General features: G+C 34.0%; 3 protein-coding genes and 1 long non-coding RNA gene across 5 annotated transcripts; 2 read left to right on the top strand and 2 right to left on the bottom strand.

Moving 5' to 3' along the window:
• The first annotated feature begins 10,990 nt into the window (after positions 1–10,990).
• Positions 10,991–13,739, top strand: LOC111912082 (uncharacterized). The gene is made up of 5 exons (XM_052769763.1): positions 10,991–11,008; positions 11,224–11,291; positions 11,348–12,960; positions 13,022–13,031; positions 13,121–13,739. Exons 1-5 carry the CDS (start codon positions 10,991–10,993, stop codon positions 13,737–13,739), a joined length of 2,328 nt encoding a protein of 775 aa, XP_052625723.1.
• A 565-nt stretch (positions 13,740–14,304) lies between these two features.
• LOC111912085 (phytoene synthase 2, chloroplastic) lies at positions 14,305–17,394 on the top strand. Its single transcript, XM_023907827.3, has 6 exons — positions 14,305–15,151; positions 15,347–15,397; positions 15,839–16,011; positions 16,140–16,375; positions 16,744–16,936; positions 17,098–17,394. Exons 1-6 carry the CDS (start codon positions 14,707–14,709, stop codon positions 17,269–17,271), a joined length of 1,272 nt encoding a protein of 423 aa, XP_023763595.1. The 5' UTR covers positions 14,305–14,706; the 3' UTR covers positions 17,272–17,394.
• Positions 17,395–25,723: 8,329 nt separating this feature from the next.
• Positions 25,724–26,491, bottom strand: LOC111912080 (uncharacterized). The gene is made up of 2 exons (XR_002857071.3): positions 26,198–26,491; positions 25,724–26,073 (listed from the first exon to the last, which is right to left on the bottom strand). It is a non-coding gene; the product is annotated as an uncharacterized LOC111912080 (long non-coding RNA).
• A 3,177-nt stretch (positions 26,492–29,668) lies between these two features.
• On the bottom strand, positions 29,669–32,688 carry LOC111912083 (uncharacterized). Of its 2 annotated transcripts, none has more exons than XM_023907826.2 (5): positions 32,565–32,688; positions 32,308–32,439; positions 31,458–32,015; positions 30,939–31,371; positions 29,669–30,037 (listed from the first exon to the last, which is right to left on the bottom strand). In XM_023907826.2, exons 3-5 carry the CDS (start codon positions 31,971–31,973, stop codon positions 29,826–29,828), a joined length of 1,161 nt encoding a protein of 386 aa, XP_023763594.1. In that variant the 5' UTR covers positions 31,974–32,015; positions 32,308–32,439; positions 32,565–32,688; the 3' UTR covers positions 29,669–29,825. The 2 variants fall into 2 exon arrangements, with proteins under 2 accessions (XP_023763594.1, XP_023763593.1); XM_023907825.2 differs by having other exon boundaries at positions 29,669–30,103.
• Positions 32,689–72,089: the final 39,401 nt, after the last annotated feature.

Here is a 72,089-nt window from a genome sequence, read left to right on the forward strand (position 1 = left end):
ATCAAAAGTTTTAGAAACACAAGGACCATCTGTGATTTTTTTTAAATGTAGAGACTAAACTTCAGATATGAGAAAAACACAGAGACCATTTATGATATTTTTTTCTAAATAATATGATATGTTATTATAAAAATAATAATATGTTGTTATTTTGAAAAGTATAAATATGTTAATTTTAGTTAAAGATAAAAATATGTTTATGTTTTAATTTCAAAATATAAGTACAAATTTAACTTCTAATCGGTTAAATGTTTAATTGGTTCAATTTAGTTTGGATTGAACTTTAAATCGGTTTATTTATATATTAAATAAAATATCTTAAGTATATAAATCTCTTAAATTATGTTATATAAAAAATAATAATAGATAAAATGATGTTTTTTATACTTCAAATATTTTTAGATAAAAAGTAAAAAACAAAAATATTTAACTATGTATTGTATCTTAAATATTTTAGATAAAGTTTATATAACAAAAATTATTTATATAACACATAAAATATATTTATATATTGATTAAAATTAGTAAGTTTTTTTTTTTGTATAAATTTATATTTTCTATGTTTTATTTTCTTTCCTTTTTATTTGATTAATGATAATTACTATAAAATTTAAGAGATTTAAAAAAAAAATTCACATATGATTTTTATACACAATTTCACAAAATATCAGAAAATGGTCATTATGTGAAGTTTCACAAAATTTCACAAATGGTCCTTATGAGGAACTTAATATCAAACCAAACAGACGTTGTACATAAGGATCATTGGGGCGCCAAACTATTGGTGTGCTAAGTTTTATCGAAAGAGACCATTCACGCAAAAAAAAGTTTTATAAGGATTGTTTTGGGGACAATTAAATTCATAAGGATCATTTGTGAAAATTTGTCTTATTATTATTATTATTATTATTATTATTATTATTATTATTATTATTATTACTACTACTATTACTAGGTATAAGACCAATGTATTACATGAGTTTATTTAAAAGAAAAAAACTAAATATAAAATTCTAAACATTTGAGAAGTTTGAATTTATAAGAAAAATAAAAAAATATTGAATTATAAAAATTAAAGTGTTTTTTTCTTCAATTTAAACAAATAATATAAATAAATAAATGAACAAAATTAATGAAGCTTTAATTTAGTAATTTTGAAATTAAAGGGAAAGTTCATTAAGAAAATCAATATGCATTTATTATTGCATTTAAATACTATGTGGAATTTAATAAAAACAGAAAAACCATAAAATGACATGTGGAAAAAAAATTAATTCAAAATAACTACAAAATGATATTTAACAAATTGATTGAGAGTGTGACAAATGACAAAAAAAAATTTCATTTATTAGAAAGGATATTATATTATTATTGTATATTACAGTTTTAGCCAATGTGGTTTGCACACATCAAAGTCTATTTTTTCAATTTTTGACATGTCTTGTCCCCATGGTTTCTAAAAGTTACATATATGATCCTTGACGTAGCTCCTTCTTATGTTTGCATACTTCATCCATATTAGACATTAGGTGTAAGACCCATGTATTACATGGGTTAATTAAAAAAATTAAATATAAAAGTTTAAATATTTAAGAACTTTGGATTTATAAAAAAAATAAGAAAAACAATGAATTATTAAAATTGATTTTTTTATCTTTTAAATTTAAATAAATAACCAAAATAAACTAATAAGCTTTAATTTGAGAATTTTAAAATAAAAAGGTAAATCTATTAATAAAATTGATATCAATTTATTACTATATTTATTGTAATTATTATATTAAAGTATTATGTAAAATTTATTAAAATAGAAATACCTATAAAATGACATGTGAAAAATAAATTAATTCAAAATAACAATAAAATGACATTTGACAAATTGAATGAAAATGTAACATGTGACAAAAAAAACCTTCATTTATTAGAGTAGATTAATAACTATATTGCACTTACCTATTATTATTTTAATTTATTTAATATTTATCTCTTATATACGGAGTATTTGTTTTTTAATTAGTTATTTTATTTATTTTTATTATATTAAAAACACATTTATTATCCATTTATCAAAAACCATTCCTTCACATAACCATTTAAACCTTATTTTCTCTCTCGTTCCTCATCATCATCTCTACCTCTCCTATTGTCGGTCTCTTCCATCACCGTCACCGTCATCACCACCACCCACTTATCTCCATTCCTCCATCTTCTGCTACTACCACCACCAACCACACATGCCTCTGTCCTACTCTGTATTCACCACCACTTAGATCTCTCACTAATCTACCATAGCAACAACCACAACCAACAATGAGAGTGAGGCGTGGGCGGATTTATTTCTTAAATAAAGTTATAAATAATAGATAAATAAAAATTAAAATTAAAATATAATAAATATGGGCATGGGCCGAAGAAGGCTGCGAGCAGAGCCGACCCAAGCCCAGGGCGAGCTGGGCCATGGCCCAGGGCATCAATTTATAATGGGGCAGCAATTTTTCAAAGTGTCTTATAGGTATATTTGGGCCATCAAGATTAGTCCAGCAAAATCCAACCGGTTCAAGGCTAAAGAGGGCAGCAGATTCTTGGAGCGGATTATTGGAGACCTAGTACATGCTATCCGACTCTTCGATCTAAACCTCCAGTAATTGAAGATGAAGAACACGAGGTGTCCTTTCTTGAGAATGGAGATGGACATGGTGATGGGTTTTGGTCATAAGACATCCTATATGCTCATACAAACCCTAAAGCTCGGATCTAGGTTTCTCTATTGTACATACTTTGAATCCAAGACTTTGAACCCTAATACTAGCATATGGAAATCAGAATTCACATGTAAATAGGTTTAAGAACATACCTTGATTGTTATATAGCAATAACAATCCAATTCCTCCTTGAATTGACCTTGGAAAGCAGAGAGTCACAAGTGTCACTCCTCTAATGGCTTATAAACACCATAAGCAAGTGGAGAAGGTATAAAGAGAGAGGAGGGAGGTTAGAATTCGTCCTTAGGACCTCTTGGGAAGGGATGGCCGAATTCCTATGCCTTAGGGGGTTTATATAGGTGTAAAGATTAGGGTTTTAGTCCTTATCCTTATCTAGTTGCTTATCCACCAAGCAACCATAAGATAAGTCCTAGAAATCCTTATCCTAGTCAAATTCTAAGGGATTTACACCTCAAATTCGTTCACCATATATATAAGATAATCCTTACCTTATTTTGTAACTATCACATAATTACAATTCAGCCCCTCAAGTTTAATTAATTACACTTGATCACAAAATTAATTCTTAATTAATTATTGACCAATATTAATTAAACAAATATGATTTCTCCTTTAATATATTATCCTTATAACATATTAATAAATCATAATAACCTCTCTCTCTTTATTTATTTCTCCAATCAAGTTGCTTTGGTGAAGACAACCCAAAAGGACCATGCACCATCGGGTCAAGTACATACCAAAATAGTTATGGACTTAGACACTAATCCAACAGTCTCCCACTTGGATAAGTGTAACAACTATTCTGCGTATGACTTCGGATCCCGATCTGCAATCGTAGCTTTCCAAAGCCGCTGTCAACTCTGATCATATCAAATACGCGTGTCCTTAGATAAGGGATCATATATTCCTCCATTCTAGATATCATATAAGATGTGATTTCAAATCATTCTCTTTGTACTATATCTCGATTTCTGATTTATGACGACTGACTAATTGAACAAATCAAATTAGCCCTAGCCCGGCCGAGCATTTACGTTTGTCATCACTAAACCATCGAGGGGCCCAAAGATATCGCTTTTATCCTACTTTGGATAAAAGGAACGGATAAACTTTGATACAATGTTTGCTTGTACTCACGCACCAAATCACACACAACAATATGTTTTATAACACCAAGTTACTGGTGCGTTTACATATTATCAATGTGTAACCGATTTGCAAGATACAACTCACACATCTCGGTTTCAAGAATATAAGATGTTATCGTCTCACCAATCACTCGTGATACAATTCATGGAGTGATCCAAGTGAGCGTGGGTTTAATCCAATGCTCAAATCATATTCGTAAGCACTCATGAACGTTGCAGCAAACATTTGCTTATGTCTAATACTCTTTTAGACAATCCACACACCAATTCACGACAGTCTTCATTCATATCTACTTCCAACATATGAATGACTGTGGCCCGTTCGAATAATTCGATTATTCTTAATAAACTCAATTATTCTGGAAGTCAAAACATGCAAATGTGAAACACAAGAATAATACTAATCCCATATGGCCTCAAACCTTTGAGTATAAATAAAACGCCTTTTATTTATCACCATATTGATTACTCATTATTTGTCGTTTCGGGTAATCAACTTCTTACTTGAATTCCAACACTTGTCCCATGCTCCTAGCATGCACACAATGTTTACCTATGGTTCTTACTTTGTGAAATAGATCATATTGAACACATTTCCAATCATTCTCATTTCTCAACTCCAAATCCTTTTTCCACAAGTTAAAGAATATCAAATTCTTGCTACTTACAGAATATGCTAGATTCTAGCATTCTATGCAACTTATCCTTTCGTAATGTCACTGCACCAAAGTCACAAAGACTATTGCCAATGATATTACAAAGTCCTCTATTGGAGATTGTTACAAGACAATTCCATATACGTGATGTCTCTCACTCAAAGTACATTCTTTGAACATCCTTTTGCATAGAAGTTTCTAATCTAATCATAGATTTCTCAATAATCAATTTCCAATATAGACACACTTCCATATGTTCCATATGACAACTCATTTTTAATAGAATCTTATCTATTCGTAATGATGTCGATATGGTCCATCCAATATGAGAACATTTCCATATCTTCCAATACTATACTTCCAACTACTCACAAGCGACCAATCCTCGTCGAACTTTGGATTGTCCTTTGATAGTTGTTTAATTGTTTTAGTCAAAACCAATTCTTGTCCTTTTTCCCTCTAAATGCGTTAGACATTTGGAAAATTTTAGAATGGTCAAACATTAAGCATTTGCAATCGATCCTATACCCGAAGCATATGAGACACGATGCATAATGTTTTATTTGCTATGTTCTCAAAATTCGAATTGTGAAAAGGGATGCCGTAATCATAATCGAAATTTTAAGAACACACTTTGTACCTTTGACTAAATTTTATTAACATTTCTCAACCTAAACCTTTAGATTTGAAATGAAGCATAATATTCTCTCCCTTAATTATAGCAAAACAACCTTTCAACTCTTACAACTTTGCAAAGTATGACTCTTGTTTTTCTATAATTAATATTGCTAACCTTGCAATACTTTTCTTAATAATCATACAATCATAACATCTATGCTCCCACTATCATGATGATTATTATAAAACATAACACTTATGCTCCCACTAGCTTCGACATGTATTCATAAACATCTTAACTTTCAGAAAAACAATGCTTATTGAATTTCTTAAGTTCATGTTTCTAATACTTAGTGCTTTGATAATCCTTTATCAATGCTTCTTGAACTTATACACATTTGCCTTCGATAGTTCATATGTGTGTCTAAACAATTAAGACTAATTGCCAAACCTCACAATTCAAATTATGGAAAGGGATGCCGTAACCATAATTGAATTCGAGAATGCAATTTTGCAATCACTATCTTCTTAAAATCTTTCTTAGTGAAAGCATTTCCTCACAATCATTTTCATGAAGGAGGAAATCTTATGACACTTAGATTTAAACTGTGTATTTGTTCCTATCCATGTGAATGTGTCAAAACCAAAGTTTATGACAAATTCAAACTCTTATGGATCGAACTTTCTTGATCTCGATTTCTTGCCTTTATGGTAGCACAGCTGCCCACCATGTCTTCCAAGTAGTTAAGCAGCTCACCCTTTCCTATCAATGTACCTTTCATTGATTAAGGTGCTTTGCCTTTTATGCGTTCAAAATGAGAACTCATAGGACTCTTATGCATAATTAACTCAATTGGATTGGCACAGAATCAAAATAATTTCAACACGATAGGTTGTAAACCTCAACTCGTGTGCTAGTGATGATCGATAAGGTTTATTTGATTTGTTCTTGAAACCTTTCAAGACCATTAAGACTCCCACTGACTCCTTGACATATAAGATTCTCTTGTCAAAACATTTCTTGACAAACAAATATTCAAGAGTTAGTGTAGCTTTTATCAAAACTCTTCATAAATTGGTCCTAGTTGGTCTTTGTCTTATCATAACTTACCACATTTAATGAATGTTTTAAACATTCTTAATACTTTTCACTCATTGTCACAATCTTAACTTTAAGACTTGTTTTGGAACGAAGTATGATTGACTTATTGATTTAACCATTTCTTCAATTCTTGATTCCTCTTCTTTGACATACAATTGTACTAAGACTCACTTAGAGGATCAATTGAGATATTGTTCTTAATCATTAAGACCTATCATAAAGCATAAAAGGTACTCTCCATTCTTCTTAGAATGGAAAAACTTTTATCTTTCTGCCTACTTGATTCTTCTTATTCATTCTACTATTGATCTAAACCCTTTAATCAATTTAGAATTACACTTAATCTTGTAAGTATAATCATATTTACTAAGCCTTTAGTAAATCATGACAAATATCTTTGTTATTCTTATGGTGAACTTGATCAACACACTACTTTGTGTACTTGATCTCCTAGTCCTTCACTTGACACTTTGTCAACGAATTGGTCTATTTTCCAAATATGAATTTCTCATTCATCATGCAACCAAGTTGCATGATTCCAAATTTCTGTCCGATTGAAACTTTGGGCGATGAGAAACTCTCCCTATTTGGTAAATTCTTGACATTTCCATAAATAACATAAACAAGAATCATATCCATTCGTTGTAGAAATATTCAAACATCAATTTTCATAACGATTTCATTGCAAGGAAATAAACAAATAAATAAATAAGTCAAACAAAATTTATTTTATTTATAAAAGCAGCGGAAAAAATTTGTCCTTACAATGCAAAATCCATTGAAAACTATGTACAAAAGAAAATTTCTAACAACTCTATCATAACTTTCTAAGCTCAAAATCTAATCTTCAAGTCCATGCGATCGAGATCCATCTCTTGTGATTAGATTCATCTTGCTTTCTCTTATCAAGCTTCCTTTCTTTTCACCGACCCTACAAAACATTCAAATGCAATCTTATTACATCATGTATTAAGAATCAATGAATAGGAACTTAATTGAGTTAGATAGTGGATATTTACCTAAAGCGCAGTCATACTTTTGACTCTCCCATCTCTTAGATCTCTTAGGTAATTAGGGCAACTTTATTTCCAATGCCCCTTCTCTTGGCAATAAAAGCAAATTGACTCTTTCGGAACAACACATGGAACTACTTTAGACATCACCTTTCTCTTATGATCAACCTTTTCGATCATTGCATGTCTTTCATTGCCATTGTCTATATCCATAGAGGTCTTGAAGGCAGATTCACCAATTAACTTTGCTTTTCTATTGCGCCAAACCATTGCTGATTCGGCAGCAATAAGCATAGAGGTGAGATCTATAAGGGTCACGTCATGGTTCATCATATAGTACTCTCTTACGAACTAACTATACGAGTTAGGAAGTGACTGAAGAACCCAATCAACAGCCATTTCCTCACAGACAACGACTTTCCTTCTTTATGTTTACTTGCCAAACGGGCTTGAGTGATATTGAACCTTTTAATTTTACAATCTTGTGGGTTAGGGAGAATAATTGGAGGAGGAGGAGGAGGTGAAGCATGATCTCTTGTTCCTCGATCGAATCGTGAAATATCATCTTCATGTGGAATGCTTGTTCCACGGGATTTGAGAAGACCATAGTTGTCAAACTTTGACATCTACAAAATGGGAGAAAATGAATTCAAGTTAGTTGATAGATTGAATCCTTGGTAGATCACCCAAATGAAATTCCAAGGCTAGGACCCAACACAATATTCTACAACTCGGGAGAGGGATGCCGTAACCCAAATTGCAGAACATTTGAAGGTAAGTGAATGACGATTCACTAATTTCCACCATGAAAAACGAAAATTAAATTTAAGTTCTAAATCTATGAAAACTCCTAGATCCTTTGAGATTCATTGAACTTTCAATGGCATGTTTAAATCTCGATATGCCCCTCTTGTTTGTGACTGGGATGCCGAGGATCACAAAGCGGGTGTGAATAACCATGCAAACTTACATGGTGCCCTCACATGTTACAGTCACCTATTCGATGTGCCGGTAAACCACACACGCTCCACCGAACTATGACAAACATTGAGTCACCCTTTGCTACCTTTGCTTAGACCCATTTAGTGTGCCGGTTAACCACACACGCTCCACTAACGTCTTCGCAAGGGCACAAAGTGTAATTTCATGGAATTGCATCAATTCACTTTTGCCTAAGTAACTAAGATTGGAAATTTTGTGAAAACATTTAGTTACTTTTATAATTCATTATACTTATAATGGAAGGTTTCGTCCTATCCTACCCGTTCGGCTAACGACCCTCCACTAGTCAAGAGTGCGGTGGGTAAGAGTGGATACCCATTCAATCGCCATTTTATAGGCAATTTCCTTAAACACCCCTTATAGACCAGCTTCGTGAATGAGGCCTACTAACGGTAAGACTGACTTTTACTCATACATATATATAATGTTAGACCTTTAATGTTATATATAGTATAGGGTGTATTTTTATACTTTTAAAATACTAGGTGGTCTAATTTAACAATTATACATTTAATTCAATTAAATTGTAGACCTAAACTTTTATGGATTTATTAAACTTCTTTTAATTATACACCTTAATTAATTAATAAAACCATAAGGGTGTGATTTGAACTTTTTTTTAAAACTATACTAGAGTTTTAGAATTTAACATTCCTAATTAAACTTTTAATCAACTTTTAAATTCCAAAACTTGAGGGCAAGTTTTGAAACATTTCAAACCATAAGGGTTTAGAATTTAAATATACATCAAAATTAAACCATTTAATCAAAATTTAAATTCCAAAACTTGAGGGCAAGTTTTGAAACCTTTTTCAAAACATTAGGGTTTCAACTATTTAAATTTCAAAACAACAAAACTTTTTGGGGTTCAAATTTTAAACTATAAAACCTAAAGGGCCAAATATGAAACTTTTCACAACAACAAGGATCAAATAACAAATAATTCAAATTAACATTTAATCACATAATTATCCATATTTGATGATTTCTTGCAAAATAATTTATCAATTTACTTAAAATAATTAATCAATTATCTTATAAGGAAACAATTATCTTATTAATTGATAAATATCTTCAATTAGATTAAAAATATAGTCAAATATATCATATAATCGGATTAATATTAATCTAACATGATAAGGTAATTATCCCAATGCAAAAACAGCAAGAAATCCTGAGATAAGCACTGTCTGACGCACCGACTCGCCGAGTCACCCTCTGGAACTCGCCGAGTAGGGCTGACTCGCCGAGTCAGTTCGAACAGTGAGGCCAAAACACGATTTTCAGTTACATCAAGCATCAATACAATAGAAACCAATCATGGCTCTGATACCACTGATGGGTTTTGGTCATAAGACATCCTATGTGCTCATACAAACCCTAAAGCTCGGATCTAGGTTTCTCTATTGTACATACTTTGAATCCAAGACTTTGAACCCTAATACTAGCATATGGAAATCAGAATTCACATGTAAATAGGTTTAAGAACATACCTTGATTGTTATATAGCAATAACAATCCAATTCCTCCTTGAATTGACCTTGGAAAGCAGAGAGTCACAAGTGTCACTCCTCTAATGGCTTATAAACACCATAAGCAAGTGGAGAAGGTATAAAGAGAGAGGAGGGAGGTTAGAATTCGTCCTTAGGACCTCTTGGGAAGGGATGGCCGAATTCCTATGCCTTAGGGGGTTTATATAGGTGTAAAGATTAGGGTTTTAGTCCTTATCCTTATCTAGTTGCTTATCCACCAAGCAACCATAAGATAAGTCCTAGAAATCCTTATCCTAGTCAAATTCTAAGGGATTTACACCTCAAATTCGTTCACCATATATATAAGATAATCCTTACCTTATTTTGTAACTATCACATAATTACAATTCAGCCCCTCAAGTTTAATTAATTACACTTGATCACAAAATTAATTCTTAATTAATTATTGACCAATATTAATTAAACAAATATGATTTCTCCTTTAATATATTATCCTTATAACATATTAATAAATCATAATAACCTCTCTCTCTTTATTTATTTCTCCAATCAAGTTGCTTTGGTGAAGGCAACCCAAAAGGACCATGCACCATCGGGTCAAGTACATACCAAAATAGTTATGAACTTAGACACTAATCCAACACATGGATGATTACAGTTTGAAATCAATATTTAGACTTTTAGTCTATCGGCCATCGCATTCGCATACTGCCATGTCTCTCTCTCTCTCGCCAATCGCGATCGTCTACTTTTTTCTTTCTAATTTCCTAAATCGTCCTCTATTCAAAGGTGTATACAGATTACAGAGCTATTGATGAACCGGCACTGTGATGATTGATGAATTCGTCCTCATAAGCGATAAGCCCTAAGGTCCTAACGCCTAATCAATCCTGTAAGTTTTTTCTAATCTGTCAAATTTCTTACATAACCTAATTGAAAGTTTCTTGCATAACTCCTAATCCAGTAAGTTTTTGAAATTTCAGTTTTTTTATATAGCGAGAAGTGAACTTTCCATTCAACTCATCCGATCCAAGATTGCAGACTTACCGTGTTAAGGAAACTGGATTACACTAAGCCTCATTAATTTTACAGGTAATTTTTTTCTTTCTTTTTCTTCTACTACTCTTGCTTTATGAAATTCTGATCAAGTTATGTTTTTGATTTTGATTGTTTTTATATAATCTGTAAATCTGATAAGTTATGTATATGTCTATTGTTGAATATGATATAGTATGTCTATTGTTGAATCTGTATATGAATTCTGTTTTTGATTTTTCTGAGATGCGATATGAATTCTGATTTTGATTTTGCTGAGATGTTAATTCAGAATTCTGAATAATTGGATGAATATAATCTGTTGATTTTTTTAAATTCTGATTTTTGAATAATCTGATTGTTTTTTTGATTTATGAATAGTATGTTAATTTAATTTCTGAAAATCTAAAAGATACTATTTTTTGTTTAGGTTGTGGATACATTGTTAACTTCAGGTTGTGGATACGGATTGCTAATCTCACGGATTACTAATCTCAGGTTGTATCCTTCTTTGTTATTAATACATCTTTTTTATTACAATTTTTGTTGTGAAGTTTAAATATGTTTCCTAGAAAACAACCATCTGGTGCTCAAAATAGGAAACGAAAACGAAAAGAACAGGATCTTACTAATAAATTACAAGGATCTTTAAATAAGTATCTTGTTAGAAATGAAAATAATGATGAAAATACTAATGATGTTGAAACTAATGATTTTGTTGATAATTCTAAAGGTCCAATTGAAACTTCTAATGAACCTATTGAAAATTCTAATGATCATGAAAATAATGATTTTGTTGATAAATCTAGTGATATTAATATTTTTGATCCAAGGGTATGGGATAAGTTAGATTTTAAAATGAAAGATTTGCTTGTAGAAAAATGGCCTATTAGGGAAATTGAAAATAACAAAATTTTTCCAAAAGATGCACTAGGTAGACATTTTTCTTGTGAATTTTATATTCGTAAATTAAAGAATGGTGATTCTTATGATAGAAAGTGGTTGGTGTATTCAAAAGAACTTGATAAAGTGTTTTGTTTTTGTTGTAAGTTATTTAAAACAGCTAGATCTAGAAGTAATTTGGCAACCGAAGGAATTAATGATTGGAAACATCTTAGTGAAAAATTAAATGAACATGAACATAGTTCTGAACACATGATTAATTTAAAAACTTGGACACAAACACGACTTAGGTTAAGGAAAAATGAAACAATTGATAAAGAGTTACAAGAAAGAATAAAAAAAGATACTCAACATTGGAAAGAAGTTTTTGTAAGAATTATTGCTGTTGTAAAATGTTTAGTTGAATATAATTTGGCTTTTCGTGGAACTAATGAAAAAATATATGAGAAATCTAATGGTAACTTTTTAGGTGTACTTCAAATGATTGCTGAGTTTGATCCAATAATGAAACACCATTTTCAACTTATTCAAGATAAAAAAAAAAGTCACTTTCATTACATTAGTCATAAAATTCAAAATGAATTAATTGAATTGTTGGCATCCGAAGTTAAAAGTGCAATTATTAGAAAAATAAAAAAAGCAAAATATTTTTCGGTAATTCTTGATTGCACTCCGGATGCAAGTCGTAAAGAGCAAATGACTTTGATTATTAGATGTGTTGATGTTGCAAATGTTCCAATAAAAGTAGAAGAGTTTTTTTTAGAGTTTTTAATGGTAGAAGATACATCCGGTTTAGGACTTTTTAATGTTTTACAAAATGCTTTAAAATCTCTTGACTTGGATATTAATTGTATTCGAGGACAAGGATATGATAATGGAGCAAATATGAAAGGCAAACATCAAGGTGTACAAAAAAGATTGCTTGATATAAACTCAATAGCTTTTTATATGCCTTGTGGATGTCATAATTTAAATTTAGTTTTGTGTGATATGACAAACTCTTGTCATAAAGCTAAAACATTTTTTGGTACTTGTCAAACAATATATAATGTTTTTTCTAGCTCCACACATAGATGGAGTGTTTTACTTGACCATGTAGATGAGTTAACCCTAAAATCATTGTCTACTACTCGTTGGGAAAGTCACATTGAAAGTGTTAAAGCAATAAAAACTCAACTTTTTCAAATAAAAGAAGCATTAACAAATTTAGCTCAAGTGAGTGATGATGGTAAGGTTTGTAGAGATGCAGAATCATTAGTAGATGGTGAATTTTCTAATTTTGAATTTATTTTAAGTTTAGTGATATGGCATGAAATTTTATTTAGAAATAATTTGGTAAGTAAAAAATTACAATCCAAGGATATGATTCTTGATGTTGCAATAAAAAATTTAGAAGGATTAGTTAATTATTTTGAAAAATATAGGGAAAATGGGTTTGACACTGCTATTAATGAGGCTAAAAACATAGCAGAAAATATTGGAGTTGAACCAAAATTTCCTATCAAACGTGTTTATAGTAGAAAAAAACAATTTGATGAAGTTCCAAATACTGAAAGAGAACAACAATCATCTCAAGAAAAATTTAGAACTGATTATTTTATTGTTATAGTAGATATGGCTCTAACTCAATTGAGAAGTAGATTTGAGCAAATGCAACATTTTGAATCTATTTTTGGATTTTTGTTTGATGGTTCAAAGTTAAAATCTTTACTTGATGATGAATTAAAAAAATGTTGTAAGAAACTTGAAACTAGTTTGACAAATGGTGAGGAACTTGATATTGATGGAAAAGATTTATTTATTGAGTTACAAGTTTTGCAGGAAATGTTGCCGGATGAAGCATATAAAGGTGAACTTCCTTGGACAGCTATTCAAATTATGGAGTTTGCAAAGGGGATGGACATGTTTCCCAATGTGTTGGTGGCATATAAGATTTTGTTGACGGTACCGGTCACAGTTGCTTCCGCGGAAAGAAGTTTTTCGAAATTGAAGTTATTGAAGTCATATCTTCGAAGTACCATGACTCAAGAAATATTAAATTGATTAACAATTTTGAGTATTGAAAGTCAATTCCTACGAAGTGTTGATTATGATAAAATAATAGATGTTTTTGCTTCAAAAAATACAAGGAGGCATCGTTTTAGATGAATTTTATGTATACTTTTGTTTGTATAACCTTGTTTTGGTTTGATTGTAAAATTTATTTTATTTTTACTATTTTTTAAATAAATAAAGGCATTAGTTTAGAATCTCGCCCCGGGCATTAAAAATTAATGGACCGGCCCTGGCTGCGAGAGAAAAAATTTGTCAAGAAGCCGTGATTGGGGGTTGCGTCTCGTCCTTGACACCACGATCCATCACGGAAACGACGAACCACGACCGACCAGGGTGGTGTGCATGGCCGTTGTCCGTGGCCATGTAGACCACGACCGGGTTTGTGGTCTGTATACATACCGAACGGCCTAATAATAAATAAATAAATAAAACAAAGTAATAATAATAATAATAATATAAAAAGGCAACAGACAAAAATAGAGGATGCAACTAACAAAAGTTAACATAAAACCAAGTGTGCATGTAGAATCACCTTTGAATAAACATATCATCAAACTTGAAGGCTGAAGCCTATTGTGTGGTGAAACGACTACAGTGAATTTACTACAATATGTGGACACAAAACAGACACCACTCGATACTCATATCTTCCCAAATTTCTCATTTAGAATGATCCTACCTTCTCCACCATACTTTTATTCAAATCCCTTCTTCATTCATCCACAATAATCTCCACTTCTTCGACTTCTCTCAATCTTTGCTTCTTTCTACAACAACCCTTCATTTTCAATCAACAAAACTACTTCAGATTCTAAGTAAAGTCAGCAGCTTTCTGGTTAATTCATTATCTTTCCACATGAATGTGAAGTGCGTATTCATTTAAAATCCCAGAAAACGTGTTTTTCAGTGTTCGATTGAACATACACGATTCTTTTTTCTTCCATTTTCACATATCATGTCTGCTGCCATGATAGGAGTGATTTCCCCTAATTCCGAGGTGTGTAGTGGATTGGGTTTCTTGGAAACAACAAGGGTAGTAGATCCATTAAGATTTTTAACGAAAGAAAAGGGGTTTTTTAGGGGTGAAAGAATCAAGAATGCTAGTAGGAAGCATAAGTGTTATTCTTACTTTGGTGAATTGGGTTTTTTGGGTTCCAGAAAATTCGATATGGTTTCAAGGGTGGTGGCTAACGCTTCTGGGGATTTGGCGATTTCATCGGAACAATTGGTTTACGATGTCGTTTTGAAGCAAGCAGCTTTGGTTAAAGAACAAATGAGATCCAGAGAAGATATGGAGGTGAAACCAGATATTGTTCTTCCTGGAACACTTGGAGTATTGAATGAAGCTTATGATCGATGTGGTGAAGTTTGCGCTGAGTATGCCAAGACTTTTTATTTAGGTTTGTCATCTTTTTGTTATTGATTTTCTTTAAAAAAGTAAACTTTTTCCATATTTTAATCAAAGAATGTTCTTGGATTATGTTTATAATTGAATATTAATCTTTTGATCATGTGGTCAAGTTAAAAAAAAAACAAAAAAAAACCCATCTTTCTTTTGGTATTAGATCGTTTATATTTTGTTTTGTTATTGATAGGAACATTGTTGATGACACCCGAGAGGCGAAAAGCTATATGGGCGATTTATGGTGAGCTTTTCACCCATTTTACTTTATAAATTCCGAGATTTCTCACATAAAACATGTTCTAATTAATTATTTATTTATTTCAAATTGTTGAAACTTGATTGCTAAATACTGTTTTAGCAAGATTCATGTGGGAGAGTTGTTTTCATGATATTTCCCACTTGCTATTAAATCATTATGCAAATCGCAACACAAGAAATAACAATTTAATTTACTTTTATCGTTTTCTTTCTTTCAATTCCAACATTGTAACCCTATATTTCATTTAGTATTTGGAGACTTATCCTCGATAGTTCAACGTGTTCTTCATATTTTCTAGCAATTCTAAAACAATCTTGAACGAAATTTCAACATAAAGAAATGGGATTTTGAGTTTTGACTATAATTAGGAAATGGTCAAACACATTCAATTTTGACTTTTTTGTGATGTGGTCAATCAAATAGTATGGTGTAGAAGAACCGATGAACTCGTCGATGGGCCTAACGCATCACACATAACTCCAAAAGCATTAGATCGATGGGAATCAAGATTAGATGATCTTTTCAATGGACGCCCTTTTGATATGCTTGACGCTGCTTTATCAGACACCGTTTCAAGGTTTCCTGTCGACATTCAGGTTGACTTTTCAAAATCTTTTCGAACACCCATAACGATTAAAGCCACGATCATTAATAAAACCATTCTAATTGCATAACGCGTTGTTGAATTTGTCGAATTCTTGACAGTTTTTCATAATGTTGCCAGCCTTTTAAGGATATGATAGATGGAATGAGGATGGATCTGAAGAAATCAAGATACGAGAATTTTGATGAGCTTTATTTGTATTGTTATTATGTGGCTGGAACTGTTGGATTGATGAGTGTTCCAATAATGGGAATCGATCCTGAATCTTTCGCATCAACTGAGAGTGTTTATAACGCTGCTTTGGCTTTAGGGATTGCTAATCAACTCACTAACATTCTTAGAGATGTTGGAGAAGAGTAAGACATTGTTTGTTTCTTACTTTCTTTTTTGAGTAAATTAATGAAATCGTCCCTATGGTTTGGTCAAAATTGCACGTTTAGTCCATAATTTTTTTTTTGCATTCGGGTCGTCCCTGTGGTTTGATTTTGTTGTCCCTATGATTTGCTCAAAATTACACGTTTGGTCCCTAACTTTATGAATGTAAGGGATGAAAAACGCAATAAAATCAAACCACAGGTACGATCCGAGTGCAAAAAAATGTTAGGGACCAAACGTGTAATTTTGACCAAACCATAGAGACGATTTCAGTAATTTACTCTTCTTTTTTTTACTAAATGGAAAAACGAGGGCAAATTTGTAAAATGTTATGATGTTTGAATTTTAGTGCAAGAAGAGGAAGAGTGTATCTACCACAAGATGAACTAGCAAAAGCAGGATTATCAGATGATGACATATTTGCTATGAAAGTAACCGATAAATGGAGGATTTTCATGAAAAAACAGATTAAAAGGGCAAGAACATTCTTTGATCAGGCGGAAGAAGGTGTTACACAGCTGAGCTCCGCTAGTAGATGGCCTGTAAGCTTTCTTAAACCTTCTTAAAAACTTCGTTATGAAAAATCGTCTTTTTGTATATAATTTTTTTTATGGTTAGTTGAAACCATGATCTCATGCTATAATAAACAAAATAATGAAAGTATGTTACTAATTCGTAAATTTAACTTTTATATTGTTGTAAGGTTTGGGCATCACTACTATTGTATCGACAAATCCTTGATGAGATTGAAGCGAATGATTATAATAACTTCACGAAAAGGGCGTATGTAAGCAAACCGAAGAAGATCATTGCTTTGCCTGTTGCTTATGCAAAATCTCTTGTGCCACCGTCGTCAAGAAAGTTGGGTTCAAATTAACATCATGTGATTGGAGGGTAAATTTGTAATTTACTCTTAATATATATAGTTGTAGAAAATGAGGATGGTCAACATCTGTAAATCACAAAATCTTTGTTGTAATGCATGACATATTTTAGATCAGATATAGAATAGTAATATTCATTCGGGCAAAATGAATAATTCTTTTGCCTTAAATTCTACTATGATTTTGTATTGTAAGTTTATAAAGGTTGTTACACCATTAGACAAAGTGGTCTACCGGTCTCATGTAGGGCTTGTTATGCCTACATGGCCGCGTTAAGAAAGGACTCCCGAGGTGGTGTTATCCTACTTGGCGTGTTTGTCTGTTACTTTCTTCACAACGCTTAACGAGTGTTATTTTAAAATATATGGGTGTTGGCCTTTAAAGATTTTTTTTTCTTCGAAAAGCCTTTAAGTCTAACATTCCTAAACTACTTCTTAATCTACTTATGTTATTGAAATGACTTAACCTTTGACCTTAAGGAGGGAGGGTAACATTTTATACTACTAAACTTTATAACATTCATTTCAATTTTATACCACATTTCACTCTAAATTTTATACGCATTCAAAGGTTTTGAGAGATGGATTATTCATATTCATCGGATGATGATATTTTTTTCACGACATTCATTCAAGTTCTAGCAAACATTGTCCACCAACAAGAGAAAAGTGCGGTTCCATGAACAAAATTGGCAACAAAATATAGAATCCGTGAGGCTGTGCATGAACATTGGGTTCACGACTACTATGCCGAAGATTGATTATATGACGCTAAAGACTTCAAATGGAAGTTTCGTTTGAGTAGAAGAGTATTCAAATGGATAGCTAACGACTTGCAATGTTAGAATGATTTTTTTTCTATTGACCAAACGGAAGGTGTTACTCAACTGTCTTGAACCATCTTAAAAACAACACCATTATGAAAAAACTGTCTTTTTTTTTTGTTTTGTTTTTTTCTTGGGGGGGTGGGGGTGGTTAACCACAAGAAATATCAACATAGTTCCATTTTTCTATGTATTTTAGCATCTTACTTCATTTATTTTTATTATAGTATTTTATCTTTTTTTTTTTTTTACTATTAAGACGTTATTTTTTTGAAAAATATAACTAATTATAGTATTGAAATTTGCTTTGTATTTGGATGATATTGATTTAACTAGGTAGAATTTTTGAAGTATAATATTGTAATAAGAAGACATGAAAATAGAATGTGATGATACAAGAACCATCGAAGATAGTTGCTATATTTTGTATTAGCTATTTTTTCTAGCTACTTGAAACCGAGATCTACTTTTATAATAAACAAATAAATAAAAGCACATTGCTATTTTTTCATTTTATTCCTTCTATGGTTTCTTCAGCCATAATCTCATACAATAATAAATAAATCAATGAAAGAACTTTATTATATCTTGCAAGTAACTTTTGTGGTTACTTGAAAGTTGAAACCATGATCTCGTGTTATAATAAACAAATTAATGAAGTACATTGCTATTTTTTGTGCTTTCTTGAAACCCTGATCTTTGCTATAATAAACAAAACAATGAGATTTAGTTGCTATTTGTTAAATTTGTCTCTTATAGTTGAAATATATGGACATCACTACGATTATATCAACAAAGACTCGATGAAATTGAAGCAAATGATCATAATAACTTCATGAAAAGGGCACTCCTAAGCAAACCGAAGAAAATCATTGCTTTGTGTGTTGCTTATGAAAAATCTATTGTGCCACCATCATCAATAAAGTTGGGATCAAATTAACATAATCTAATTGGAGGGTAAATATGTAATTTACTCTATATACAATGTTAGAAAATAAGGATGATCAACATCTTTAAATCACAAAATGTTGTTGGATGCATGACATATTATTAGATCAGTTATAAAATAGCAATATTCATTCAGGCAAAAATGAATAAATTCTTTTGCCTTCAATTTTCATCTAGAAAATTGTAAGTTTATAAATGTTACACAACCATGATTTTCATAATGTTGCAAAACACTATTTAGCACACATAAATGTTATAGTTTCTTAGACTATTACGTGCAATACTACTAAGCTTTCAATTGTTTCACTTCAGCTTTTGCTATAATATCCACATCAGTACAATAACAATACTCTTTCATAATGTATCGCACTACCACATCAATAACTATTTAATAATTTAAGAAAATCTTAGTATATCATATAGTAGTTTATAATTTAAATAATAATATATAGGGCTTTTGACATAAAAGTCCTTAAGTTTTCAAATTTTTGTCGGCTTCCCTATGACGATTTTAGGTTCATTTATGCCAAATTTTTTCAAATTTTTTTTTCACAATGGCCAGTTAGTCGATTAGACTCTCCCACCAGGTAACCAAGAGGCTGACGTGGCGGTAACAAGTATCTTGGGTTGACGTGGCAACTGGTTCCTTATTTACTCTAAAAAGAGAGAAAATGCTCTAGAGGAGATTCGTCAAGCCACCTAGTTTCAAATGCAGCGCATACACCACCAAGCTACATCCATGCTCGTTTACTTAATGCTGAATAATATAGTATATAATCTCTTAAACACTGCTATGATTAAAACTACATGTTTAATTAAAAATACAATTTTAATTATAATTAAAAATTTAATTATAATTATAATTACAGTTATAATAACAATAATAATGGTTATTATTATTATTATTATTATTATTATTACATATTTATTAATTTCTACGTACACTTTTAAAGTTATTTATATATTTAAAAAATATATTTATACATAATTTTATATATATATATATATATATATATATATATATATATCCTATCTAATAAATGAATGTTTTTTTTCATTTGTCATACTCTTATTCATGTCATTTTACGGTTATTATGAATTTATTTTTTTCCACCTGTCATTTTTTGAGTTTTTTTTGTTTTATTAAATTCAATTTTAATGTAATAATTGTAATAAATGTTTTTATTAATGAACTTACCTTTTAATTTCAAAATTCCCAAAATTAAAGCTCAATACTTTTCTTTATTTATTTAAATTTAAAAGATAAAAAACATTTCCATTATAATAATTCATTATTTTTCTTATTTTCTTATAAATTCAAAGTTCTCAAATATTTTGACATTTTTATTTAACTTTTTTTTAAAAAAAAACTTAACCCATGTAATACATGGGTCTCACAACTTGTATATATATATATATATATATATATATATATATATAGAGAGAGAGAGAGAGAGAGAGAGAGCTAGATTACATACAAACACGTTTTTACACTTATAAATAACACTTTTATGCGAATAAAAACATTTTTATACGTATAAAAACCTTTTTGCATGTTTAAATAACGGTTTTATATGTATTTAAATGTACAAATGTAGTTTTATAGGTTTAAATATATATATATATATATATATATATATATATATATATATATATATATATATACATATATATATATATATATAATATTCAATGTATAAAATTTGTATAAAAACGTTATTTATATGTATAAAAATATTATTTATATGTACATAAATGTTTTTATACTTTATATATACATATAAATATAAATATGCATAAAAGGTATATATATATATATATATATATATATATATATATATATATATATATATATATATATATATATATATATATATATATAATGTATAAAGTAGTTTAAAAGATGAATTTTTATATACATTATGTATATAAACGTTTTTAAATATTAATAAATATATTTTTATATATTTAAATACGTAAAAACAGTTATTTTAATGCATATAATAATAATATTAGTGATAATAATATTACTATTTATAAAAATAAACGATTTCTGAGATTTTACATTATATACATACTTTAAGACTTATTAATAATCTAAGTAGCTAGAGGAATGCGCACGTTTTGTTTTCCTTGATGGCCAAGGTTCGATTCTTGGTTCCTACATTTCCTTTTCTATAAAGCAATTTTTTCAGTTAAATAAAGAGGTTTGCCACGTCGTATCCTAGTTTGCGAGGAGCGCTAGTCAGCACCATATAAGCTCTGAGGTGATCGGCTGTGACAGGGTAACGGCTAAATGGAAAAAATAACAAAATTTGTGTGAAAAAATGACAAAATTTGTTTAAATGTTAGGATAAATGAACCAAAAATTCTCATTGAGAAAAAACCGACAAAAAATATGAAATTTAAAGACTTTTATGTCAAAAAGCCTAATATATATATATATATATATATATATATATATATATATATATATATATATATATATATATATATATATATATATATATATATATATATATATATATATATATATATATATATACTAGTTTATAACCCGTGGGAACCACGGTTATAAAATTAATTAAATTTTTGTAGTAAAAACTCAAAATTATTAATCAATTATTATAAATAAATTATTAATTAAGAGATGTTTTTATTATTTATATAAAATTATAATCGTTGATTCAAATAAATATGTAAAATTAATTTTTAATATATATTAGACGTTATTTATTTGTGAATTAATGAAAACAATAATATAAATTTTAAATTTTAAATTTTAAATTTAAAATAGTAAATAAATACATTGACAAATAACATCACATTAATGATGATGTCTAATAAATTTAAAATTGAGAACTAATAGATTGACAAGTGGCAACACATTAATTAAGAGGTCTAATATAATGACACATGTCAAAAGTACTACTCTTTTATTAGTATATATATATATATATATATATATATATATATATATATATATATATATATATATATATATATATATATAGCTAGGTTCAAATGTTTTTAGCAACTATTGTGTCCCTAAATTCACCAATGAAAATTCAAGAAATAATAAATAATTAAATAAATTATTAAAGGGTATTTTGGACCTTTTGTATTTTTAATTATGGAAATCATTTATTTGAAATCCTACAATTAAGGAAATAAGGTAAATATATTTGACCTACTTGTGTGTGGTAGAACACGTCTCTGACTTGCTAACAGTTGTAGCCGCCTCCGACTTCATCCACTGCATCGGATTCATCCACCATTCACCGGTGAAGTCGCAACCAGCCGATCACTGTCCACCAATACTTCCACCTCCCGCCTCCATCAATGTCGTAAGTTCCTCCACCAACACCGATGAAATCGATTTTCTTTTTTCTCAAAATTTTATTTTTTTAGATTCTATCAGTTGTTGAAATCGATTTCTTTCTTCGCAAAAATTGATTTGTTGAAATCAATTTTATTGCTTCTCTTCTCATCTGTGAAATCCATTGATTATTTGAAATCGATTTTTTTAAGTAATACTTATAATTGATTTGGAATATGATTTTGTAGGATACAAAATTGTTCATCGTGGGTGTTTGTTCTTCAACAACCATCATCCATTCATTACCATCCCCACAGAAGTCGACCTCGACCCTAAAAAAGTTTCAATCGTTGAAACAAAAGCTCACCTGTCATCCTTTCAATCTCGTATGTAGCCTCTATTTCGGCCATCTGGTAAGTCAATTCAATGGGTTGAAAAAAACATCATCTTTCTTTTACAATTTCTCTCCAGTTTAAAGCCTCTGTTTTTGCGATTTTTGGGTTCTAATCGATTTTTTTTGTTGAATTTAAATTATATATTTTAACTCTTCTGATAGATTTCAGTTAGGCCATTTATTTGTTGATAATAATATAAGTTTCTCAGGAAGTGATTTTCGTTATCCAAGTCCTTTTTTTTTTCTGAACACCAAGTGTTCGACTAAATGCCTAAATGAAGATTTACTTTGTAATTTGTCACTTGTCCATTAAAAACTCTTTTCTATGGTCCTAAGTGAATTGTTACTGAGTTTAGATAGTTCTTATAATTTGAGTAATGGTTTTGTTTTTACTTTTTCAAAATAGTTGTTTACCTTTCAATTATGTTTGGTTCAATTATCAATTTATGTTTGTGTAAAGTGCACTAATCTTGTTTGGTTCAATTCTCGCACCATATGGATATATAATTTCAATAGGCCTAATTAAAAGAATGATCATGAAATTAATTTATATTATCTCATCTCATGAAAATTGAGTAAGTAATTGTGTTGTTGATTTGTAACTTACAGGTAGACCATTGAAGGAGCACAAGCAAAGAAAGTATGGGCAACATTCTGCCAGAATGTATACTATGTAGTCTTCCATATGCTATGTGTATACTGATGGGGTTGATTTCATATGCCAACACAGTGAATTAATTTTGTTTGATTTCATATACCAACATAGTAAAGGCTTAATATCATATGCCAATATAGATCAGTGAAAACTACTCATCTTGTTCTAGAAAATTGTTTAAAAAGGTAAGTAATTTGTTTGTGTATTATTGTGGTTCATTTTGTGATTTTGAATTCCAATTTCTATTCTCCCTTGTTATTGTGTATTTGGAATCTAAAATTATATTAGCAGTAAATACGATACTTTTGAATGTATTCTAAGTATTCTGTCAGAATATATTCTGTTAGAATAAAATATATGTATTCTGCCATAATATATAAAGTGATAGTTAATTGCAAGCAACATGTTTTTAACCATTATTAGTTTTTGTTGTATTTGTGATAGGAATGGCCGGAAGAATGTGTTGAAGACCTAATAGGAATAACTTGAAGAATGAATAAAGTTTGAACCTACTCACATTTTAATAAAGTTGTTATTTTTTAAGAATTTTATTCATTCTTGTTAATATTCTTTTAGAATATGTATAATTATATTAAAATGTATAAAACTAGCTTGTCTGTAAGAATATGTATGAATTTGTATTTAAGTTTGGATGTATAAGAATATATTAGAATGTTGTTATTTTCCAACCTTAGATTCAAAATTTTTGTTATTTTTCAATAATATTCTAATAGAATAAAATTCTGAAAGAGCATCATTCTAACTAAAAAAATATTCTGACAGAATAAAATCGGTTATGTTTACAAATTATGTTAGAATTAAAATTGAATTAATTAAAAAAATTCATATTTTAAAATTAGGAGAATTAATTATCCATAAATATCAGAAAATTTCCTTTTATAATTGTAGTTAATTGTCCAAAATACCCTTTTGCTAAAATTTGTATGATTATATGGTACATGTTACCCCATTCTAATATCATACACTCTCAAATCATGTCCATTGATGAATTTCATCCGTTGGTTCAGATTTGTGCATTCTGACACACAATAGTTAGTAAAAACAAAATAACCTAACCCTATATATATATATATATATATATATATATATATATATATATATATATATATATATATATATATATATATATGATAGGCCTAATTTTGTGAGACTGTGAGACGCAATCCTAGTCACTCATTTAGTAGATAAAACAAAAACATTTTTAAAATGCAAAATAATTGAAAATTTTCGAATTTTTTTTCCAATATTATTTTCGGAATATATATTTTCCAAAAAAAAATACAAAAACAAATACATTTTTTTTACATATTTTAGTAGAATATTTAGAATATTTTACATATCTAACAAATCTAGTAGAATATTCTAAACATTCTAAAAATCATATTAGAATATTTCACGTATTCTATTAGCATGGTCTCAAATTAACCTGAACATATATATATATATATATATATATATATATATATATATATATATATATATATATATATATATATATATATATATATATATACACTCTAATAAATAAAGGTTTTTTTGCCACATGTCATACTCACATTCAATTTGTCAAATGTCATTTTATGGTTATTTTGAATTAATTTTTTTCCACATGTCATTTTATGAGTTTTTCTATTTTATAAATTCAACATAATATTTTAATGTAATAATTATAATAAATGTAGTAATGAGTGGATATCAATTTAATTAATGAGTTTACCTTTTAATTTCACAATTTTCAAATTAAAACTCATTACTTTCTTTTGTATACTTATTTAAATTATTTGTTTAAATTTAAAAGATAAAAAATATTTCAATTATAATAATTTATTATTTTTCTTATTTTCTTATAAATTCAAAATTCTCAAGCATTTTGACATTTATATCTAACCTATTTTTTAAATTAACTCATGTATTACATGGGTCTCACAACTAGTATATATATATATATATATATATATATATATATATATATATATATATATATATATATATATATATATATATATATATATATATATATATATATATATATATATATATATATATATATATATATATATATATATATATATCATTTGCAAGGCTTTCAATTGTTGCAAAAACAACATCTCTACATGCCATTTCAATTTCATTTGCAAGATGCGTTTGCAAATCGTTGTGAATGGTCTTGAAAGATAAATATAATATGTAAAAATTAAATTGATCGGTATTTTATTATTTAATAATGATATATATAAAATTCTTTTTAAAATTGACAAGAATTTCATTGGAACTAAATCCGGACGTAACACTCAAATAACCCAAATTACTTCATCAAAAATTCAAAGTACTAATAAAAACTAATCATCTACCATCTGAAATCGTAATAATAAGATAATTGCACTCAAATTTATTTTAGAAATTTGATTATTATCAAATATTCGTAAATAGAAAAAAAAATCGAGTGTAGGGTAATACAGTGGTGAACGTGGCGAATCCGTAGCAACGAATAAATACGACGGAGAGAGCTCAACCAGGACGGCGTTTGGTGGCGAGGTAATCTTCCATCGCCTGGATTTGTTCTTTCGATGGTGGCGTTTCGTTGCTCTTGATCGATCTGTGGATATCATAACTTGTTGATCCAAACACCATCATCCTATATGCATAACATAACTACTGTTATTAATCGATGAATCCAAATATCCAATCGATTCATTGAAATTTACAGCTGCAATATCAGAGAAATCAAACGAAGAGAGTGTATGTATGTAGTTATATACCCAGCGACCAAAAGTATAATCTGTCTAGGATGTATCTGCTTCCCAAAAATTTTCATTTATGCTCTTCCTTTTTGTTTTTCACTAAGTATCTGTATTAGAAATCTAGCTGAAAGAACTAATCAATATGAAGCCGAACTCAGGAAGAAGTATCTAATATCTTTATTAAACCCGATCCGTTTTTAAGGAATAAATTTCCCTTTTATGTGAAGTTTTATTAAACGGTTAGCATGGTTTTTTTTATAAATACATAATTTTATGTTTGGATGATAATCACGTCTTATTCAGGTTCACGGGTCAAAGATTAATGAGTTAGAAATTATTCGGGTTCATGGGTCGTAGAGTAATGGGTTAGAAAACCTAACCCGGACATAAATGTGTGATTAAATGCATGATTAGGGATGAGCATCAGAACCGCCGGAACCGGAACCGGAACCGGACCGGAACCGGAATTGGTAATAGGTTCGGTTACCGGTTCTCCATTTTTATGAAAACCGGTCCCGGTTCTAAAAACCGGAACCGGTTTGATATTTTTTTTTTTCATTTTTTAAAATGCGTATAACTCGCTCATATGAAGTCGAAATTATTTGATTTTTTTCCAACATGTAATTTGGAGTTTGTAATTCATTTTTGACGGTACAAACATATGTTTTTGTTAGATATGGAATTAGACACATGTCCCGAAAGAAAACATATCGATGTTGCGTTTTTTCTATTTCAGCATTATTTTTTTGTTTTTTTTTTAATATGTCCCATTTTTTAAATGTGTAATCATTTATATGACGTCGAAATTATTTAATTTTTTTTCTAGCACGTAATTTAGTGTTTGTAGTTCATTTTAGACTATAAAAACACATATTTTGGTTAGATATTAAATCAGTTATAGACCCCGGAAGACAACATATCAATGCTGCGTTTTTTTTGTTTTGGCATTTTTTATTTTTTTGGAATCTGTCCCTGCTTTTAAAATGCGCATAACTCACTCATATGAAGTCGGAATTACTTGATTCTTTTTTCATCATGTAATTTAATGTTTGTACTTCAATTTAGAATGTAAAAAGTCATAATTTGGTTAAATATTGAATCATTTACAAGTTCTAGAAGATAGCATATAATGTATAGTATTTCAACCGGTTTTATTTTGAAAAATAACCGAAAAACCGGGACCGGAACCGGAACCGGCGGTCCGGTTCCCGGTTCTTATAATATAGGAAAACCGGTTCCGGTTCCGAACTGGTCCGGTTCCAAAGCTCATCCCTACATGACATGGTTCAACACTAACATGTATCTATCAAACATGAACACGATCCACCTAACATATTTCATTATACGAGTTCACATGTCATAATCGTGTTCATATATTATATTTGAGTTCACATGTTATAAATAAGTTTGTTGGTCATAATTGGATTCACAGGTCACCGTTGTGTAAAACATGTATACATCATCTTCATTTATTTTTAACATATGTTATATTATTTATAAAGTTATTAGTATTTATTTTTAATCAATAAAGATTATATTCATAAGAAAACTTGTTGGTAGAAGATACTTATATTAAATAATAGTTGAATACAATTACTTTTAAAATTTAAATAATATAATCTTAGTCTCTTATCAAAATAAATAAGTTAGCAGGTCGATTCGTAGAACTACATAACTCTTCAAACACGACCCGTTTATTATACGAGTGATGCGTGTCGATTAGAAAATTATCCAAACCTGTTTATTTGTGTGTTAGTTTGGGTCGTGTTTTCGAGTGGCCAACAAACTTATTAGTATCGTTGGCAATTTGAAGATACTAGAAATATTTATTTCTTAAAAGACAATGTAAAAACATTACTAAAGGGGGGAAATGACTAGAAATAGTCTTTATTTTGTAGTCCCCCCACCCCACTCCAACCTATACAACTCTCTACAACACTACCTCATCATTTCACTTCTATATAACCTACTTTTCAAACCATACAATCCGTAACACTACAAGTCACCACCATATTTATCAAATTCTTTATATGTTTATCATAAAAAAATAAAATTAAGTTCTATACAACCGTTGCATCATCATATAACTCCCAATCGAAGAATTCGATACTCATACGACTTTGCATAACCCTTTCGTAACTCTTATACCATTATCATTGGACATGCTTTTAGGAGGGTAATAAAATTTCAATCTTATTCAAAAAAATCATCACTTAGGACAATTTTAACCACAAAACATTAAAACATACTAAAATAGTGACTTTTTATATCAAAATACAGTTTTCATTCCAATCACACAATAAAAGTTTACACTAAAAATATATTTTAATAATATTATAATATATTATTATATACTTCCATTCAACTTATTTGAATACACTTTATTGAATAAATTAATAAAAATAAATAGAAGGTGATTTGGTGTCGGATGAGATGCACTCCTAAATATGGCGACCAAAATTTATCCCACAAAATAGCATTGGAACAAATTTTGACGCTATTCCAACATTTTATCAACTGGTTGGAGTTGGTCTTACTACAGCTTCGATCATTAGACTTTTTTTTGCTGACCCCTCTCTCTCTCTCTCTCCATTAATATATATACCATCGTACTCTTTCAAGTTTTTTTTTTCTCTTGTTAGCATAAAACTCATGCATCTTGATTCTTTAGAAAAAAAAACATATACTTAAACTTCAAATGTTTGGCTTCATTTGGTTATGATGATAAAGTTTCAAACTCTCTCCCTCTCCATCTGTATCTCCACTCTCTCAAACAACATGCATGAAACACGAAAATGGCATATGCATGTACTAAAATAAGGAAAAGAAGAAAGACAAAAACATTTTCTTAAACTTAAAATATATATATATATATATATATATATATATATATATATATATATATATATATATATATATATATATATATATATATATATATATATATATATATATATATATATATATATATAGTAATACACACTTGAACTACAAACATATACCCATACATCCTCAAACTTTTCAAGGAGTACCATCTTGTTCTCAAACCTTGCATCAAAGAACCACCACCACCTTCAACAAGACACATTGGTTATGCACATCTTTACCTATTAAGTCACTTATGTAGAGTTGTGTTAAGTACCTTTTGGTGCACTAAAAAGGCACCAAGTTGTTTGGTCATTCCTCTTTTCTGTTCAATCAATGCAGTTATATCTTTTCCTACTCGCTCAAAACTTCTCTCATTCTTTGTTTATCCCTCTACAAATCTTGCTTTATTTCAAGAACAAGTTAATACTTCTCAAACAAGGATGAAGACGCCATTTTCTTGCATGATGAGAGTTTTTTTATCTGATATTTCTATGGAGGTTTGTGTTTGTGAATACTCTTACTTATCTTGGTTGTTTATAAAGAAATGAAAGATCAATATATACCTCATTATTGCTTAAGATATGACTGATGATCTTCGGAGTTACATATTATAAGTATATATAAAAGTATAATTGAAAGGTATCGTATATAACATGGGAAATCCACCATATTCTAAATATTCTAAATACACTCATATACACTATCGATGAAAAATATATCATAAAACATCACAACAAAATCCGTATATATATCAAATGGTAAACACTAATAACATATGTCATTGATGATCAGTTGTAGTTATATGATTTTCTTCAAGTTCAACAGTGGATTCTTTTACAGCTGTACACGTGTCCGAAGGTATGTTAATGCCTGCAAACCCTAACATGACAGCAGCAGCCCCAATGTAATCCATGAAACCGGGTGCATTTCCTATCACAGTATCCACAATAGCCGCTAATGGCACTTGAATAGTCAACCCTGCTGTTGCTACTGTTGTTGTAGTCAGTAAAACAGCTTTTGCCCATAAATAATCACTCAACACATTATCCAATAAACCTAAATAATAAAAGAAAAAAAATTAACAGCTTAGATTAGGGCCCACAAGTTCTCTCACAAAATAAGTTGTTGTGTGTTTGGTGTTGTATTGGACTCATGTCAAAGATGATAAAAGTTGCAATTTTTTGTTTGGATTCGTAAAGGATTAAACAGATTGTACTGTGTTTGGTGTTGATTCCTAAAGGATTAAACAAATTGTACTGTGTTTGGTGTATACTGGATTAGGACTATTTTCCCAACCAAAAAGGACAAAATAAATTATACTGTATTTGGTTTGCATTTGATTGAGACCGATGTCAATGGATAAAAAAATTCAATTTTTTGTTTTCCCCTGAAAAGAAAAAACAGATTGTACTGCATTTGGTGTGTATTGAATTGGGACTGTGAGACCGATGTCAATGGAATAAAAAAAATTGCAGTATTTTGTCCAACCGAAAAAGGTGGGACATGGACTCGGTCTCGACATCTCTTTTGTGAAAAGACATGAATGCCCTTTTATTCTCATCCTCAAAACTAGCCCTAGAAAACATGTCTAGTCCCATATAATAAACACAATCTAAAGGGCATTTTGGGAAACAGGTTGTACTGCATTTGGTGTGTATTGATGTCAGTGGAACAAAAATTGCAGTATTTTGTCCAACCGAAAAAGATGGGACATACACTCGGTCACGATTTCTCATCTGTGAAAAGACGTGAATGCCCCTTCTTGCTCTCATCTTCGAAACTAGCCCTAGAAAGCATGTCTAGTCCCATATAATAAATACAACCTAAGGGGTATTTTGGGAAAATGATAAAAAAACACAACCCTACAATGGCAAAATATAAGAGAACATACCTTTTCCAACAATTAGACCAAATTGCTTGGAGCTAATTGTATCAAAAGGCTCAAGACTAGCCAAATGAAGTATAAGGGCAACAGGGGAAAAGATCAAGAGATTAAACAGCCCTAAAAACCCTAGAAATTGTGCCATGCTGACTTTCCCACTCCCGGTTTTTGCATCATCATCTTCATCAGGTAAGTTTTTCCGGATAAGGGTAATGTAAACAGCATAGAAAGCGGATGAAACAAGGGCAAAAATGTCTCCAAGAGTAGGGTTTGAAGCTACTGTAGTTGCTCCACTTTCTGAATCTCCTAAACTTACAATTATAGTCCCTCCCATACAAAGAAGAACACTCAAAAGTTTTATCCAAGTGAACTTTTCTCCCAAGAATACAAGAGAAACCAAAAAGGTGAAGAGACTTGATGCACTGCTTAAAATGGTATTCGACTGTATAAAATGGAAAATCTTGTTAGATTATTGAACATGATAAAAAAAAAAATTTAAAAAGTTATAATTATATGACATAAACTTACAGTGACAGTTGTATACTTCAAAGATAGATTAAACGAAAGCTGTGCAAGAAACCAAAAAGGGCAAATTAAAAGACTGATTTTTGCAATTCTTATTCGAGTCCAACGCCCTTTTGAGTCCAATAATTCTTCTCCATTTGGAAACACAACATTAGTTTCCATGCTGACATCATCATCATCATCATTAACAGCTTCCTCTGTAACATCTTTCTCTACAAGAAGGTTGATCGCTTCTGATTCTTTTATTCCTTGTGAGGTGTTATTATTATTATTGTTAGTATCATCTTTACTTCTCCAAAAAAGGAAATTTGCATTTGCATACTTATCTTCCAAATAACGCCCGATTTCTACTAATGGGATGTATATTACAAACAGTGAATTGCATATGTATGTGACAAGAAATGGAGATACACCACCATCAACAACCGATTGAACTACAAAACTAGCAGCTATCCAAATGGTTGCAACAGCAAGAATGTAAATCAACCCTAAAACCCATCTCCATGTTTTACTTTTCATTCCTTCAATGTTCAAACACTATCGATGCACAAACGCACCTATCTGCAAGAAATACAGAATAATTCCTTTAACTATATGTTTCATTTCCAAACCGTTTCTCTACATTCTTGATAATTTATAAAGATTTAAGCTTTTGGTAGTGGAATCTAAAATGCATTTACGGATCCTTATCGATGAGAAAAAAGCCCTAATCTTCAGATTTTGATTACGATAATTACTTCAGTGTGAGTTTACTTAAAGAATTCAGCCTACATTTGAGCTATATTGACTTTTACACAAGCAAAAGTAAAGGACACAGAGATGAAAAGAAATTGAAGAGGAAAGCAGATTGGACCTTGATGTTTGAACAATCTTCGGTTTAACCAGAGGCTTTTGATTGAGGATCTGTTTGGAGTTTAGGTCCAGAAGTGACAAGTTTCTCTTGCTTGATCACTTTGAGGAGGCTCTGTTCGTCGTCCCCTGAACCCTAGAATTTCAAAAAAATTTAGGAGACGATTACTGTTATTATAAACTGCAAGTTTATCATAAAAGATTCTCAGAAGTTGTTAATTTTGAACGAGAATGGTAGTCGCAGTGATCATCGAAGATTACCTTGAGACGAATGACTCCAGAATCCGAGGATAATCGAGCAGGCAAAGAAAGTAGGGGAGGTTTTTTTTTTTTTTTTTCGTACAAGGATTTGTTATTTCCTTACACCCAATTTACACCCAATTTTGTGAGTTCAAACTTAAAAAAAATAATAATAATAAAAAATTAAAAAAAAAACGGTAAAAATGAGAAGAAAATAAAAGAAATCAAAGGAAGAAAGTGGAAAAAAAAGAGGGGAAATGGAAGAATCATTTTCCCTCCTAATTTTTCTTCCGATTTGAGAGGATTTGGAAAGAAAGAACAAAACGATTCATTTTCCTTCCATTTCTTTCAAACTCGAGAACAGAAAAGAAAATTCTGTTTTCCTTTCCTTTATCTTCTTTTCTCTCTGTACTTATTTTTTTTTTGTTAAACTCGAGAACTAGACGTTAAGGAAAACGACCTGAGAGTGTAACATACTATAGCTTTTGGTCACAAAACGTTTTTCGTGATCTAATAGCCCTTTAACTTGTTGATTCGTATAGATTTTCCCCTTCCGACTGTTTCAACGGTTGAATCGATCGCATGTGTCTTTTTTATCCTACGTGGCAAATGAGGTGGCATGTATGGCTAATTAATAAGGCTGGTATTAAAAAAGGGACGTTGGTGGTTCCTTTATTGTGCCCTAATACCCTAATGATGGCTTCCTCCTACAGCTTCTCATTGACCCTTGATCGATCAAGCAAGAAATCAATAGTAAACAACATAAAAGCTTGTGATTGTGGGTTCCCTGCATGTATTCTAACATCAACAACACCAAAGAATCCAAAGAGACATTTCATGGTGTGCAATTTCATTTGAATCTTCCCTCTTTTTTGGATTCGTTATTCCTGAATTTCTTTATCTTTTCTGGATTCGTTATTCCTGAATTTCTTCATCTTTATAAATTGTTTGTTTTGAAGGGTAAATGTAATTATTGGAAGTTGTTGGATGTAGAACCTGCACAGGTGCATGTAATCGATGTGGTGGAGGGAATGAAAGCTGATTTGGTAGCATTGAAGACAGAAGTCGAGAATGTGAAAGAAGACATGGAACAAATGAAGAAGGAAAAGTACTTTGATGCCATTGCAATGAAGGAAAAATTATATGAGTTTACCATAGGATTTCTTTTGTTGATCATTGTGTATATGATGAAATGATGTACTGAAAGTAATTATCTAACTACTAAAACTAATATCATCTCTCAAACCAATGCTCCTAACATGTTGATTATGCTTAACCCTACTCAGAGCCTTCGTGAAAGGATCTACAAGATTATCTTCTGATGACACTCTCTTCACCAGGATATGACCTTCTTCAACTCTATGTCTTATGTAATGGTCATTTCTGTCGATATATATATATATATATATATATATATATATATATATATATATATATATATATATATATATATATATATATATATATGGATTTAGCATGATCTATTGGTTCTTTGGTCAAAGAAATCACTTCTTCATTGTTGCAGAGAAGTTTCATAGGCTCATGAATGGTCGGAACTACTCTGAGATCGCCAATGAAGTTCTTCAATCAAGCCTCTTCCTTTTATGCTTCACTTGCTGCTATATACTCTGGTTCACAAGTAGAATCAACCACCATGTCCTTCTTGTTACTTTTACAAGTGATTTCTCCTCCATTTAATTGGAACACCCAGCCAAATTGAGAACGAGGGTTGTCTCTATCAGTTTGAAATCTGACGTCACTATACCCAATCACTCTCAACGTATCACTACAACCAAGGATTAGAACAATGTCCTTTGTCCTTTGTAGATACTTGAGAATGTTGTTTAATATTTTCCAATGAGATCTGCCAGGATTTCCCTGAAAGATACTAACCATGCTTATATTAGAAGACATATCTGGGCAAGTACATGTCATAGCATACATGATCGATCCTACAGCCGAAACATATGGTACTTGACTCATTTTCGCTATCTCTTCATTAGAACAAGGGCTTTGAGTCTTACTCAACTTGACATTGCTTTGAATACGTAGCTCTCCTTTCTTGGAATTTTCCATACTAAAATATTTTTGTAACTTATCCAAGTATGTACTTTGACTAAGACGAATTAGTCTTTTCTTTCTATCCTTTAAATTCTTATCCCAAGAATATAGGCTGCCTCACCCAGATACTTTAAAGCAAACACTTTCCAAGCCAAGACTACACTTCTTGTAGAGTTGGAATGTCGTTTCCTATGAGAAGTATGTCATAAACATACAATACTATAAATGTTACTATACTCCCACTAGCCCTGACATACACACATGACTCATCTGCACTCCTAGAGAAACCAATTTCTTTGAGTTTCTCATGGAAGCAAAGATTCTAGTTGCGAGACGTTTATTTCAATCCATAAATGGATTTCTCAAGCTTAAAAACTCTTTTAGGATACTTTGCATCTACAAAACCCTCTGGATGACTCATGTAAACATCTTCAACCAACTTCATGTTAATGAAATCGGTTTTGACATCCATATGCCATATTTCATAATCATGAAAAGCAACTACATTGATTATTATCCTAATAGACTTTATCTTGGCCACTGATGAAAAGGTCTCATCGTAGTTAATCCCTGAGGTTTGAGTAAAGCCCTTCGCAACCAGTTGTGCCTTGAAAGTGTGGACCTTTCCATCGATGTTGGTCTTATTCTTGAAGATCTATTTGCAACCCACTGTCTTTCGACCAGGTCTTGATTAACCAAATTCCAAACTTGGTTATCATACATGGACTTGATCTCGCTTTCCATTTCCTCTTTCCACTTGGCAGCCTCAAGGCCTACCATCGCTTCTTTGTAGTTAGCTGGCTCATCCAAATTTACAAGTGTACGATCACTGACAAACATGTCACCATCTATAGTAATATGAAAACCATATAACTCAGGTGGTACGCTAGTTCTACTTGACCGATGAAGAGGTAATAAAATGTCAATGGGATCAACAGGAGTCTCATCCTCTAGTTGAGAGCTAGTTTCTTTTAAGGTTCCTTCATTGGTTGATTCTTGAATCTCTTCAAGTTCAAATGTACTCCCATTGTCCTCTTTTCATATGATCTCTCTCTCGCGAAAGACTCCCCTTCGTGCTATAAAAACCATGTTCTCACTAGGTCTTTAGAACAAATATCCAAAAGAATTTTATGGGTAACCAATGGAAATACACTTCTCACTTCTAGGTGCTAGATTTTCATGAGTCTCTCGTATAATGAAAACTTCACAACCCCAGACCTTAATATGTGCTAACAAGGGAACTTTCCTTATCCACATCTCATGAGGTTTTTGGTAACCTTCTTGGTAGGGACAAGATTGAGGAAATGAGCGCTTGTGTCTAAGGTATACTCCCAGAAAGAAATGGGATGGGAAGCTCGAATCATCATGGAATGAACCATGTCTAACAAGATCCTATTAAGCCTCTAAGCCACACCATTAAGTTGCGGTGTCCTAGGAGGATTCAATTACGAAACAATTCCACATTCCTCGATTTAGTCGTGGAACTTGATACTAAGATACTCTCCACCTCTATCACATTAGAGCATCTTTATCTTCATATCTAATTGATTCTCAACTTCATGTTTAAACTTTTTGAACTTTTCAAAGGGTTATGATTTATGTTTGATTAAGTAGATATAACCATATCTGCTATAATAATCTGTAAATGTCACATAAAATCCATTAGCATCCCTTGTGGTGGATCTGAAAGGTCCACACACATCTATTTATATGAGATCCAACAAACCTTCACCTCTTTCACAAGATCCGGTGAAGGGTGATTTTGTCATCTTGCCTAAAAGACAATATTCGCATTCATCATTTGGCCTTAAGTCAAATGATTCCAGCAGTCCATCCTTTTGGAGTTGGGCGATGCATTTCTTGTTAATGCATCGAAGACGACAATTCCACAAGCATGCCTTGTCTAAAACATTAGACGAATCAGTATGGAATACAATATTGTCTAAGTTATCAAAATAATTCATAGTTTCATACACGCCATTACAAGTTAAACCTTCAAACATAAAAATATTTTTATGAACAAAAATCGATCCATTCATATCATTAAAGGAATATCAAAAACCTTGTCAAAATAGTGCATGAAAAGAAATAATGTTTCGCGTTATTTCTGAAGAATAACAACAATCAACCAAATCTAATCGAACATCACCACCAAGCACAAGACCATAAGTTCCAATCTTGGTAACAGGAGAATATCGCCTATTGCCCATAATTATATTCATCCTTCCATGATTTTCCTACTCACATTCTCTTAGCCCCTACAAATCAAAACAAATGTGAAAACCGCATCCTATATCAAGGACCCAAGAACGAGTAGGTTGTGATTTATTAAGTTGAATAGTGCAAATACATACCGACGATGGCTTTACTTTGCCATCCTTGATGTCCTACAAGTACTTAGGGGAGCTTCGGTTCCAATGGTGCTTTTTCATTACAATAGAAGCAAGTTGCCTCTTTGGGATCATTAACAAAAGGAATGTTTGAAGTAGGCCTTGTTTTCGACCATTTCTAGACGACCCAACATGGGCCTTGCCTTTCCAATTCATCTTAGGAGTAGCTTTCCTCTTCGTTCCTTTGTTTTGCCCAATGGAAAGGACATGAGCACTAGTAGGAGTGAAGTTTTGATTCTTCTTCAAACCCGGCTTAGCTGTCTGTAATAGGTTGTGGAGTTAGGCCAATGTGGTTTCAGTATTATTCAAATGATAAGCTAAAATGAACTGATCAAAACAATGTGGCAAGGATTTAAGTACCATGTCAATGGCCAACTCCTCGTCGAAATTCACATTTAGCCTTTCAAGGCGCTCCACATGTCTCTGCATTCTTTGCACATGATTGCAGACCGACTCTCTTTCCTTCAACTTGCAACCAATTAGGGCTTTTACGACCTCATACTTTTCTTGATGAGCTCTCTTGTGAAACGTTTCCATAAGATCCAAGTTCATCTCGTATGCCCAGTAGTCCTCATAGAACCTTTGTAACGCTAGAACCATGGTAGAAACCATGATGCAGGCAACCTTTGTTGTGTCGTTATAGTGTTTCTTGTAGGAGATGATTTCGTCAAGAGTAGCAGTGGCCTCATCAATCTCAACAAGTTGTTTTTCAAGGATATACTCTTTTCCCTCTTATCGAAGAGCCATCTTGATGTAATGTATCCAATCATTGTAGTTGGTTCCATCTAATGTCACCTTGGACACGATCGAAAGTAACGAGAAGTTATGGGTAGAGGTTTGAGAAGCAGAAGCATCACCACGAGTAGACATCTATAAAAAAGGTACTTTTACTTAGATGGCAATAATCCATAATATTTTAACCAATGATAAATATTTAAGGCTAGGATCCAATATAACAATTCACAAATAAGAAGAGGGATGTCGTAGTCTTACTGTGAGTTTATGAAGGTAGGTAAATGCAATTTACCAATTTCAATCAAAATAAAATTCCAAGATCTTTTGAGATTCATTGAAGCTTATCAATGGGATGTTTAATCTTAGATTGTGATATTCTATTTGTGACTAGGATACCGAGGATCACAAACAAGATTTGAATACCCATACAAACTGATAGGATTTAGGTAAACAAATAACTTAAAACCCTTGAGTTTGCATGCAACCTAAATAGGATCTATGTTTTCTTTATTAAACCTATAACTAAGAACATCAAATAAGAAACCCTAGAAAACCAAGGTTATTTTCCAAAATTACAAGTTAGGGTTTAGGATTACATATCTTAATGATTATTGTAGTAAATAAAAATGATTCCTTCTTGCAGACCTCTTGGAAGCAAGCACCACAAGTATCATGTCTCTAATGGTTCATGCCCAAGCTAGCAAGAAGATGAATTGATAGACGGGAGGGGAGGTATAAATTTTGACTCACCCCTTGGAATAATGAGTTGCCGAAATTCTAAGGACTAGGGTCCTTTATATAGTGGAGGAATCTTGGGGGCCAAAGCTAGGGTTTAAGGGATAAGCCCTAGATTGATTTACTTGGTGACCAAGCAACCTAATTACTAGTTAAGGTTCTAGAACGTTCCTTCTTCAACTATCAATAAATAACCAAATAGTCCTGGTACTTTTAATTAAACCAATTAATCCCAAAATTAATTCAAATAAATTTCTGATAAATATTAATGAAATAATACCTTCTCTAATGAATATATTATTTTTGTAATATATTAATAAACTTCTTATTTCAATTTATTAATCAAATAATAATTAACATGTTTCTCTAAAAGTCATCATGTCCAATTTCTAGGTTTGAGGGCAACCCAAAAAGATTGTGCTACTATCAATTCAAGTATATACCAATTATAGTTATAGGCTTAGAGACTTAATCCAACACAAACAAGCAACCTCGATGTCATTTATCATCTCTAATTAATGTGTTGGCTAATCACACACTACTAGAAAAACAGCCTTTTACGACGCACAATGCGTGTCAAGAAAGGCCATGTCATAACGAGAGACGACACGCTTTTGCACGTCGTCTATAGACGACGCGCAATTACGACACACATTTACGACATGCAATGCATATCAAGAAATGCCCTGTCATAAACAAAAACGACACGCATACAATGCGCGTTTGGGACACGCATTGCGTATCATTATAACCCCTGTCATAAATGAAGATGACACACATTTGCGTGTCATAAACTTCAGCAACCATTTACAATATGCATATACGACGTGCCTTTACGATACTCTTTTACGCATAATACAAAAATATAGAAAAAAATATATACCAAAACAATAAATTTCATCCAATAACATCATGTCAAAAAATTATAATACATTGATATTAAAGGGATCTAATTGTACATTGTTATTAAGAGGTTTTCCCTAACTATATAACTAATACTACATTGTTATAAAGGGGCACCTTCTTGTTTCACATATCATGTCAAAAAAATCCTCCATATCATTAGTTTGTCATCACCTGGTGTACTGTATTGGGATGTTGTCCACCGGAAAGAGCATCCCAGACTCCATCACGTGAAATTACAGGTCGCCTACCAACAGAAGATGGCTGAAGATCATGAATAAATAAAAGTTGTTAATAAAAAGAGAAATAAATTGAGTTTAATTACAAAACTAACCATCACTTGTTTGACATGAGGAACTGAAATAATGAACTCCCCAACATCTCTATCTCCAATAGATCTTGAAAGTCATAACCCACCCCGCTAACATTTTAAAATACCAATCTATCATAAATATAAACCACCATACCATAATACATACATATTTTTAAATCTCTTATTTATTTCATTCAAATTTAACATACCAATGATCCAATTGCCACTAATGCTCGGTATTTCGCATCAACTTCTGAAGTCTCCCCTTCTGCAATCTGTAGGAAAAAAACATTTTACAAATTTGCCCTTATTAATTTTCTAATTTAAGTATTAAAAAAAGGTTTATGTGTATGTTACCTCTAAAGCTGCTGAAAGAACATGAGATTGACCTTCTTCATCCTTCTTTTCAATTAATAGCACGGCATAACTGTAACGCTCAAAATAAGTGGATCATCCATTTTTCATAATTTTCAAAATATTAAAAAGAAAAAAAAAATCCAAATCCAAATGGAAAATTTACTTACTTGAGCACCAATGTAGAATAAGATATTTGGACATTCTTGTTTGGAGATGAATAACAACTAGCAAATGCATCAAAAACCTACAACCTCGCCAAAATGGAATTCAATAGTGTTTTTCATTATAATATTCAGAAAAAAAGGATAAATAGATAAATGATACCTCAACACGATGGTTTTTCAACCATAGATGGAAAACCACTGAGTGATAAGCCCTGTTGGTCGTAAAATACAAACCCAAAAATGGAAATAAAAATCTAACTTTATAATCTTTTCTTTCTATTTTGTGTATAGGAAAATGTTATGATGCTTGTCACACAGATAGAGAGTGAAGAAAAAGCCAAGTGTGGAACCAGTTATGCTGATGAAGTTAGCTCGACTTTTTATATCTTTATCTCGAAACACAATATAAGCAACAAGAATTCCTGCAACATTTATATAAATTATAAATAACATATTTCTCGTTATTTGTTTATTATAGCATCCTGCATAGAGATATGAATTGAAGCACATGGAAATTTAATTATTACCTTTATCTTTAGAAATTGATACCAGATTCCCATAAGTATGAAGCAGTTGCCTCAGAGTCTTGGAATGACACTTTTCAATGCAACGAGCCCAAATATCATTCAATATATTTGAATTACTACGTTTCGATACATTATTTAAAATTATGACATCATCATCATCATCATGATGTGGGACAGATGATGCTGTAATTGCACCCCCATTCATGAGTTGCCTCATTGATTGAAGGGTATCTTTTGGGCTAGCTGAATTTTGGCGAATAGGTTTAGGGGGGTACATAGGGGTAGATTTTTGAGGGGTATATTGGGAATCTTGCCTTTGTTTTTGAAAATATATATCTTGGTAAGTAGCAGATGGATCATCTTCGGTTGTCCTTGAGCTTTGTCTTCTACTGCTTCCGGAAGGAGTGGGGTTCGCTGAGGGGACTAAGCCTAACTGTAATAGGGTTGCTGTGAACCATGTTGACCTTTCACTTGAAAGTCTTAATTGTTTTTCAAACTCAGAAAGAAGTTTTAATGCATGCTTTAATCTTTCAATTTCTGCTTCTGTCACTGAAGAATTGTGCGATCATCCATAGTTTCAGTTTATAGTAATCAAAATATAATAATAAAGAAAAAAGTTGAGAAGAACTTACAGCTTCTACCATCAAACAATGAGTCAACACTAGCTTCAATTACTTGATATGCTCCAGCAAAAATGTCCATAATAAGTGTAGCCATTTGAGACATGAGGTCCATAGAGTCAACTCCCAATTCCATCAGTTCTCTGGCTCTTTTCACAGTTTCAGCTGTGTTTGATGACATTGCTAACTCCAGAAGTTCCAATAAATTCTCATCAGAGACAACTCCTACCTACAATCAACTCCAAAAGAATCAGTAAAAAGTTTGAATAAAACGTTACCAGGATCAAGAAACCAGTAGATTAGATACTTACAAGTTCATTTCCAGCCCCTGAAGCGTCTTCATCTTTTTCATTACTTTGATTTACATCATCACCATGTGCATTTTCTTCCATCACTATATCAGCAGTATGTAGCCCTAGTCCATGCTCCTCTTTATGCTTTGGAGACTCAGTTTCATCATCCATCTTCTCAATATCCATCTCCTTCTCTATCTCAGCTTCAGGTGAAGTGATGATGATCCAATCAAAAGTAGTGGCGGCTACCTTAAAACCACAAGAAAGAGAAAGAATTAAAACCTAGTTAACATACTTGAAGGTTGAAGCTGCAAGTAGAATCATAAGAAGATGAAGTTACCACTTAATAGAGTAGAAGCTCTGTCCAGTTAACATACTCGAGAGCTTTAGCTCTTTCTTGAATGTTTGAGTTTGCTATATTGAAGTTAAAGATCTTATCTTTAGTATCCAAGATAAACACATCATCATGATTCAACAAAGATCAAAAGAATTGAATCTGCTTCACATGAACAACTCTTTTCCCTTTGCATATGTACAATCTTGTTTCAAATTCCATTTCTTCAGGTTTCTTGAATCCAGTTGCAACACCACCTTCAAGTGGCACAATACATGGTTTGAAATATGACAAGAATTTATCAGATTCATGACTTTGAATCTCTCTATGTTGCATTGCACGCCGTCTAAGAATCGCATCAAGCTTAGCTGTTTTTAATAATTGCAGTTGTTCCAGCTTCATCCTGATTATCACATTTAGTTGATTTGAATTGAACTTTTCTTTAAAAAAAAAGAAAAAAGAAAGTGTTACTTAATTTGGGATATAGGATGTTGTTATACATTGCTTGTATCTTTTCCTAACCTGATTATCACAGAGGGAAGGTTAATTAACAACAACGTACCTAGGATTCGATCTAGTAATTAGCTACAAAAACGAATTTTGGAGAGACGAATGTGAAATTGAAAGCAAAAGGTGAATAACTAATCGATCTTAAGAAATTATGGTTACTAACAGAGGGTCTGCGTCGGCTTTGACAATTGACTTGATTGCCTGCAGTTGTGATATAAGTAGATTGGAACTTTTCTTTATTCATATGATATAAACAAGCCTCAAATATAGATAACCAACAAGTTTTCCTGATTATCTATATTTGCAAATAGATTACCATATGTTAAATCAAACATATATAAAAGGGATCATAACGATTATTACTTGAATAGACCACTTTCAATGTATTTCTGATTATAAAATCCCTTTTTTTATGATTAAGCCTCATTGATAAAAAAAACATATCTCATAAAGATATAAAATTTCTTCTCCTCTATCTATCTTATTTCCAACAAAGGGATGGAATGCATTCATTATAGAAATTCCCAGAGGAAAAGTGTGGAATTAATTAAAGTTCAAAAATTTTGTATTAAAAGTCAGCTACTTGATCTCCCCAAAAGATGATAAAGCAACATCTACTTTAGCTTTTGGTTCATTTGAAATGTCTATTATCTCAAAACCAGATTACCAGTTGGGCCATTTGATTTCTCTTGAACATGGTTGCTTAAATGCATGGATTCGGAATTACCATCTGTGTTACCTGGCTGTTGTCGGTTGAAGCATCTCCATTCGTCAAAGATTCTGCACATTTGAAGCAAAATTTTAAATACTAAAAAAAAATCATAGTTATTAGCATATAACAAGAAACATTGTATAAAATTAAATATCTTGTGTTTAGCCCAACAAATAAGGGAGAGAAAGAGCTTACCCAGAGGAAGGCCTTAGCAGAAGAACTCGTTCATATTTGATCCATCCTATCTTGTAAAGCTCGTTAACCAATAAACTCCCAATCTTCAAAGTCATAAAATTCCAACAATACTTATACTTACCAATTTGTTGTATTGCCACAAAAGAGAAAGAGGAAACCAAATATAAACATTACCATAATCAAAAGAGAAACCAGAGGAAGCGACAAATTCTCTCAATCCCTCCTCTGATTTCTTAAACCCGTGCTTCATTGTATCGCCACCGGAGATAGAGACATAGAGGATAGATGAGGTAAAAGAGGCTTTGTTGTCTACATACCAATTTATTCCAACTCATAAGTAGCATGCGCTGACCATGAATGCGATGTTGTAGTGGTCTGTTAGAGATAGACAAAAAGGAGGGACATGGATGGCGGATAAGGGTGGCCTGGTGGTTCTAGGGTTTTTATACAAATGGTGGTGTTTGTAACCAACGATGTTGGTGCAAAATAGGGGTGGTGATCTTGTGGTATGTTGTGTCGGTGGTATATTGGGGCTTTATTGGAGACGGTGGTGAACCGGAGAGAAGACAAAGAGTGGTGGGTGGTTATCGAGCAATAGGGGGTAGAGAGAGAGAGAGAGAGTAAATCAGGAGAAATTAAGCTTAAAATAAAATAAAACCCTAGCACGTCCTAGATAGAAGGAAGATGGCGATGGCTTAGGGTTGCACAGAGAATAGAGGGAGAGAATGGAAGGAGATCAAGAGGATAGAGTGGAGAAGCGGACACTTAAAATTTTTAGAATTTTAGAGATTTCGTTTCTGTCACACCCCGAAAACCGAAGGCGGAAACATTTCCGGGGTTGACTCCACGTTGAGTATCAAATCCAATGTACATAGTAAGTAAAGTAGAACAACCATTACATTACATATAGAAAAGTTTTACAATTGTTTAAAAAGTAAAGTTGTACAGTTGTGATACATAGTATATATATATATATATATATATATATATATATATATATATATATGAACAAAATGAAACAGATCTTCTGAGTACTCCGACTTCTGGCAAAAAGGATCTTCGGTACGTGTTCTAACGTTGACCTGAGAACACAAGCGGTTTTGAAAATCAGCATAATGCTGGTGAGTTCATAAGTGGTTTTTGTTTTGTGAAAATGTTCATTTTTCCTTTCTGTTTCTGAAAATGTAACAGACGCCAAGAAAATCTCACATTTTCTTGAAAAGGTTTGTAGTTGTTTCACATTATGTAAAGTAAAGTTGTACACTGGAAACATGTTTACCATTGTGAAAATGTACATTTAGGTTATCTATTTTGTTATACTGTTCTGGTTATGTACCAATGGATCCCCAGGAAAGTCCCATACCTTCCTGATTATATGTTACCATTTGTCAAAGATGTAAGGTTATTCGGTTTGTTACACTTATCTAGTTATGTAAATGTTTCCTAAGGAAAGCCCCATGCTTTCCTGAATGTTGGTTACCTTTTGTAAAAGATGTATTCTGGTTAGACTTGGTTATGTACAAGGTTTCCCAGGAAAATCCCATACTTTCTTGAATGTTCGTTATCAATGTAAAAGATGTATTCCGAAACCTGGATATCTTGTGAAGTGTATAAAGTTGTTCATTATTACTATAAGTAAATCTCTGTTATCCTAATTGCGAGTTCCATAACCATACGATAGACTAAACCTGTGGCAATAAGTAGTCCACATCCTTATGACTTTCGTCACCCTTGAACCATTTCGGTTCGGTTGTAGCTAGCAGCCAGGTGTGGGGTAGTCAGCCCCGTATAGATCTATACACTCAAGTCACGCTCTCTAAATCCCAGAGATTCTGGTTATGGGTGTAGTCCTCCACTCGCGTATCTCTGTGGAGTGTTCGCCGAGGACGTGTCTCCAATCATATAGGAATAGCAAATTTACTAGTAATAATATGATAGTCCTCCACTCGCGTATCTCTGTGGAGTGTTCGCCGAGGACAAACAGTGTACAAGTTGTATTGTTCATGTGTTCTAATGTCATGCTTTTAACTAATAAAATGTGGAAAACCATTTGTGAAATATATGAAACATAACAGTTATAAAACCCATTTCACAAATAAATGTTTATGTGATCTGCATGTTCGAATGGTTATCAGTTGTATCAATCAGTATTAAAAGCATATAAAATGTGAAACACACACACGAAAACAAGTTTTTGAGTACAAGAAACCCTTGTACTTTGCTTGTGTTCCCCCCTGAAAACAGTGAAAAAGGGTAGGGGTATGAACTCACCAGACTCGGGAATGCGACAGTTTCGGACACTAGACGTTGGTTCGGGGCTTGATTACTCGCGATGTCCCTATGTAAAATGTAATAATGTCCATATATATCCAATTAGATTTACAATCACTAATTATATGGAACATTACACTCCAACGAGGTTAAACACCTCAAAACGAGCGTTTGGAGTGACCCGGGTGACATCTTCGGACGTGATATGGTACTAGGGACTTGGGATTTGAGTTTACTCCCCAAGAGTAAACATTTTATGGAGTTTACGGCCATATAACACACACATACATGAGTTCACGGCCGTGAACTCATGTGGGTGTGATTTTGAGGGTTTAATGGCTTGTTTGGACTTGGGGATTGATGGAATGAATTACTAAAATGCCTTGGAATGATTTAATGGAACTTATACCATTCAAAAGGGAGTTCACGGCTGTAAAATTGGAGTTTACAGCCGTAAACTCTCCTATGGTCAAGAGAAATTGATTTAAGGCACTAATAGCAATCACATGTGATTCTAGTAATTTTTCTAAGCCTTGGTATGAATTTTGGGCATCAAATGACCTATAATTAGGAGTTTACGGCCTTGGAATATGTTCTATGGCCGTAAACTCTTATATGTGGTGTTTTGATATGTTTAAGGTCTCCAAACTATTTTTAGATGGTTCTATGATTTATTCCAAGGCTATTGGTTGAGTTTCAAGGCATTCTAACATGTTATATGGTGTTTACTCCCCATGTTTGAGGAGTTTACGACCCAAGCACATGCCTTGGCATAAACTCTCTTTTGTCCCTCAAAATTTATGTTTTAAATGTTTCAAGTCCCGATTTGTAAGTCTCAAAGTCGTATCTAAGTCCCAACAATGATTTGGAAGGGTTAATTGGCTTAAAAACCCCATTTTCAAGTGTTTACGGCCCAAGATTGATCCTTGGCCGTAAACACATGTTCCAGGTCCTAATTCTCAAATTAAACATCAATTTGAAGGCTAAAGAGGTTAGATAACAAGTTAGGGATGTTACCTCTTTGATTTGGAGCCTTAAATCTTTGTTTTTGGACCTTTGATTATGGATGAGGAGAGAGGTTGGAGAGTGATTAAGGAAAGATGGCCAAAAGCTTCAAATGGAAGCTTTGAATCATTTATATAGTGTTCGGAAATTGGACATGACAGAATTCTACCGGATACCGGCGTTAGGCGGGGCTTTTGGTCGCACCCGACCAAGTTGCCGTAACCTGATATGGTCGATTCTAGAATTATTCCGATAACTATTATGGGGTGTTAGAATGATTTCAAATGGCATTAAGACACCCATTAAGTCATTTTTAGATCAATACAAGTTAATGACTTAATTAAACGGCAAAATCGGAAACGGTTTTGGAAATGGCGCTTGGTTGATCGAATTGGATTACAAGTTGAGTTACAAGGAGTGATATGAAATTTCAGGTTGTTACATTATCCCCCCGTTAGAGGGAATTTCGTCCCGAAATTCAAGACAAGATACAAGACAAAATACAAATCATGGATCTAGAAAGAGTTGCGGATACTTCTGTTTCATCGAATCTTCTCGCTCCCAAGTGAAGTCTGGTCCCCGCTTGGCATTCCAGCGAACCTTCACTAATGGGATGCGACTTTGTTTCGTATGTTTGACTTCTCGATCCATGATTTCGATCAGTTCCTCCACAAAGTTGAGGTTTTCATCGATCTCGATCTCGTTTAAAGGAATCACTAGGGTTTCTTCAGATAGGCACTTCTTGAGGTTTGAAACATGGAAGACGGGATGGATGTTACTGAGCTCGTGAGGTAAACGTAGTTTTTAGGCTACCGAACCAATCCTGGCAAGGATCTCAAAAGGTCCAATGTACCTCGGATTAAGTTTCCCACGCTTGCCAAAGTGTACAGTGCCTTTCCAGGGCAAGAGCTTCAACAGGACATGGTCTCCAACCTGGAATTCCAGTGGTTTCCGACGGTTATCAGCGTAACTCTTCTGGCGATCACGTGAAGCTTTTAGTCGTTCTCGGATTTGGATGATCTTCTCGGTGGTTTCACGGATGATTTCAGGACCACTGAGAGCACTGTCCGGGATTCGACTCTTGGCTAACTGTGTATCCCTCACCTCAGCCCAACACAGAGGGGATCTGCACTTGCGACCGTATAGGGCTTCAAACAGGGCAGCCCTAATGCTGGTGTGGTAACTGTTGTTGTACGAGAATTCGATCAAAGGTAAATGTGTGTCCCACGACTTTCCAAAGTCAATGACACATGCTCTAAGCATGTCCTCCAGGGTTTGGATTGTTCTCTCACTTTGTCCATCAGTCTGAGGATGATACGCCGTGCTCATATCTAGTTTGGTTCCAAGATATTTCTGAAGAGATTGCCAAAATCGGGAGGTAAACCTGCTATCTCGGTCAGAGATAATGGACGCAGGTACACCGTGCAGTCGGAACACCTCTTGGATGTATATCCGCACGAGTCTTTCCATCTTGTATGATTCTTTGATCGGAACGAAGTGAGCGGACTTTGTCAAACGATCGAAAATTACCCAAATGGTAGCGTACCCACTCGGACACCTGGGTAGTTTGGTGATGAAGTCCATGGTAATCATCTCCCATTTCCATTTGGGTATCTCGGGTTGCTGGAGCAGACCCGAGGGTTTTTGATGCTCAACTTTAACCTTGGCGCAAGTCAGACACTTGCCCACAAATGTAGCTATCTCAGCCTTCATGTTTGGCCACAAATATTGTTTCTTGAGATCTAAATACATCTTGTCAGAGCCCGGGTGAACAGAGTATCTGGTTCTGTGTGCTTCCTCCATAACTATTTCTCTAAATCCTCCGGACTTGGGAATCCAGATCCGATCCATGAAACGATAGACTCCGTCACCTCTGATCTCAAGTTTCTTTTCCATTCCTCTCAAGGCTTTAGTCGACACGTTCTCGGGTTTGAGGGCTTCTAACTGGGCTTCTCTGATTTGCATGGGTAGGTTGGAATGGATGGTCATCGTCTGGTTATTCACTTTACGACTTGCACTCTCCTTTCGGCTAAGGGCATCTGCTACCACATTGGCCTTGCCGGGATGGTAACGGATTTCACACTCATAATCACTGAGTAGTTCTACCCATCGCCTTTGTCTCATGTTTAAGTCTTCCTGGTCAAAGATGTGTTGCAGGCTCTTGTGATCGGTGAAGATCGTGCACTTGGTTCCGTAGAGGTAGTGTCTCCAAATCTTCAATGCAAAGACTACAGCTCCTAACTCCAAGTCGTTTGTGGTATAGTTGACATCGTGTGCTTTCAACTGTCTAGAGGCATAAGCAATCACCTTTCCTCTTTGCATAAGCACACAGCCTAAGCCTTAAGTAGACGTATCGCAATAGACAACGAAGTCCTCTGTCCCCTCGGGTAGGGACAGAACAGGCGCGCTGCACAAGGCTTTCTTCAACGTCTGGAATGCGGTTTCTTGCTTATCACTCCAAAAAAGGGTACACCTTTTTGTGTTAGAGTGGTTAAGGGTTTGGCGATTCTGGAAAAGTTCTGGATAAATCTCCGATAATAGCCAGCGAGACCCAAGAATTGACGGATTTCTGTGGGTGTCTTCGGTGCTGACCAATTCTCTATCGCCTTTATCTTGGAAGGATCGACATGAATACCCTCTTCGCTTACTACATGACCGAGGAAAGTTACCTTCCGAATCCAGAACTCGCATTTGGAAAATTTCGCGTACAACTTCTCGGATCGAAGGGTTTCCAACACTAGCCTCAAGTGTTGTTTGTGGTCTTCTTCGCTTCGGGAATAGACTAGTATGTCATCAATAAACACAATGACAAACTTATCCAGATAAGGACGACACACCCGGTTCATCAGGTCCATGAACACCGCCGGTGCGTTGGTTAGACCGAAGGGCATCACTACGAACTCATAGTGTCCATATCGAGTCCTGAAAGCTGTTTTGGATACATCACTTTCATGAACTCGTAACTGATGGTACCCTGACCGAAGGTCTATCTTGGAGAAGTAACTGGCTCCTTGGAGTTGATCGAAGAGGTCATCTATTCGCGGAAGGGGATATCGGTTTTTGACGGTCAACTTGTTCAGCTCGCGATAATCGATACACATCCGAAAGGACCCATCTTTCTTCTTGACAAACAGTACCGGAGCTCCCCAGGGTGAGGAACTCGGTCTAATGAATCCTTTACTGAGAAACTCGTTGAGTTGACTGGATAACTCCTACATTTCTGCTGGAGCTAAGCAATACGGAGACTTCGCTACAGGAGTAGCTCCAGGAATTAGGTCAATACGGAACTCGACCTGACGCTCGGGAGGAATTCCTGGAAGCTCTTCGGGAAACACATCAGGAAAGTTACAGACTTCGGGGATGCTCGCGAGGTCTTTAACTTCCTGTTTCTCGTTGATTACATGGGCCAAGAATGCAATACACTCCTTTCGCAGGAGCTTCTGAGCTTTGATGCAGGAAATGATACGAAGGTTGGAACTGAGTTTATCGCCATAGATTACTAGAGTTTGACCCGAAGGAAGGTTGAGATGGATTGCTTTTTCGAAACAAAGGATATCCGCATGATTGGGACTCAACCAATCCATGCCAATGATGACATCAAAGCTCTTTATGGATACCGGCATGAGATCGATAGGAAACGAATGGTCGTTCAGAGTAAGGGTACAACCTACGAACACTTCGCTCGCGTTTTCTTTCTCACCGTTCGCCATCTCGATGGTAAACGTTTCGGTTAAAGGTTGGGAATTATGTTTTAGGTTATGTTTGAATGCATGACTAATAAAGCTCCTCTCAGCACCCGAATCGAAAAGAATATTAGCATATGAGTTGTCTAGAAGGAACGTACCCGAGACAACAGTGGGATCGGCGACCGCTTCCTCCCGTCCCATGGCGAGGACCCTTCCGGTGTTGTCAGCTGTAGACTTCTTAGGGCAGTTCCTTTTAAAATGTCCGACCTCACCACAGTTGTAGCAGGCTTGACCAATGCCTGCTCCCGAAGATTGATTGGCCGATTGGGCTGGAGCTTTGCAGAATCGAACGGTGTGCCCTTTCTTACCACAATTAGTACACGACAGTTCTCGGCAGGGACCAGGGTTGTGGTGATACTTGCACTTGTCACAGAGGGGAAGATTACCAGCATACCGGCTGGTAGGAGTTGGAGCTGTGGATCCCACAACAGAAGCAACAACAACAGGGGTAGTAGCAGCATGGACTGCTACTGTTTGTTGTCTTTTGGAGGATCCTTGGGAAGATTGACCCTTCTTCTTCTTCCAGAACTTTCTCTTCTCACCACTGCTTTTAGTCGATTCAGGAGCGGTAGTGGTTTCCTCGACATCATTACTGTGGTCAATTATAGCTTGGGCTAAAGTCTTAGCACTATCATATGTATCCGGGCGAGCAGCTAAGACATGACCCTTTGTTGGATTGGTTAACCCCCAAATAAATCTCTCGATCTTTTTGCTTCCAGGAGTGACCAGACCATGACAGAGAAGGGCAAGATCATCGAATCGGGAAGTGTATGCAACAATGTCGGAACCTTTCATCTTCAGGTTCCAGAGCTCGTGCTCTAGCTTCTGCATTTCACCATGGGGACAGTATTCGGCAAGGAGGAGTTCTTTCATGGCGTCCCAGCCCATGGCATTGGCTACGGGTAGGGTCAAGGATTTGACTCGGCCGTTCCACCAAGTGAAAGCTTTATTGAGGAAGGTACAGGCTGCAAATTTAACCTTGTCGAACTCAGCACAGGAACAAATTTCGAAAATGGATTCGATTTTCTTGAACCATCGGGATAAAGAAATGACACCTCCAGTGCCATCGAAGGATGAAGGCTTCGCATTCATGAAGTCCTTGTAAGAAACCTCCTTTCGGTGTTCCTAGTTATTTTCTTGATTCTGTTTGCTACCTCCTGAACCACCGGAACCACCAGTGTTTAGTTGGGACATGGAAGCTGCCACCGCGGCAGTAACAACTGTCTGGAATAACACGAGATCAATTTTAGGAGGAGGTGGTGGCGGAGGGTTGTTGGTCTTTGAGCTGGGTCTCTTTCTGGGAGGCACCTTGATCTAATAAGATCAAGAAAGAGAGGATGATAAGTCCTCTGAATTGAATCGAGAGATATGACAGATATTTATTCCAAATAAGCGATAAAGTAGGAAAGAGTTATCAAAGCAGGTAAACTATCGCTAATGGAATGATCAAGGATCTATATGTGAACGAGGATTCTTACAAAAGATTGGCTTGAGAAATACTCCCATAGTATTTCATGATTCGTTACTACACTGGCGCGATGTTTGTGGTATTAGGGTAAGTTTTAGGCATGCCGCATACCACAGTCACTCCCAAGCACATGTTGGCCGTGTCTCGAATGAATATAATTGGCCAGGCTATATTGATCCTAGACACGACTACATAACTGCCCATGTTTAACCGCAGTACACAACACCCATTTACTTATGTTTTGTTCTACTTGTAGTTACGGATCTCGACGGCTCGGTATACTTATATACTTTTTGAAAATACTTATAGTTTGAAGATACTTTTATTTCAGAGCACTTAGGCCCTTTAGTGTTTATAGTTTTATACCATGTAAGGTTTGGTATACTTTATTCACTATAAACAAGGGCTCTGATACCAATCTGTCACACCCCAAAAACCGAAGGTGAAAACATTTCCGGGGTTGACTCCACGTTGAGTATCAAATCCAATGTACATAGTAAGTAAAGTAGAACAACCATTACATTACATATAGAAAAGTTTTACAATTGTTTCAAAAGTAAAGTTGTACAGTTGTGATACATAGTATATATATATGAACAAAATGAAACGGATCTTCTAAGTACTCCGACTTCTGGCAAAAAGGATGTTCGGTACCTGTTCTAACGTTGACCTGAGAACACAAGCGGTTTTGAAAATCAACATAATGCTGGTGAGTTCATAAGTGGTTTTTGTTTTGTGAAAATGTTCATGTTTCCTTTCTGTTTCTGAAAATGTAACACACGCCAAGAAAATCTCACATTTTCTTGAAAAGGTTTGTAGTTGTTTCACATTATGTAAAGTAAATTTGTACACTGGAAACATGTTTACCATTGTGAAAATGTACATTTAGGTTATCTATTTTGTTATACTGTTCTGGTTATGTACCAATGGATCCCCAGGAAAGTCCCATACCTTCCTGATTGTATGTTACCATTTGTCAAAGATGTAAGGTTATTCGGTTTGTTACACTTATCTAGTTATGTAAATGTTTCCCTAGGAAAGCCCCATGCTTTCCTGAATGTTGGTTACCTTTTGTAAAAGATGTATTCTGGTTAGACCTGGTTATGTACAAGGTTTCCCAGGAAAATCCCATACTTTCTTGAATGTTGGTTATCAATGTAAAAGATGTATTCCGAAACGTGGATATCTTGTGAAGTGTATAAATTTGTTCATTATTACTATAAGTAAATCTCTGTTATCCTAATTGCGAGTTCCATAACCATACGATAGACTAAACCTGTGGCAATAAGTAGTCCACATCCTTATGAATTTCGTCACCCTTGAACCATTTCGGTTCGGCTGTAGCTAGCAGCCAGGTGTGGGGTAGTCAGCCCCGTATAGATCTATACACTCAAGTCAAACTCTCTAAATCCCAGAGATTCTGGTTATGGGTGTAGTCCTCCACTCGCGTATCTCTGTGGAGTGTTCGCCGAGGACGTGTCTCCAATCATACAGGAATAGCAAATTTACTAGTAATAATATGATAGTCCTTCACTCGCGTATCTCTGTGGAGTGTTCGTCGAGGACAAACAGTGTACAAGTTGTATTGTTCATGTGTTCTAATGTCACACTTTTAACTGATAAAATGTGGAAAACCATTTATGAAATATATGAAACATAACAGTTATAAAACCCATTTCACAAATAAATGTTTATGTGATCTGCATGTTCGAATGGTTATCAGTTGTATCAATCAGTATTAAAAGCATATAAAATGTGAAACACACACACGAAAACAAGTTTTTGAGTACAAGAAACCCTTGTACTTTGCTTGTGTTCCCCTCTGAAAACAGTGAAAAACAGTGAAAAAGGGTAGGGGTATGAACTCACCAGACTCGGGAATGCGACAGTTTCGGACACTAGACGTTTGGAGTGACCCGGGTGACATCTTCGGACGTGATATGGTACTAGGGACTTGGGATTTGAGTTTACTCCCCAAGAGTAAACATTTTATGGAGTTTACGGCCATATAACACACACATACATGAGTTCACGGCCGTGAACTCATGTGGGTGTGATTTTGAGGGTTTAATGGCTTGTTTGGACTTGGGGATTGATGGAATGAATTACTAAAATGCCTTGGAATGATTTAATGGAACTTATACCATTCAAAAGGGAGTTCACGGCTGTAAAATTGGAGTTTACAGCCGTAAACTCTCCTATGGTCAAGAGAAATTGATTTAAGGCACTAATAGCAATCACATGTGATTCTAGTAATTTTTCTAAGCCTTGGTATGAATTTTGGGCATCAAATGACCTATAATTAGGAGTTTACGGCCTTGGAATATGTTCTATGGCCGTAAACTCTTATATGTGGTGTTTTGATATGTTTAAGGTCTCCAAACTATTTTTAGATGGTTCTATGATTTATTCCAAGGCTATTGGTTGAGTTTCAAGGCATTCTAACATGTTATATGGTGTTTACTCCCCATGTTTGAGGAGTTTACGGCCCAAGCACATGCCTTGGCTGTAAACTCTCTTTTGTCCCTCAAAATTTATGTTTGAAATGTTTCAAGTCCCAATTTGTAAGTCTCAAAGTCATATCTAAGTCCCAACAATGATTTGGAAGGGTTAATTGGCTTAAAAACCCCATTTTCAAGTGTTTACGACCCAAGCTTGATCCTTGGCCGTAAACACATGTTCCAGGTCTTAATTCTCAAATTAAACATCAATTTGAAGGCTAAAGAGGTTATATAACAAGTTAGGGATGTTACCTCTTTGATTTGGAGCCTTAAATCTTTGTTTTTGGACCTTTGATTATGGATGAGGAGAGAGGTTGGAGAGTGATTAAGGAAAGATGGCCAAAAGCTTCAAATGGAAGCTTTGAATCATTTATATAGTGTTCGGAAATTGGACACGGCAGAATTCTACCCGATACCGGCGTTAGGCGAGGCTTTTGGTCGCACCCGACCAAGTTGCCGTAACCCGATATGGTCGATTCTAGAATTATTCTGATAACTATTATGGGGTGTTTAAATGATTTCAAATGGCATTAAGACACCCATTAAGTCATTTTTAGATCAATACAAGTTAATGACTTAATTAAACGGCGAAATCGGAAACGGTTTTGGAAACGACGCTTGGTTGATCGAATTGGATTACATGTTGAGTTACAAGGAGTGATATGAAATTTCGGGTTGTTACAGTTTCCCCCCTTAAAAATGTGCGTCTAATTAAAAAATTATAAAGCAACATTTCTAGATGACACACATTTAACGTAAGCGCCCTCCGTGTTTGTAATTTTTTATTTTGTTGTACATTTATTTTAGGGTACGCAAAAATGCGTGTCGTCTACCCTTCAAATTTTGCAAATCTGACATTATTTTTAGGGCACGCACAAATGTGCGTCCTCTATTAGCATGTGTCATTGTTTGTACATTATTAAAGGGTTGTTTTCTAGTAATGACATGTGCTCCATTAACAATGATAATTTTCGAGATGCCCATCATTTCTCTTTAAAGTCTCTCTTAGTGTGCCGGTTAACCACACATGCTCCACTAACGACATATTAAAATATGATATGCATTTTTATGGATTAACATAATTTTCACATTTTTCCTAAAGTAACTAGAGTGATATTTTAAAGAATCTTCTAATAGTTTTTATATCATTATACTTATTAATGAGATTATCTCCCATCAAATCTGTTTGGCTAATGACCCTCCACCATACAGGAGAGCGGTGGGTGGGAGTGGATACCCATTAAACGACCATTTTATAAGTTGCTTCCTTATACCCTCTTTATAACATGACTTTATGAATGAGGCATACTAGCGAGTTGACTGACTCTTCTTATACATATAATATATTAAACTTTTAATAGTATATATAAGGTGGATTTTAAAACTTTCTAAAATACTAGGTTTAATTTTTAAATTTTCAAAATTAATTTTAAATTAATTTAATTTAGAAATAAAACAATTATGATTTAATCTTTATCTTTTAATTAACTATCAATTAAATTAATTTAAATCATATGAGGATTAAATAATGATTTACTATTAAACTATTAATTAAATAATTTGAATTTGATCCTAATTTATACCCTACTAGATTTCAAAAATAAGGGTATTGGGTTATCCACTTTTAATTATTCTATTTTATATGATTAAAACAATAATTATCCAATAAGAAAATCCTAACAACCTTACCACATTTTCGAAACTTAGGGAGGAGGCTAGGGTTTCAAGAACCTTAGCCCAAGTCGACAATACTATCCCTTAGGATTTAATTTCTATAAACCCTAATTTGATCTATTGAACTATTATGCATATTCAATTGAAAAAATTAGGCTATGATACCAATGATAGGTTTTATATGTTACAAAATCGTGTGGTAGAAAATAACTTAACTCTTAAGTTCACATGCAACCTAATAGGATCTATGTTTTCACTATCGAATGCTATAATCCATAAACATCAAAGAACTCTACGGAAACCCTAGTATTTTCAAAAATCATTAATAAGTTAGGGTTTGCATACCTTTTGATTATTCTTGTAAATAATCAATGTAATCCTTCTTCAAGAGCACTTGGAAGCAAGCACCAGAAATCCCGTGTCTCTAATGGTTCACACCAAAACCCTAGCAATTATGGAAACTTGAAGAGAGAGAGAGATAGAGGAAAGAGGATGATTTTTGGCCATCTTTCTAAAGGAATGATTGGCCGAAAATAGGTTGCATAAGGACCCTATTTATAGCTGATAGGAAAACCCTAGAAACCCTAATTTGAAATAAAATAATATTATTTCAAATCCAGAATTATCTAGTTTCCTAATTATCCATATTATCTATATGGAATATTCTAGAACCCTAAGGAAACCTCTAAATTTCGGCCTACCTTGGATAGTTCTAGAACTCCTCTCTTGTTCAACTATTGAACAATTACAACTTTAGTCATTACACTTTTAATTAAACCAATTAATCCCAAAATTAATCTAATTAATTTCAGATTAAATCTTAATTAAATAATACTATTTCTAATTAATATATTATTCTCATAATATAGTAATAAATCATTTATTGCTATTTATTAATCATATAATAAATCAATAAATCAGTCTATGTCTTCAAGCATCATCCTATTCAATTACTAGGTTTGACAGAAACACAAAAGAACTTTGCTAATAATTCAAGTATATACCAATATATTTATTGGCTTATGCACCTAATCCAATAAATTCATACTGAACAACATGAATATGGATGAAACCATTGCTGTGTTGAGCGTAACTGACAAACTTCCACTATCACGGAAAGACTTCAAACATAATCTGAAACATGAAAAGGAGGAACTGTTCATGGTTCAACTTGGTAGTTATTTGCACATTGAAGAATCCTTTTGTGCGTAAGAGAGTGACAAAAACAAAAGTAAAGTTGAATCTGGATGGCCCTCACTTCATGTGGCTGAGAGCAAACCAAGAAATCCAAACAACAAAGGACATGGAAAACGCAAGAAGGAATATATCCCAAATAACTCCAACGAAAAGAAAAAGGAATTGGTTTGTTGAAGGTGTTTAAATGTGGGACATTGCAAGCGTGATTGTCGTGTGAATCTAAGGAATAATGGTACTGGAAACAGTGGAGCCAATGGAGGTGGAAACGGGTCCAAGGACTAAGCGAAAGGAAGTCAATTTTTGACTAACTTTGATAATTCTAAGCATAATTATGTTTATCATGTTTCCTTTATTCCAGAATCATTCTATGTATAAGATTGTTAATTGTTTTAGCAAGAATTCACAATCTGATTATCCATCAAATGGATGTCAAAACAACCTTTTTAAATAGTGAACTTCATTAAGAAGTTTACATGAAACAATCAGAAGGTTTTGTTATGCTCGGTAAAGAGCATATGGTATGTAAAATGGTAAAATCTTTGCATGGGTTGAAACAAGAACACAAACAATGGCATCAAAAGTTTGATGAGGTTATTTTGTCATCTGGTTTTTATTTAAATAAGTGTGACAAATTTTTTTATACTAGATTCAATGATGCTACTGGTGTAGGAGTGATCATTTGTTTATATGTAGATTATATGTTGTTTTTGGTACTAACCAAGAACAAGTAGATGAAAAGAAAGTGTTGTCCTCTAAGTTTTCAACGAAATATTTGGGAGAGGCGGATTTAATTCTTGGTATAAGAATTAAACGGGTGAACAAAGGCTTAGTGATGACTCAAAGTCATTATGTTGAGAAAATTCTCAACCGATTTAATTTCAGTGATTGTTCTCCTGTGAGTACTCCCATGGATTCATGTGTGAAACGAAAGCCTAGCAATGGCATTCCTATTTCACAACTAGAATACTCTAATGCTATTGGTAGCTTGATGTATGTAATGACAAGTACCAATCCAAATATTGCTTATGTAATGGGAAAGTTGAATAGGCATACTAGTAATCCTAGTGCTCAACATTGGCAAGTGGTAGAGTGTTTACGTATCTCAAAGGAACCATATATTATGGATTGAGTTACTTGGGAAGTCCTTTGGTCTTAGAAGTTCATTCGTATGCAAGTTGGATAACCAATATGGAGGACCATTCCTCAATAACCTGTTTGGTGTTTTTGTTTGGGGGAGATGCGATTTCCTGGGATTCCAAGAATCAATCCTACATTACAAACTCGACAATGGAATCTGAGTTTGTTATGTTAGCTGCTGCTGCTAAAGAAACATAATGGCTAAGGAATTTAGTCTATGAGATTCCTTTGTGGTCAAAGCCGATGACTCTGATATCTATCATTTGTGATAATGAAGTTGCTCTGGCTAAGGCTTACAGTCAGGTTTATAATGGAAAGTCTAGACACTTAGGTGTTAGACATAGTATGATTAGAGAACTAATCATGAATGATGTGATTTTGATAGAGTTTGTGACATCGCAACAAAATTTGGCGGATCACTTGACTAAAGGTCTAACAAGAGACTTAGTGCACAAGTCTGTTATAGGGATGGGATTAAAGTCCATTTAAGTATGTAATGATGATACGCCCAATTCCCTTCTAATATGACATTAGGAGTTGAATTCAATGTGGAAAGCTCACACTTATAGATTGGAACACATGAAGTATACATCCCAGGTATGTGTTCGGTTCTACAACTTGACCAGGCTAAAGTATAACTTCTTAATAATTCCTTTGATAAAATGTATGTATAGATACATGAAGTAAGTAATTACCTACGTGATTGTGAAGTGTAGCCGCATTTCGAGAGGTTGTGGACTTGGCCTTGATACAATCATGAAACGATTAGGACACACGACTTTATAATAGTGTCAAGTTGTAGTTCGCTAGAAAGTTCAATAAACTAGTATGTATTTTACTTTCAGGTATTCAGTTGGTTTGACTGGTTCAATTCTTGGAATGCCCAGATTCTTGAGTATTTGAATTGTTTGATAATAAAATGGGAATTCAATCGTTTCAATATTTTCATTTATGTATTGGTTTGGTTTGTTTAGATAATTTTAAATTAGTTCAAGGGTTACACTAAAATGGGGGAGGATTGTTGATGATTTTAGTGTCACTTGCCATTTTGTGTAATTGGAACTACATGTAAGCTAAAGCCTAAAGGGCTTATCAATTATACTATATATTTTATGTTTGGTGAATGTGGATTGCATCCATATATGAGATCGAATTATAAGCTGATATGACAAAAATGTAGGGGTCAAGGGGGTTGCACCCCTTTCTAGGGTCCTAGGGTCAGCGCCCCTAGTGGGGTCCAAGGGGTAGAGCCCCTGGCGGTGGTCCCGCTGATTATACCATTAAATTCGTGATTTTCCTAACTAATATAGAAGATGGAAACCCTAATATGTCTAGTATATATACATCTCCGTAACTGAGTCGTGATATACCCCTTCTCGACTCTTCTTCTTCTTCTTCTACTTGAACTCAAAACCATATGCCGATTTGACTTTTGTTTTTGTGCCTAAATACACAAGTTTCCTTTTGGATTATAATATACTAGATTTCCTGTAACCCAAGCATATGTGAAAATATCAGTTTGGAAAGTGAACTTACACAATCCAAGAGAATTCTGGTTCTCCACAATCATCCTACTCAAATATCATCCAACAAAAAACATGACACAAATAGACACGTGATAAAAACGAATTTGATCACACATTATCATAGTAAACAAAGTTAGAATTTGATCTCACGTCATCATTGTAAACAAAGTTAATAATCTATTTTATTCTATAAATAAATGTCTCTCTTAAAAAATTAACATAGTTATATAATTTATTAATTATTTTTTACCTTTGGAAACATTTCAAAATATAAAATTTGAACTTTATATATCAACTTAATATATAAATTATTATTGAATTTAAAATCAATGACTAATAATTTTCATCATAAAATTATAACTAAATAATTTTAATATACACAGTGCTGAGATTTTGACAAGTAAAGATAAAAGAGTAGGTAACTTTTATGAGAAACAAAGACCATTAGTTTCCATGTTCGGCTCCTTATCATCTTTTAGCATAATTTTAACCTATGAAGCTTAAAGCACATATTTCAATATTGGCTAGTAAATCATTAAAAATACAATAAAATTTATATAATAAAATTTATGGTAGGTTAAATCATGTCAATATATAAACATGAAACAATGGTTGACAAGATTTTCCAGAATTCTAGTTATATGCAAATTGCACCCGTTCACATACTTGACTTGGACTTCAGGTTCTTTAAACTCAAAGACAAGAAAAATGTACCTCAGATACTCTACATGTTGTTCTTAAACCATTACAGTATTTATACTTTCAACTTGCTTCGAACGAAATATCTTGTGTGTTTTTATCTAATTTTAAACATATTTATTAAAATAAAAATGGTTAATATAATTGATAAAAATCAAAAATAAAAAAAAAACTTTTTATTCGGTTGATCGTTAATAATAATCGACGTGTCCAAAAAACTTATGCTGGAGATGCTTGAGCCTCAAGTTTTTTCTTGATTATGTACGGCAAAAAGCAAATCCTGCAACCCAATTCGTTTTCATATATATTTTTCTTACTTAATTGTTGTAATATTTAACATTAAAGCATACCTAAACCAAGAATCATTGGTTGGTTTTAACTTTAAACTTATTCTTTTGATTTGGAAAAAGATAAAGAAACTCAACAAGTCCTACACTTTTCCATATATTTTCCAAAGTCTGTACGTCGTCATGAATAATTCACAGTTCACAGCCTATGTTACAAATTCATTCCCAATTAATCACAATGAATTTTGAAACTATCCCATGTTAAGAGCATGTCCAATCCATTTTCCTTCCCTATTTTCTACTTCATTTTTGCTTATATTCTTCTTTAAGTTCATTCTATTTCTTATTTTAGTTTTGGCTTAAAGTCTTTTCCAACTCCATCCAATTTCTCACTCCATTTTTTTTGGAATAAATAATATTACTCAAAATATAAAATCATACTATTCATTTCTCTAAAAACAAATTGAATTTCTAGTTATCCATTTTAGTCTTTCTTATATGTTTATATACTTCTAGTTTATTTTTATTAATAGCTAGTCATAATTTTAAATGTATTAATTAATATTTGCAATATCATATTGTATATTAAATTATATTAATTAATTATAAATGTTAAGTTTAACCGACATTTGAACATTTTCGTTTTAATAAACTCATAATTAATTTAAATTCCTTAAATACGAAAAATGTATTTCGTTCTAAATTTATGATAATATAATTTATAATATTATTATTATAAAAAAATATTTGTTAAAAACAAATTAGTTTTTTTTTTATTGAAACATCCATATATCAAAAAACGCAGCTCTGTTATCAGTGACGGTTTTCTTTGGTGTCTCAGTGTGACATCGATAACACCTACTTTTTCTGTATGTAGTGGAAAATTTTTTGATTTTTTATTTATTTTCCCTGACAACACCTAATTCAAACTCCACAACATCTACTATGTATTCTTACGTTCGTCCATTTATGTTATGCAATTTTTTTATGAGAGGCCTTCATAAAGTCTGCATTTGTTGGAATTGATTTAATCTACTACATGTGGAAAAATCAAGAAGATGATGATCTTGTCCCTAATTTATTTCACTCTCTATATGATATGGAAGACACGTAACGTGTTGTTTTCAGAAATAAAAGACGAGCGGTCTTGACGGTGGTAGACGGTATTAGTATTAACGCATCCAACTCGATTAAAAATAGATCTAAATTTCATAATATTTATTGATATGATTGGTGTATGTCTCCAATTTTGAACCTTTTTGTATATTGAATTGAGCTTCTCAGTTGTTTTTTTTAATTTAATATTTTGCGCACGGTTAGAAAATAAATATAAGCTATAAAATATATTAATAATTTTTTTGGATAATAGTGATAAAGAGATAGAGTATAGTAAGAACTATTTATCTAATTTATTACTCTATTTTAAGATTAAAAATAAAGAGTCATTATATTATCATAAAATTTTGAATTTGATGCCGAGTTTTTTTTTCTGCAATTATGTCACTATATTTATAATTTTGTTGCAATATCAACCAACTATTTGGTTATACCTGTTCTGTAACATCCCAAAAAATCACAACAAATTTAAACTTTTAAAAACAACCCATAGTCATAAAATGTTTACAAAATCATTGTTTCCAAATTGTTTATCCACATCAGAGTATCCCAAAATCAGAAAACCATAAATAGAGGGTGTGTGTAGTCATGCATTCGCCTTCCCGCGATGATCAGAAGTACCTAAAACAATAACTAAAAATCGTAAGCCATAGCTTAGTGAGTTCCCCCAAAGTACCACCACATACAACATATCAAACAACAACATGCATAACCGAGCCTTCAGTCTGACTGGACCGCCTCGTAGGGCCTACAGTCTATCTGGACCGCTACCGAGCCCTCGACATGACCGGACCGCGCCACAGGGCCTACAGCCTACCTGGATCGCATGTCGGGACTTCAGCCTGACTAGACCGCCTCGCAAGACCTACAGTCTATCTGGACCACCGCGAATATCTTGGCCTTTAGCATAAAGTAGGATTGCATCAACCCAACCATACATAACATGTTGACATATACATAACAGATAAACATATAACCAGTAAACAGACAAACAGGAATATCTACAGATCAATACTGCATGCTAACATCCCATGTACCAGGATACCAATCTAACATATCACTACAACATAACAACATCCTACATACCAAGGTATAGATCTAACAAATCACTACAACATAGCAACATACGGTAAACCAGGATATCAATCCAAAGGACCGACCTTGGTGCCTTTAACTCGTAGGTAGAGTGAGGAAAAATCACCTCACAGACTGAACAATAGCTGAATAGGTCTCGACTCCGAATCTCATCTCTAACCGACACCTATTCATCCGAAATGACCAATTCTTAAACACCATTTAGAATACCCAAAATACCCTTTGGTCAAAGTTAAATTCAAATTGGTCAAAGTCAAATTAGTCAACTGAGTCAACCAAGCCGAGTTAACACATAGTGCGTACATGAGGCGTACTCGAGCATTGACCACCATCGGGGAGGTTGACCACATACACGTTGTGTACTCAGATTACGTAGGCTGTACGCACAGTCTTCCCAAAAACACATTAAGAGCTTAATGCCTTAAGCTCTTACGTCCAACTTCAAGATCCAAGGCGAAATCGACCTCAAGAGTCATAAAGCTTCCAACTTTATGACTTTACATGTATGTTAAGTGCTTAACTCAACATCTTAATACATTAAGACCTTTTAAAGAATGCATGGAGCTAAATCGAATTTTAAGACCCCATTTTTATGACTCAAGACCCTTCCTAAGGTCTGAAAGGATGGCTTAATGGGTCAAGAACTTGCCATACTCAAGAAACACCACTTTTGGGACAAAAAGAACCTAAATTAAACACATAACAAGATCTAAATGAAACTTCTCCAAGTTCAAAACTTTATACCTCCAAGTGATGCCAAATGTGATGGATTTTATGCAAAACAAGTAAACTCTTAAGTGTGCATGCAACCCTGATTTTGATCTATGTTTTCTCTAATTGAATATAATGTTGGAACCTAAAAGTGAACCTCTAGCAATCACACAAAGAAGATCCGAAGTCAGTCTTAGGTTAGAAGTGAAATATGGTCCGGAGTCAGTCTGTGGTCAGATGTGAAGATTGTGTCCGGAGTAGAGAGTATGTTCGAAGAGAAGATGTTCCGAAATGGAGTATGAGTCCGAATCAGTCTATCCGTTTAAGTATTAATTGTTCTTATCTTTTTTTTTTTGTGATGTAACGTTACTTTGGACTTAGTCTTTTTGTTTGTTTGGACAATCAGAATGTCAGAAGTAGTGACATTATCCTACCCTTAGTATGTTTTCTGGATTGTAATGTGTTCCTCCTTTTGCAACACTCTTGGCTATATATGTAAAACTTGGCCATTTTCCAACACTTTTACCATTTGGAAGCCAAGAAATCGGGTTTTGCTCTCAACTATCATCAAGGATCTTCATTTTTCTTCAAAAATGTAAGTGTTATATCCCTTGATTAGTCACTACATCTTCTTAACTAGCATCACCCATTGATTCCATCCATTAACATCATCTTTTGGGTTAGATCTTCAAGAACACCAAGAGCACACACTCGTGTTTTGGTCTAAAATCAACCTTTTTAGCTTCTATATCGTATGTATTACTTCCCTATACTTGATATCTAGTTGAAACACATGTAAAACACCTTGAAACCATCCATTTCCCAAGAACAAGAGGTGTGTAAGGCCAAGAGCATCTCCCTTGGCCGTAAACCCTAGTTAGTTGTGCATATGGACCCTAAACTCTTCCTAAGGCTTGGACTTAAGTCTAGAACACTTCCTTGTTTTTTTGTAAGACCTTAAAACCCCATTTGGCTCAAATCATCATGAGTTTATGGCCGTAAACTCTATGGCCAGGAAATCCTAAGACCATGAACTCCTTGGCCGTAAACACCATTGTGTGGCCTTAAACTCCTTAGATGCAATCCTTTATGAATATAACACTTCCATATAAGTGGTTCCTAAGTCCTAAGGTGGTTTTTCTTACATGAGTAGTTGTTTAAACACTAATTATATACATATATGTGTCATTATACGCTTATTAGGATCCATTGTGCTCAAGGCTTCACTTGGCACTTAGCAATCCTACAAATCGATCTTTCATTCGTATCACTCACTGTAGGTGAGTTCATAACCCTTAATTAACTTATCTTTAAATGATTTTAAATGCTTTTATGGGGTGGGGGGGGGGGGGGGGAATATAAGTTGAAACATTATAGTTATTATATCAATCACATGTGATTAATAACTATCAAACATATGGATTTACTATACTTTAAACTGTGTTACCAAACAAACTACTTCAAATCTTTTTACAAACTTTTTATATGCAAAACTATTTCAAATATATATATTGTCAAAATCATGTCTATATAGATATAGTTATATAAGTATGATTGAAAGGACTTAGGACTGATAACTCGCCTTATTTCATGTTCCTTGTTTGGTTGTGGACTTAGAGTATTCGGTTGTTTGTCCGAGGGTCGTTTGAATCTTAGTTATATATTATGTGTATGTATATGGACATTAAAGTTCTACATTCAGTTCAATACCTTAGGGTAGCAAAGGTGTACAAACATGTTCATTTATACAAACAACTTTACAAGTGGACTATAATAGGTATAGTTTAGGAAGTCACTACTCACTAATTCTAGTACAATGAAACATACAAGAGCCAGTTCATTCATGAGTCAATACAAAATTACTATTATTAGAAACATAATGAACATACTATGATGAGAAACTAAGAGAACATACAATACACTACATTATACAAGAGAACATACTATGATTAGAAACAAATAGAACATACACTACGCTAGTACAGAGAGAACATACAAACACTAGAACATACTATACAAACACTAGAACACTATAACATTAATATTATCCACTACTTCATGGCATGGCAATCTACTAATGTGTCACATTTTGCAATTAGAGTCTCCTGGAGGGAGAGCATGAGTTGGTGTATAGATCTATACGGGATTGACTATACTACACCTAGCTGCTAGCTACAGTGGGACCTGCAGGTCTACATGTGACTAATGTCATACCATTTCGATCGTGTTATACAAGTCGATCAAGTATGGTTACAATCATATCACATTTTACCTTAATTAACAAACTGGTTAAGGTAGTTAGTACATTGGTAGTTACTTACATACAATACTACTGTACACTGTTATTTTCCCATTGCATTCACATTGTGATCTTCTCACATAAACGATAATGTAAACTATGTTTTGGTAATGATAGTCATACTTGGGAAAGATACACTTTTACAAAGAACACAATACACAGAAACATTTAGGCCTTGGTAGAAGGTTACTTTTAGTAGAAAATATAGGATTTTCTAGGAGATACAAACATTTACTACAAACTCTTACAAACATTTACATCAAACATATACAAACACTTTCATACAAACAATGACACTAAAATACTTATGAACTCACCAACTTTAATGCTGATCTACGCTTTCAAAATAACTTGTATTTCTCAGGTCACTAGTAGACAGGTATCGATGACCAGGTTTTGAGTAGATGGAGCACGTTCAAGACTCATGTTTTATTTTGATTTATATTTTTGGTGTCTTATCAACTATACATAACACACTTGTATTAAAATTATATTATTAATGCAATAGATGATGTTGTTGCTTTTTTACTATTATGCATTGTTGTGATACTGTACATGTCGTCCTCCACCCCCGAACGTTTCCACCATTCAGGTTTTGGGGTGTGACAGATTGGTATTAGAGCTTTGTTTATAGTGAATCGAGTATATCAACCCATAAAAGATATACAAACTATAAACAGAACAGGATTAAAATACTCTGACCAAGAGTTTATACTTTTAAATAATAAAATATTTAACCAAAGTATACATACCTGCATTCATACTAAAACCAGTGTCATTAGGACAAAACAAAAGTATTGCGGTTGTTGGACAACACAAGTAGGCTTGGGGACATATATTCAGATCTGGGAGTAATATAGCCCGATCAACTATATCTTTCCGAGAAGTGTTTAGCATGTGCCTAAGAATGGGTGTGGTGTTGGAGTAAGTCTAAAAACTTACCAAAACTACTACAATGAAAACATTAGAACATAACATAAGCTTAAAATTAATACTATATGATTATATTGTATTGCTATAATTACTTATTTGAGAACTAAAGGTCTTTATTAGTAAGTCAATAGCTGCTTGGTGGATACGCTAAGGTTATATGTGACTAAGGTGTCATAGACTTAGAATCTGTGATCTTTGCTTTATTTCCTGTTCCTTGTTTGGTTGTGGATTTGGAGTTAGGGTCACTTATTCGAAGGTCTATCTTGTTTTGATTACATGTAACTGGTATACACTTTGCAAGTATTGAAGTAACTCATAAAGGTCATCCTATAATTATCTTAATTAGTATGTCTATTAACTATTTCTTTTACCCCTCTTCTCGCATAGATAACATGGATAGATTCAATCTCCCTGGCGACCCATACATCCCCAACCAAAATAACGAAGGATGGCTCGATGATGAGCCAGAAGCGAATCATCCAATCCCTTTGGATGATGACTTCGCAGAGAACTTCCCGTAAGATTCTGACTCCGAGCCAGAAGTAAATGACCAACCCCTGGTAGCTCCAAACCCAAATCGAAACCCTCGTTCGGCTTTTGATGGCCCGACGCCTTTGTGGGTGGAAAGTTTGGAGACATTGAGTCAGGAACAGGGACAACCCATTCCATACAATGGAGAGCGAAGCTTCTATAACTTGAGCGAGGGAGGCTCAGCGGATAGAGTCCTGCCTATTCTGGTCCGCTGGGTTGCTCGTAATACGATTCAGGGTAGGACAGCCCTCAACCGAATCGCGGAATTTGACGCCAATTTAGGAGTCAATACTGTCCGCATTCATCGGCTGGAAGATGCTCGTGAGAGAGCTAAAAGACATAATGAGTCTCTACTTTAAGCACTAGCTGAGACTAGGGCTGAAGTCATAGAACATCGCGTGTACTAGCGAGTGTACGAGCGACGCCTTCTTAACATGGAGCGACAGCTGGCTGACTTAAGGATTCGCCCAAGGGGTTCCCGTTGCCAGAAGGGAATGCTCTGCTTAAATTTCATTTTTGCCTAAGGATTAGCCTTCTTGTCTATGCTCTAAGTAGCACTTCTCCTTGTAATTTCCTGTTATTTTAAGACCCTGAACTTTCAGTCAATAAGTCTTTATTCTGTCAAAATTTTCTATCTTGGTTTGATGTAAGACCTACTTCTAGGTCATTTTCCCAAACTTGCTACATCTATAATACCAATATTATTGACAGATATCTAATCTCATGGAAATTATTATCCAAATGCTCTCATATTTCTAAGTACTAGATCTACATTCAATCATACTTTCAATTGTGTTGTTGGAGTATGGAGAGTTAGTTCATGTGTCACTCTCGTCATTCTCTCTATTAAACTCTTATCAATATCATTAACTTTGTGATCTTATAGCTACAAGATGCCTCCGCGTCGATCAGCGAGACACACTACTCCAATAACTCCGAATCAAACTCCAACTCCTCCCCCTCAATATAACCCAACAGCTATCCAAGCTGCTGTGAATGCGGCTGATATGGCAGCTCTAGCATAATTCACCTCAACCGGTACTAGTGGGAGTGGAACTAATGTGCCTCCAACTATTGCCGAAGCTCCAGTGCGCTCTAAAGAGTGGTTGTACAAGGACTTCACCAGATGCAAAACCAGGGCCCTCAACGGAACTGGTGGAATCATTTCCCTCTCGCAATGGTTTGAGAAAACGGAGTCGATCTTCGAGATCTGCTCCTGTTCGGAAGGGAGCAAAGTCAAATTCACTGCCTGCACCTTCGTGGACCGAGCTCTGACATGGTGGAATAGCCATGTCAAGTCACTATCTCTTATAGTGGTGAATGCTATCGGCTGGGAAGCTCTGAAGGAGCTCATGATCGAAGAATACTGCCCGAGCGGCGAAGTTCAAAAACTGGAGCAGGAGCTCTGGAGCCTAATCATGAAGGGCTCCGACATAGTTTCCAACACTGCCAGATTCAGCGATCTGGTAGCGCTATGTCCGGGAATGGTCCCTTCTGAAGCAAAGATGGTGGAGAGGTATATCTGTGGGCTAGTGCCTCCATTCCAGGGGAATGTACTAGCTTCAAACCCTGCTACCTTCGATAGTGCCAGGCGATCGGCACAACTGCTCATTGACCATGGAGTCCGTACCCCATCAACAACAACAACCCTAGCCATCTCAGAACCCTCCAAAGCCACTGATAACAAGTGGAAATTTTGGGATGAAAAGAAGAAGAATGCTGCATAGAAAGCTGCCAAAAAGCAGCAGGTCGTAGCGGTTCATGCTTCGATAGCACCTGCCGTAGCTGCACCGGTAAAGCAGTACGCTGGAAACTTGCTGAAGTGCAACAAATGCAATTTCCACCACAACGGACCTTGCCGGGAAATGCATTGCTCTAACTGCAACAGGAAGGGGCACACCGCCTGTTTTTGCAAAGCTCCGGCAAGGCCAATCAACCAAGTCCCCGACACTGGTGTGGGCCAGGCTTCCTACGGTTGTGGCGAGGTGGGCCACTACAAAAGGAACTACCTGAAGGCAGGGAATGCCGGTGGAGTGGGAAGAGTTTTGGCTATAGGCCACGAGGAAGCAGTTGTCGAACCTGCAGTGGTCACTGGTACGTTTCTCCTTGATAACTCTTATGCATGCATTCTGTTTGATAGTGGAGTGGAGATGAGTTTCGTGAACCAAAAATTTGCTCACTTACTTAAGTAAAACTCACAAGCACTTAAAGAACCGTTCACTATAGAAATGGCTAATGGAAAGACCGAGAGCACTAGCAGTATATACATAGGATTTACTCTAACTCTATATAGCCATTCATTTTCAATGGACCTTATGCCGGTCTCAATTAAAAGTTTCGACGTCATTATCAGCATGGATTGGTTGAGCCTGCATCGTGCCGACATCATGTGTTATGAAAAGGCTGTTCGTCTTAATCTGCCATTTGGCGAAACTCTAGTAGTCTATGGGGACAAACCCGACACGAACCTTCGTATCATCTCGAGTGTTCAAGCCTAGAAGTACTTACGAAAGGAATGTCGCGAATTCCTTGCTCACGTTGTCGATGTGAGCTAAGAGACGAAGGACATATAGAACATCCAAGTGGTATGCGATATTCCTGACATATTTCCAGAAGAACTCCCAGGATTACCTCCGCAACGTCAAGTCGAGTTTAGAATCGAATTAGTTCCAGGGGCTACCCCAGTAGCCAAATCGCCCTATCATCTAGCACCAGATGAGATGCAAGAACTATACGGTCAACTTAACAAACTACTCAGCAAGGGCTTTATTAGACCAAGCTTCTCACCTTGGGGAGCACTGGTCTTGTTCATGACAAAGAAAGACGGATCGTTTCGTATGTGCATCGACTACTGAGAACTAAACAAGCTTACCATTAAGAATCGTTACCCTCTGCCTCGCATAGACGATTTGTTCGACTAACTTCAAGGGGGGAACTACTTTTCGAAGATAGATCTGAGATCCGGGTATCACCAGTTGCGAGTGTTAGAGGAGGATGTCCTGAAGACAGTCTTCCGAACTCGTTATGGACACTACAAATTCGAAGTGATGCCATTCAGATTAACTAATGCGCCCTCAATATTCATGGATTTAATGAATAGGGTATGTCGTCCTTAGTTGGATAAGTTCGTCATTGTGTTCATTGATGACATACTTATCTACTCTCGTAGTAAGGAAGAGCATAGTAAGCATCCACGTTAAATCTTGGAAACATTACGATCAGAGATGCTCTACGCAAAGTTCTCTAAATGTGAGTTTTGGATTCGAAGAGTCAAATTCCTGGGTCACGTTGTTAGTGAAGAGGGAATTCATTTGGACCCTTCCAAAATAAAGGCAATTGAGAACTGGTCAGCAACGAAGATGCCTACAGAAATTTGCCAATTTCTAGGCCTCGCTAGCTACTATCGTAGGTTCATTCAGAACTTCTCTAGGATAGCGAAACCGCTTACTACATTGACCCAGAAAGGCGTGGCCTTTGAATGGGAAGAGAAACAAGAGAAAGCATTCCAAACGCTGAAACGAGTCTTATGCACCCCCGATACTATCCCTCCCCGAAGGGATAGATGACTTCATGGTCTATTACGATGCATCTAATCAAGGGCTTGACTGTGTTCTGATGCAACGAGGTAAGGTCATCACCTATGCCTCAAGACAGCTGAAGACGCACGAGGTAAACTACACCGCACATGATCTTGAGTTAGGAGCAGTAGTGTTGCTCTGAAGATCTGGAGACATTACCTATATAGTACGAAAAGCACTATCTTTACAGACCACAAGAGCCTACAACACATATTCTACCAGAAAGAGCTCAACATGAGATAACGACGGTGGGTTGAGCTACTCAGTGACTACGAATGCGAAATTCGTTGTCATCCGGGTAAAGCCAACGTAGTAGTTGACGCCCTAAGTCGGAAAGAATACTATGGTCGTAGATTCAAATAATTGACTATGACTATCCATTCGCATCTGTACATACAAATTAAGGAGACTTAGCTCGAAGGTTTGAAACCTGAAAATGTGGCGGGTGAATCCCTAAGAGGGATGGATAAGAACTTGGAAGTCAAGGGTGGTGGAGCCTTATATTTCATGGATCAGATCTGGACACCGAAACACGGTGGTTTCAGAGACTTGGTCATGACCGAAGCGCACAACACTCGATATTCCGTCCACCCAGGTTCAGATAAGATGTATCTGGATCTTAAAAAAGTTATACTGGTGGCCTAACATGAAAGCAAAGATTGCTACCTTCGTGAGTAAATGTCTTACTTGCACCAAGGTTAAGGTCGAATACTAGAAACCATCAGGTATACTACAACAACCGGAAATACCAGAATGGAAGTAGGAGCGGATCACGATGGACTTCATAACCAAGTTGCACAAGACAACTGGTGGTCTCGATACCATTTGGGTGATCGTAGACAGGTTAACAAAGTCTGCACACTTCCTGCCTATCAAAGAGACTGAAAAGATGGAGAAGCTAACTAGAACCTACATCAGGCAGA

This window comes from Lactuca sativa, chromosome 3 (genome assembly GCF_002870075.4).
Source record: "Lactuca sativa cultivar Salinas chromosome 3, Lsat_Salinas_v11, whole genome shotgun sequence".
NCBI classification, from domain to species: Eukaryota; Viridiplantae; Streptophyta; class Magnoliopsida; order Asterales; family Asteraceae; genus Lactuca; species Lactuca sativa.

Excerpts from the sequence above, each read along its gene's own strand:
- LOC111912082 (XM_052769763.1), top strand. Across the intron at positions 11,292-11,347 it reads TCACGGATTACTAATCTCAG|TTTAAATATGTTTCCTAGAA; the intron begins GTTGTATCCTTC and ends TTTGTTGTGAAG.
- LOC111912085 (XM_023907827.3), top strand. The coding sequence starts at position 14,707 with ATGTCTGCTGCCATGATAGGAGTGATTTCCCCTAATTCCGAGGTGTGT. Across the intron at positions 15,398-15,838 it reads AGCTATATGGGCGATTTATG|TATGGTGTAGAAGAACCGAT; the intron begins GTGAGCTTTTCA and ends TCAATCAAATAG. Across the intron at positions 16,937-17,097 it reads GCTCCGCTAGTAGATGGCCT|GTTTGGGCATCACTACTATT; the intron begins GTAAGCTTTCTT and ends TATTGTTGTAAG.
- LOC111912083 (XM_023907825.2), bottom strand. The coding sequence starts at position 31,973 with ATGAAAAGTAAAACATGGAGATGGGTTTTAGGGTTGATTTACATTCTT. Across the intron at positions 31,372-31,457 it reads TGAAGTATACAACTGTCACT|TCGAATACCATTTTAAGCAG; the intron begins GTAAGTTTATGT and ends CATTTTATACAG. Across the intron at positions 30,104-30,938 it reads TGGTCTAATTGTTGGAAAAG|GTTTATTGGATAATGTGTTG; the intron begins GTATGTTCTCTT and ends TTTATTATTTAG.